The sequence below is a fragment of the Haliotis rubra genome, unplaced genomic scaffold, assembly GCF_003918875.1.
Source record: "Haliotis rubra isolate DU_JTF1 unplaced genomic scaffold, ASM391887v1 Scf155, whole genome shotgun sequence".
NCBI lineage: Eukaryota > Metazoa > Mollusca > Gastropoda > Lepetellida > Haliotidae > Haliotis > Haliotis rubra.
Window position 1 is genome coordinate 635,391 of NW_025765503.1, and position 72,089 is coordinate 707,479.

Consider the following 72,089-nt stretch of genomic DNA (forward strand, 5'->3'; position numbering starts at 1 on the left):
TGCTAATAATTTATTGGTCAAAGTAGCATAACAGTGAATTTCAAGACTAATTAGTACTGCACTCGCTCACCTGTAGGGATCCCTTAGTACAGAATGCTTGCGATTGAACATTGGGGTGACGATCAGGGCGACCATACCCTTAGGACAATCGCACTCCTACACTTTAACATTGGAATTCGTAACCTACGACTAGGGCGGTTGCACTAATACACTTTTACATAGACTTAAAACCGTTGTAGTGAGTGAGGTTAGTTTTACGCCGCACTCAGCAACATTCCAGCTATATGGCGGCGGTCTGTAAATAATCGAGTCTGGACCAGACAATCCAGGGATCAACAGCATGAGCATTGATCTACGCAATTGGGAAACGATGACATGTGCCAACCTAGCCAGCGAGCCTGACCACCAGATCCCGTTAGTCGCCTCATACAACAAGCATGGGTTACTGAAGATCAATTCTAGCCTGGATCTTCATGGGTGACAAAAAACTACAAGAGCAGGACACTATATCACTGTACAAGTGGCCTGTGACAGAGGTAGTATGCTGTCCGTGCCAATAGTGTTATTTCAAGAACCGTATATTACTGTAGATAAGCCGACCCCCTAACTTGACCCTTAAAATCTGTATCAAAATCCTGCATATAAGGTTCATTCTAACCCGGGCCTTCACGGGTTAAAACCGTTGTAAAGTTACGGTCGTACCACTACACTTTAACATAGACTTTCGACAGTCGTAACCTTACGACTAGGACGGTTGTACTCCGACACTTTAACATAGACTTGAGACCGTCGTAACGTTACGACTGGTAACGTAAAGTTACGATGGCTTTGTGGAACGGAGCCGTAGTGTTTCCTGACTAATTACGAGTCTCAGCAGTTTCAGCTGTAACACCACACAAAACATACCCTTGAATATCTTACAATGTTGGTTCGGTCTTAAGAGGCGGCGACTAAAACGCAAATAATGCTTCGTTGTAAGAGGCGACTAATGGGATGCGGTGATCAGGCCCTCTGACTTGGTTTGCTGATGTCATCGTATCTCGATTCTCATCGTGTTAGTCACTGGATTGTCTAGTCCAGTATCATTAAAATCAGATCAAAGTACTGCTTAACAAAGTTCCAGGACACATCTTGCGTTTAAGAGCCTTAAGTGACAAGTAACGTAATCTGTAACATGTTTTATATGGGATTACACTCAACTCCGGCATGAGAACCCAAACTCATAGAGTAAGGCACGTAATTGACAGGGTCCCGATCCACAAAACGTTCGTAGCGCTACGACATTCGTAAGCCCATGATAAACAATAGAGTTACGACAGGTCGTAACGTTACGAACACTTGGTTGATCGGGACCCTGCAAACTAAGTGGGATCTGGACCCCCGATCCACAAAGCGTTCGTAGCGCTATGATTATCGTAAGTCTATGATAAATTGTATAGTTTCGACAGGTCGTAACGTTACACACGCTTTGTGGATCCGGTCCCAGGGTACCATTTCTCAGAATAATCACAGCGCTACGACTGTCGTAAGTCTATTTTAAGGTATGAGAATTGCGATCACCTTAGCGCTAAAATCAGTTTGTACAACAGCGCCCGGGTAGGCAGACCCGTTGACTATGTTATGTATGTCATCGTATCCCAAGTGCTTAGTAATATACTAGAATGAGACAACACACAAACAACTACTTATCGCAACCTGAACTTTCTTCACTAGCTGTAAAAGCACAACAAATAGGTCACCGGGTTCGGTGTTAATTACAATGCATCCCAAGGCAAAATATATTCTGGGTATAATCATGTGTTATTATTACAGTCATTATCGCACCTCACATCATGTTTGTGTCAAAAATACACTGTACTAGTTGATCTCTCACCCGTTCATCACGCCTGCATTGTCTCGCTGTCCGGATGATCGAGTTGACGTTCTTAAGGAATAGTCTCATCTGTTTTTTCTTATTCGTGCCTAAAATTAGTGAATAATATAATACATTCGATCACGTTGATAGATTACCCGTCGATTATAGAACATGTCGGCAGATATGGAGTGTTTAATCTATTTTAGTATCGTTTCATATGTTTGTGAAGGTTATGATTGATTTTGTACATAAATTGAAAGTAGATATTAGGTTCAAATCGTTATATCCACATGTCCATGGTCACTCCTACGTCAAGTCTTCGGTTATTAACGTCTATGATTACACAATAATTAGAAAATTGATCAAGGATTGATTGAACGAGTTTGGTTTTACGCCGCTTTTTTAGTCCCCACCGCCCCGATCAAGGATTGAACGAGGTGTGATCGGGGCCATTTTAGCTTGCTAGAAAGGGACAATCCTAGAAAGTGAAGTAACGTTTTTGAGATACAACCATAAAAACTGTATGATAAGACATCATGTGGACAGACTTTCATTTTTTTACCATTTGCTATACTGACATCATCGGTAGAATGTCTCACTTCAAGAGTGAGTGAGTAAGTATGGTTTTACGCCGCTTGTAGCAATATCACGGCGGGGGACACCAGAAATGGGTTTCACACATTGTACCTATGTGGGGAATCGAACCCGGGCCTTCGGCGTGACGAGCGAACGCTTTAACCACTAGGCTACACCACCGCCCCTTTCACTTCAAGAGAAATAAATACACTTATGATCGTGACTGAAGATAATGTTTTTACCACACGTCTGTTTATAATTTATTGACATCTCCTAAAGATGGCCTAAGGTGCTACTTTTCAGATACTTCAAAAACATCCTGAAAAAGCTTCCTGGCACCTGTTTAAAGTTGCTTCTCAGCCATTTTGGCTCGGAACAGTTTCAAAAATAAGTCAGCAGGCTTGATCCTTGTTCAAGACGACACACTTGCTGAACCAGAGAATCAGACATCCTAACACTGCTTTCTACTTCGGGTTCGACCCCCAGGCCGCTATGGGTTTTCCTTTTTCCTTTAAATAGCTAGGCTGGTTGACTCGGAGTCAGTATTGTTCAAGACGACACACTTGGGCTAGCACCAACGTCCATCTGCGTTGTCAGTAGTCTGGATAGTCTGTGGTATACATACCTAACATCTCTAAGTCTTCATGCTGGTTGTTTTATTGATGTTCATGTGGGAAGATTCACCTGACATTCTTCATTTACACATAGATGTTGATTTCCAATCTAAACAATAACTATCGGTGTTCATACCTTTATAACACACCGTATAGATAGATCTCTATCTTTGCTCTCCATCTTTGCTCGTATATGTGTTATTAAATATGAACGTTTATTGCAGTTTCTTTTATCTCTGTTTCCAGTTCATTTTACACCTGTTATATATATACTATCGGATAGTTCCAAGTTTTACATACCAATATAAAATGAAATGTTTACTAACACTGCTTGGAGTCAATATCTTAAATTCACCCATGTGAGTGAATATGCTTTTAATTCAATATTCCAGGAATGGGCTTCATACATTGAACCCATGTGGGGAATCGAACAAGGATCTCCAGCGTTACGAGCGGACGCTTTAACCAGATTCACCTTGGTAACACAATCTTGGCTGAAAATTGTCATCAAAACACTGAGCTCACCTTAACTAAATGTTATAAATATAATTTTTAAAAACTAAACAATAAAGATGATTCCTATTTACAGTTACAGTATGCTTCCCAAAGAATCTTTTGGTGATAACTGCCTTTCAGTTTCCATCCCTTAACTTAATAACCTTCCTGTTTTGTAGATCCATAGATCATCTTTTATGATCTCATAGAATAGAAAGGGCCAACACAATCAAAGGGAGGTTACTCCATTTTACAAACGTCAGTATTGACAGGTGTGATAACACATTTTACATTTCCACAACACGGTGCAAATACCTCTTTAATTTGTTTGTAAGAAACTCAGTGCAGTGGCCACCATATCTGTTTGTGATTTGTGTATAATTGTTAGCTATTTGGAAAATCAAATGAACATTAGAAAGATTGATGTAAAGGCAGCATTTTAATTTTTTTGTGTGTGTTTCTCATCGCCCGACCGACCCATCTAATTTTATTGCCGACCCAACCAAAAAACCTTTTTTTTATTCCAACACCGCCCACTCGAACCTAAAACGTACCGCCACGTCATATAAAATGTTTATCTACCTAAAATGTTGTACTCAGTTGCTGCCACAAGTCCAAAGAACGCGAGAAATTGTAGTAAGAATTGCAATAAATGAGAATCAAGAACATTATTCGGATAATTTTGTCTGAATTAATTTTTTTAATGTGTTTTTTTATTTTTCCCCGACCGACCCATGTTCAGAATTTGGTGGCTACGTGAAACACATAAAAAAAGATGTATGCCCTAATGGGAACAAAATACCTTATGTTTCAATACACTGATGATACACTTCAGATGGATCTGGAAAAAAAGACTCTTCGAATTATTACGTGTTATGGAGATATTTGCAAATGTATCTGACCTAAAGATCAATATAAATAAAAAAAAACATCAAGACCCATAGAATTGGTAGCAACTTCACTTCAAATATGCAATATGCCACTTACATGATAGCAAATATGGTTTCAAAACTTTAAGGAATCTTGTTTCCAACATGCTTTGGGGACATAACAGCTTAACACTTTGAAGTAACCTTTGCCAAAATGCGAAAAATATTTTGTTCCAGGCCAGCTTGATCTCCATCACTAGTGATTGATTGAGTTTAGTTTTACGCCGCACTCAGCAATATTCCAGCTATATGGCGGTGGTCTGTGAATAATTGAGTCTCGACCATACAATCTTGTGATCAACATCATGAGCATCGATCTACGCAACTGGGATACGATGACATGTGTCAACCAAGACAGCGAGCTCGATCCCGTTAGTGGCCTCTTACGACAAGCATGGGTTGCTGAAGATCAATTCTAACCCGGATCTTCACGGGTATCTCCAACACTAAAGACGTACAACAACGATGGTATGGTAACATATTTCAGTTTCAGGTCGACATGGGGCCTCAAAGATCTAGTTAGAATCAAACAAATGAGAATAATATTTGTAAAATCTCAGATTATGTCCCCTTGAAGGCCTTTTAGCGGCGCTTCCCCACCCCAGACAAACATTTCTTTTAAAGAAGGGCAGGTGAAACAATATTAAGAGGAAAATGTTGATAAATTATTAAATAAATAAGGCTTCAAATTACAAACTTGAATTTATCAGTATATGAAAAAACATTAGATTAGAAAGTTACATGCCGCTACGGAATCATGGCAATATTAACTCACAATTCTTTGACGACATTAGGAATCACCGACGGTACTCGAAAAAGTATGTAGCTGCCTTTTTGCAAATATACCAAGTGAAGAATATAAGCTGTTCGCTATAAACCACTCACTGATCTATATAGCAAGTTCCATCAGGATATATCCAACGGGGTTTTGCTAGAAAGGGATACCCCACCCCCACCCCATACGAAGGGATTTTACTGGTTACTCCTTTAATGTGTTCCGTGGCAACTGTTGTCAGTCTGGGTCAAAGGCCCCTTGGTACAAAAAAACCTCGACCAAAAGCCCCTCGAAAAATGACCAAAAGCCCTTCACTCTATGTATTCACTAAGACAAGGATTCTGCATCTGAATAAGAAATAAATATAATTTTACCATACTTTAATGTAAGTGCAAGAAATATACAAATACACCCAAAATATTTTTTACATTTCTAAAACATAATAATGTTGTAAAACTTTATTTGTGAGTACAAGAATTACACACACACACACACACACACACAAATTTAAACATATTTTAAGGCCGTTCCTTTAACGATTTACAATGTACATTTAGTAATATTGAAGAGATACACAAATAAGTGACTCGGACCTCAAGATTGGTTTTCAGTGCTCCTCTGCAATCCAGTGCCCAGCGTTTGGTGCATTCCCATCGCATGTGTGGCTTATTTGTAGTCTTCTTTGTGTACATGTTGCTTTCATATCACAACTTGACACTACCTTGTTGCGTATTAACTCCATGGTGGTTTGAGTCAAACGTTTTTCACATTTTCTCCATTTCCTATACATTGATATGATAAATTACTTAACACACTTTATAATATATATAAGAGCAGTGAAATACATGAATAGAGGGGCTTTAGACAGGGGTGCTCAAATTAAGAGCGAGGGGCTTTTGGTCGAGGGTTTTTGTCCTGAGTGGCTTTTGGCTGGTACCTACTATTGTTACTTGTACCTCTTGAAGGCAGCATTCACCTTTGTTTCAAGCAGCTCACGGAGGCTTAACAAGAAATGTAGAGTCGCTCGTATAATCACCATCGCACACCGTGGGTTGCTTTCAGCTGAATTTGACCTGTGATACCTTATCAGGGAAATGAAAGCTTTTTAAAAACATAAACAGTTTGTACTTCTATATAGAATGAAGAATTTATTTATTTATTTATTTTTAAATGTCACTTTACACTCATGTCAGTAATAGGCAACCTTTTGTGCGACTAACTGTAACAAAATGTCAGACATATCCGTTCTTTTCTGTAACCCGTATCTTGATTCCATCATTCGTGACCTACTCGTGTTATTCCGGGACAACCGAATATCTCGTTGCAGGTTACGGAAAGTGGCGAGTGGTGACGAATGTGTCAATCACTGCGGACTCCGATACACGTTGCACGCAGCTAATTTCTGCCCGGAAGTCCAAAGGAACTCTCCTGCAGTATTTTTTATGTGCTCCACCAACGTCTTAAACTAATCCTTCCACGCCGTGATATTCTCAGCAGATGTTTTTTCAGCAGTCTCCGTGACTGCAAAGTCGATGAAGGCGGAAATCCTGGAGGAACAGCGGAAGACACAAACCCCCATGCGATGCCATATGGTCCCGACCCCTGTTATGAATTCGGGATAACATAGATCCCATCGTCCCGTGACCGTTGTTAGATGTTGCTAAATTGAGGATCGGATGGTCACAATGTGTGACCTGATGGACTTTTGTTCCCATTTAAAAAAATCGATATCACTTTCAAGTGTACTGGCAAAGGGACAGTTCTTTACAGTGGATCGCGGTATAGCGGGGATATGTTTCACGGTTGCGTTTACTTGTGCTTACTCTATCTAAACCCACACGTGTATGTAACATAACCTACATCTTTGTATCGTAAGTGTCAACAAATCAGCAAATATATTTTCTGTGGTAGGATGAAGAGTTTTTCCTATTTCAGGGACGGAGGGATTGGGGCACTCAGAGGTCACACTGTCCCCGGTTCTATTCCCAACATTAGTTCAATGTGTGAGTGAGTGAGTGAGTGAGTGAGTGAGTTTTACGCCGCACTCAGCAATATTCCAGCTATATGGCGGCGGTCTGTAAATAATCGAGTCTGGACCAGACAATCGAGTGATCAACATCATGGGCATCGATCTGCGGAACTGGGATACGATGACATGTGTCAACCAAGTCAGCGAGCCTGACCACCCGATCCCGTTAGTCGCCTCTTACGACAAACATGGGTTACTGAAGATCAATTCTAACCCGGATCTTCACGGGGTTTGGCTGCAATGTCGCCAATACTTATTGTATTTTCACTGTCTAGAGCAACTTTACTTAACTTACACGATATATCTGACAGCAGAGAACCAAGTCAGCGAGCCTGACCACCTGATCCCGTTAGTTGCCTCTTACGACAAACATGGGTTACTGAAGACGTTTCTAAGCCGGATGTTCACGGGTTTTATATATAGAGAGAACGAAGATATACAACGGACAATCGAGAATGTTATGCAGAATGAACAAATAACACTGTAGATAAACGAGGATGTCATATCTCTCGTAACTCGAGTGATCAACAGCATGAACATCGATCTGCGCAATTGGGAGCCGATGACATGTGTCAACCAAGTCAGCGAGCCTGACCATGGGTTGCTGGGCAAGCATTGGTTGCTGAAGACCTATTCTAACCCGGATCTTCACGGGTTGGTTCAATGTGTGAAATCCATTCCGTAAACCCCGCTCCATCTGTGTGAAAAGAAAATTGCTTGAAGGGAGTACATCCAAACTCGTGACGTACGCCATTTCGAACAGTACTTATACCACTGCGTATCTAAAGCAAGTCCTATTTGTATTCGTAAAAGGGATTTTGTTGGAGCAAAAATATTTTGTTTGGTCACTATTTTCAGGCTAGCAAAAAGCACCTGCTAATAAGGAGGAAGTGTATTTGACCTTAATTTCATGTTGTAATGTGTCGATCATGAGAAATACATGCATGGGAAATGTGGTATTCGAACACATCATGAGTACGGATCCTTGCGCGACCAAGGGACGCAACCCTGCACACACTGACCTATGTCAGACAAACTCTCAGCTGATAGGGGAGCGTCAGAGAGGGGATTGGGAAACAGTTTAACGAGTGTTTAAACAAAACACAAATACATTATTTTTATGGAGAATGGAATGAAAATACACCATAACTTGAATCTTTAAAAAATGACAAATAATAATATATGTATAATGCGAAATTCATATCAAGGGGGGACTAGTCATCAGTTCACTCTGTATAACTGTACTGTTTACGTGTACATAATTGTAGACAAATATCATACCGACCAATAATTAGTTCAAAACATTTATATTTAATGCAATAGTTAAAGTAGTTCACGACTTGTACCAAGCAGCCATGTTGGAAACACGTTGTTGTTTTCTTAATCTCCGGAAGGTTTACTTGGCGTGGAGATTCACAAGGGAGTGAGAGCGAAGCGGAAAGCACGGGTTACCATGGTGATCTGGGACCAAGACACCAGCACGGAAATATCAAAGAATATATTGCGGAATGACCTTGTTCGGTTCTCCGCTGTCAGATCGCGGCGCGAGTAAAGTAAAGTTCCTCTAGACAGTGAAAATACAATGCCCATTGGCGACATTGCAGCCGAGACCCGTGAAGGTCCGGGTTAGAATTGATCTTCAGTAACCCATGCTTGTCGTAAGAGGCGACTAACGGGATCGGGCGGTCAGGCTCGCTGACTGGATTGACACGTCATCGTATCCCAATTGCGCAGATCGATGTTCATGCTGTTGATCCCTGGATTGTCTGGTCCAGACTCGATTATTTACAGACCGCCGCCATAAAGCTGGAATGTTGCTGAGTGCGGCGTAAAACTAAACTCACTCACTCAATGCAGCCAAGAAGACTGAGAGTAAATTTTAATGTCGTGAAACGTTTGGACCTATCAAGACGGCGTGTTAATGAGGGAGCATCACCCTTTCGAATCCGCTCCCAGTTACCTGTGCCGTAGATCAGTACGCTGGACGCCATGGATTGTTGCGCCAATGGCAATGTTGAAATGTCTTCTCTCTCCCTTTTCTTCCAGTCACAAATCTATAAAATGTGTGAGTACGTGCATGCTATGAGCAAATCTGTTGAATTTGACTCTTGAAACCGGTATACTGACCGAGTATTGTTTACAGCCGCCTTTAGCAATATTCCAGCAATATCACGGCAGAAATGGGCTTCACACAAGTGGGGACTCCAACCCTGGGCCCCGTTTCACAAAGCTCTCGTAGCGCTACGACTATCGTAAGTCAATGTTACAGTATATAGGAAGCACGAATGCTACGAGAAAAGTTTCGAGATCTTAGGCTTACGAGAGCTTTGTGAAACGGGGCCCAGCTGGGCTTCGGCGTATGGTAGCATACAAGCTACTTTGTGCAACCGGTACCACTACAATCGTATTGGGTTTATATTTTGTATAAACAACCCCATAACAGTTGTTACATAATCATAAGTATATTCAGTCGGAAGTTTCAACTGAGCACTCTCTGCACCCGCGGTCCTTCGCAGCAACATTTTGTGCACCCGGTCCCTCGACTGTGATGACCGATGTAGACGTAGTACTGAGCTGAGTTTGTTCAACCGAACCCAAGCACTCGAAGCATTAATGTTAATTTGTAGCGACTTCCAACTGGTCCCACGCAGCCGAGGCGTAAAGGTTTATTTGAAGAAACTACTTCTTTCGTGAAAGGGGTCCCTCGCAGCAGTCGAAGTTGTTAGGTTGATTTGGTGGAGAGTCTCATTTTGTGCAACTGTCCCCTTACAGTTAGCCCGTCAGTGTATAGTCTATTTTTTCCGTCAGTATATTCTCCCACACCTTCAGATTTTAAAACATAACATTTCAAATTGTTTCGTGGATCTCGGCCTTACGGTTTTGTGGCGCCTTCCCATTTTGTGCAACCTGTCCGCTTATTGCGTCCGTCAGTTTATATACCCTAGGCTTGCTCCAAGGCTGCACCGAAGGCTGAGCCCATGGATGTATAGTAATTCTATCCTTTAAAAGATGCAAGTCTAGATAAGTGGACAGTAGACCCCTACACCTTCAGACTTGAAAACTAACACGTAAATAACCTTTGTTGATAAGGTAGTGCCGTTGTACAACCTTAAGTACCGCTCCCATACCTTGACATAAACTTAAGATAGTTGGTTGTTTTCAGAGACCATATACCGATATATGGTCTCTGGTTGTTTTGTAGACTAAGGCTTAGTCTCTGAATATATATAATTTTGATAGTAACAAACAAGCCCATTTATATTGAAAAGGAGCCCTAGGGAGACCAGAGATTCAGAACCTGGGGAAATCTAGACTTGCTTCATTTAGGGCTTTAGCACTGCAGAGAGAGCTTGGTAGTAGGGAAAATAATGTGGTTCAGGGACTGTGAGACAGACTAGTTGTTTTGTACAACAGGGCGCTGGGCCTTAGAATTTAGACTTTACCACATGACCATTGAACCTTGAACACGGTAACGAATGAGTGAAAACAGTATTATATTTCCTGGGACAGCAACAACTCATGACGCATGTGACATGTCCCTCGGCGTCCATATTCATCCCAATGATCCCTCAACGAGCCCATTAATGTGGCATATAGGGCGCTCCTGCCCAGATAAATATGTAAGGTGTAAAATTACCGAGCAGCATGTGGAAGAACCTGTTTGTGTTGAACCAACTGTGAATATTTGCCATCGCTCGGTAACGGCAAATACTAGCCCTTGTCCTGTATGAAGACACTTCAAGAAGACCCGAACAAACAGCTTTAGTGATTACACGTGAAACAAAGATTGGGATCACAGAGGATAATTACATGGAGCAATCAAACTAACCGCATTAATACCAGCTCGGGATTCAAGACTGGGGAACACGTTAAATATGCTATTCCTGATCATAATTGTTGGTGTTAAAAATGTACAAGGTCCTGTTTACGTTTACGTTTGTTTTTAAAACCACACTTTACAATATTATGGCCATTTGACGAGGACTTGTAAATAATTGAGTTAGGACCAGACAATCACGTCACTGTCATGAGTAACGGCCCATGTTGGGAATTTGTCAAGTCACAGAACCTGGCCACGATTAGGAATTATGTCGCCTTATACGACCACCGAACGTAGTCGGGGATATGTTTTACACTAGTTAACTCTACGTGGTGTATCGTGAAGCGATGAGGTAGTAGATGTATGTCTCACGCTTTCATTCAGCAGGGGGGAGGGGGGAGTTGGCGCGGGAATTGCGTGTGGACACGCGCGTACTCATCTTCCTTTAGCCGGACTTGGATAGAGCTGGAGATACCATTTTTAACAAAAACATAACATAAAGACTCCGGGTCGACTAGACCTTGTATCGTCACTTCCAAGCCCAGCTCCGAGCAGAATAGCATGTAATCTGCAAATTTCTTTCGAGGGAAGCCTTGTAGAAGGACTTCTGTCACGTCGGAAGTAGGATAAATAAATCCCTTGTCCACGACATTTCACCTTGGTGAGACCAACGAGCACCGACATTGTGCCGACATCACAATGAGGTCGAATCTCTGATGCTAAACGGACAGCAGATCCTGGGTGAACTTAAAGTTGAGATTATGTCACCAAAGTTATCATTATCCATAGAATGTAAGGGGCTGGTCAGAATTCGTGTGTAACCGAGTCTGAAATTCCCAACTTCACTACACTTTAAAACACACGCTTAATTAAGTTCAACTTGGCTATTTCTACTTTCTTTGCACAGTGTAAGGACCAACAGCAATAGGACCAGTTTACATGGGGAAAGGTCAAGATGTCTAGCTGCTCCCTCCTCAAGTTCAAACTGCGTGGACTGGTTTGAATGTTTACAGAAGCACGGGGATGGGTAAGCTGAAAATAGTACATACTTGAACCCTGCACAGCCTTCAAACATGGATCCACAGGGGTGCAGGGTGCGTACCTGGAGGTCATGAATCACCCTGATCATGCTAATAGACAGAAGAAAATCATTGTGTTACGTTTTCAACATAAAAAATGAGAACTGGCATAAAATTTCATGCTGAATTGTCGTTGTATTTCTATTTTAAATTATCCACAGTTCCCCCAAAGGTAGTATCTGTGCTTGAGTCTCAAGATGATTACAGCACTCTCTACTTGTTTGTATAACCTTAAAAGGAAAAACATACAATGGGGCAGTGGAAATCAGTTTATTTCCTTATTTGCTGCTGCACAGTTATTTTTTATTGAAATGGTATGTAAAAGATAAACGAAAAGAAGAAGAAAAAGATCAATCTGCTAAACCTAATGCTGAAGCAATCATGCCAAAAGGTAGGTCATTTCCATTAAGCTCTATCACAGAATATCAAAACCAACAAAATGAAATATAAAACTTAAAATACAAATTGTAAATTTACTGGTTATAGATTGTCATCAGGACAGACTTAAAACAAGACTGCCATTTGATTTAGGTTACAATATATAGTATCATAAAGCTCTCTTATTATATGAAAGGTGTGTTCGATCTGTCAATGGTACTTTTAGCATGCCTATCTTTGAATGGTGAAATCAAATATGAGTATCAACCCAAATCAGTTTTCTAAAAGATTTCACCTGCAATGTGAACACATCTGGAATTTCAATTCTGAAATATAACAAAACGAGTTCTGAGTGCTGTACGATGTATAGTTTTATTGAGGATAGCAAAGTAGAGACAGACAATGACAGTTAGGGCAGTCAACTCTAGTTTGGCTGCCCTGTTTTCTGGTCGAGCTTGCACCCTCAGCAGAAAACGTCGCAAATCCAAGTTTACATACCGACCCACATATCACCGTAGACAGACAAGAAAACAGTATTTGACAGAAAATATTTCATAACAATGCCATTGTGTCACTGACATCTCCTATTTTACAATGGCTAAATAAATATATGATATATGCATAAAAATTACAGAAAATATAGACATGACGGTTGACAGATGTGGAACAGTAGATGGCAGATTCACATTAAGAAACAGAAGAGGAATGCACATTCAGAGATCGAACTTAGTTGTTTTGTGCAATTTGATGTTAAACGCAGTTGGAGATGAGAAACTTAAGTCATATTGCACAAGGTGCGAGACAGTCACAAAGTCTTCCTTGTCACAGGAAGTCATTATGGATCCTACCATCAACATTCAGTTTACAGTAAGCATAACTGTACAATATGGCCACTGAATGAAATGAAATTTAGTTTCTTGAAAACCAGCTGTGGACCTTGTCATGGTGAATTGATCAGGAACATTTGTCATGAAAATATTCTTGGAAATTATGAACATGCAAAACTGAAATGACATGGTTGAATAGAAAGTATGTTATACTGTGCCTTCGAGGTAAAAACTTTGTGGGTTATTTACAATTCATCATATTTCCACTGTGGTTTAAACCCAACCTCCAATAGTTTCTCATTTGACTTAAAAAGTATGTAACAAATGAAATCAAAATAACGACATTCCAAACTCCCTATTCCTTGAGGCTGCTGGTTCTGTCAAATATTTGCAGCCCCAATACCAGCACTATCTAATGCCCAATATTGGTCAGAAAATCATATGAAGTAAACACAAATTGATCCCTTTTGGCAAAAACGTGCAAATACAAATTGTATGGAAGCATGAGCAGACCCTGCCTGTGGTTGAGTAATAAAACCCTTTCGTGTTAATACGCCACTCTCAAACACTGCTGCACTCGAGGTCAATGAACACTGAAAGCGTTTCCAATGAGAAGACTTCACATGTAAAATGTTTATGGCAAGAACTTATAGTTCAACAATTCAATGAAAATATTAGAACAGTTGGCACTGTTTATCATCACTGTAGCCAGATGAGGCACCGACTGAAATCATCAAATATGAGGCATTGTTTACAGAAGCTTAAAACATGCTGATTTGATCCAAACCCAGGGTAAATACAGTTCATCCAAACTCAAAGAGCAAAGCATGTGTATATGTCAATCTTCATAAAAATTCAGGTATGAAAGAACAGTAACAGAAATCATAATATACAAGCTATTTTCTCAAACTCAACAGAAACCAACATGAACTGAGCTGGAATCCTGACAGACTTGGAGTTGTGGCTTCAGTAGTTTATACAATGATACATCCATGTCATTGATTGGGCTCCTTCAGGAAGCAGCCAGCTCCAGTGACCAAGCTATATGCACCAAGAGGGCCGGGAATCCGAACTCGAGCTCACCACAGTTTGTGGGCAACACCCCCTGGAGGGTTGAGAACTCGGGATGAGGTGTGCACAGCTGGCTGTGCCTTGCCCTCCTTGGCCTGAAGTGCACCGTCACCACCTCCAGTTTGTTCTGAAGCAGCAGCTGAGGGACTGGCCGTCTGAAACATAATATAGGGCATTATTAGGTGTTAGTGACATGTGTCATTAACCTTGTTAAAACAGGGGATGGTGGGGTAGTCTAGTGGTTAAAGCGTTTGCTCGTCATGCCAAAGACAAAGACTATGGGTACAATACGTAAAGACCATTTCTGGTGTCCCCCGCCGTGCTTTTGCTAAAAGTAACATAAAACCATACTTACTCACTTGTTAGAACTTCAGTTTCATAGAAATAACACATTGCCAGTGGAGTACTCGTTAATATAAGATTATTTCATTTGCTTTCTATTGAATGACCTGGTCCATTTTTAAAACACTGGTTTTTATTGATGGACTCAGCTTTCATAAAAGATGCTGACATTGATTGCAACTTTACTCATAAAAACATCACAACCAATCAAGAACAGTAATTTACAACCTCTGTCAAATAATCCTAAACAAACTTGGAAGCATTACAGATCGAAGTTTCTTGTGTCGGATATCGTTATCGAAATGAGTGATTATGGTCTTAAGTCACTTTCAGAAATATTCATTCAACATTAGGAGACACCAAAAATGGGCTTCTCATTCTGGTACAAACCAAGACCTTTGACATGGCTGAGTGAACACTATGTATAACCACTTGGCTACCCATTCTATTCATGGAGATTCTCAGTTATAACTATGGGCACCAACATATTGTTATTTAATGCCAAGTCAGCAATAATCTCACAGCTCATAAATAGCTGACCAGAGACAAACCTGTGACTAAAATTAAAGCCAGTTTCATAAATCACAGGGGTATAAATCACCATACCATCAATTTAGATGCCTCTAATGTTAATGATATGTCACTGGGGACAAATTCACTTTCACACAGCTAATACTGCAAGTATTGTGCTGAAGAAAAGGCATTCTCACCTGTGGCTGTTGCTGCTGCTGCGGTGTCACTGCCGGAGCTGCTGGGGACGCAGCAGGGGAAGACTCAACATTATCATAGGGTTCTCCAGTGATGGGGTTGAACTTGCCTGGAAACCAGAACAGATACACCATGAATAATGCTGTATGGGGCTGTTTGAAATGTCAATAAATCCAAATTAAATTGATATTGATGGTTATTAGTCGCTTTACCTTGAAATTATGTTACCTCTTATTTACAATAATTACTCTTATGAGTTGGATATAGCCTTATAATCAGCTTTTCACAGTACACTTAGCAAAATATTTTTGAGAAAAAAGTGCTACAAATAGTATAAGTAATACAACTAACTATGGATAGTGAGAAAGAGTATTGATGGTGCACTAAACTCAAAGCATAAAATAAAATAAAATAAATAAAGATTTGGCAAGCCATCATAATAATTTGCTACAAACCTGACCCCAGAGGTTGGCTTAATGAACAACAAACCATATAGATTTGGGGACATTTAATGACCTTAACTGCCCGACGTCCTTTCACGGAATATGTGTCCTTGGATCCTGTTTCTCTTAAATTTATTTAAAACACATGGGTAAAATCCAAACCTTCACATCAAAATAAGACCAAATACATAGCGATAACCTGCCTAAAGAGTGAGTGAGTATGGTTCTACTCCTCTCTTACCAATATTCCAGAAATATCACGGCAGGGAAACCAGAAATGGGCTTCACACATTGTACCCATGTGGGGAATCGAACCTGGGCTTCGAACGCTTTAACCACTAGGCTACCCCACCGTCACCTTGCCTAAAGATTGTACTACAGTTTAGAACAAAGTACTTCTAATGTCCTATAGCAGCACAAACTGTTGATACTAATTGTTTTCAGTTTGATCATGGGATGTAGGTCACGGTGACCTAATCTTAAACATTCAAGTTGAACCCAAAGCATTCAAAATGACAACTTTTGAAAGGGACACAAATCCAAAAATATGTCTACAATGATGAGATCTCTTTAAATAAAACATTTTTCAAATTGTCTTTTTCAGTTTGGAAGTAATTAGTCATCAAATGCGAGTACTCCAAATGTTAATACACATACTACAGCCAAGCCCAGTGCTGTTACAGGCAGAGGTCAAGTCCCTGGGGCAAATCTACCTGAGGTCTGTCATGCAAGAAAGGATACACAGTTACCCATGCTTTCATATTATCCAGACAACCAGTAACAAATCACTCTGCACCAGACCTTCCACCTGAGTCCACACTGTTTTATAACGTAGCAGATCACACACTCAAACATTTTGCAATGTTTACACCAAAACAGATACATGAAAGGCGTGGGCTTCTGGGTGTAGATAAAGGTGCAGGCTGATTCACGAGTACCATGCTTATACAGACGGTTCACAAAGCAAATAATGACCTACTTTAACTACCCATCACAGGATGCTCGCTGACAACCATTCAGTGAAACATGAAATGCTACCGAGTCATATGTCAGTGTATATGAAGATGTCCAATACTTAAAAACATGATATAGATATTACCACTGGACAAGGCCTTTTTGCAGTGGCACATACATTCATCATTTGCCCCTAAAAGAAACTTATGAAGGTGTCCAATACTTAAAAACATGATATTATAGATATTGTGCCAGTATTCCAAGACCTTTTTCTATAGTTGCACATACAATCATGAATTTGCCCTTTAAAGGAAACTTGCACAAAAATTGAAATTTCTTATCCTGTCGACGGGCATTCATGATGGTATCACACTGTAGGTGTCCAGTTGACTTTCCAATGTTAATTATATTTTATTTTGAAAAACCAACTCTATAGTGGAAAAATTATCAGGGCAAGTGATTTTACATGTGCCACTGTACCGGAGTACACTAGCAATTTTAAAGTTATTTCCACCCCTGATTTACCTTGACCTACAAAACTAAGGGTCTAGAGGACCACATTACCAATTTCAAGGGTCCTGACACTATTTGAGGGTGCAGTTAAGCATAATGTCCGGTACGCACAACTTACAGATATTATAATTATGTTTGCAATACAGGGATGGCAACAGGAAAATCTATTTTCAGCTTAAAACTTAATACTGTGTCATCGAATCATGGGTTCAGGATTTCTCAATGGATTTAGACTATTCACAGAATTCATCAATTTGAATAAAATCGGGGGAAATCCATGGATCAGCGGAAAATTGCCATCCCTGGTATTAGGAACCATTTTCTTGCTTAGAATTTGGTACAAAGAATACTTATTTTTTTCTGTATCGAAGCTGTGTTTGTGTGCACTAGATGAACATTTCTGCATTGTACAGAACCCAGAAACATCATGCAATATCAGGTATTACTATACCAACAAAGTTGAGTGTCAGCAAGAAGCATCAGTGACATGGAATATACCCACAAAACCAAAGTCCACATCAAAAGCTGTCAAAAATATGGGACCGGAGAAACAGTTGTACAGGAGACACTATGTTAAGGTACTGAAGCTGTTCTCTAAACACTACATACATTCCACTAAAGCTACACTAGAAACACTAAATGCATGCAACAGTGCAGGTGCAGGGAAATAGTGCGAAGTACAATCAATATATCTACAGAACAAAGCAGTCACCGTCACACCTACCAATCAACAGCACCTTTCCTCAGAACATACAAAAATATGTTCACATGTTAAGCCCATATCCCAATGTTACAACAAAAAGAAATTCCTTACATCAAGATTAGTAATGTATCTGCCAATGATTCTGCAATGTTACCATGGTTACTATAAATATGCACAGTGCAAGATGGTAAATTTTCCTGAATCAAACAAGTTGAAAAAAAATGTATTAAAATAATAAGCCTGTTTGCTCCCTAAAACAGGATTTGCTGCAGATCAAGACTCGAACAAGTCTTTTCGTAAAATCAATCTTGTCCACCCCTAGCTTGATCTTGTTGATGTTTGATATAGAATCAAATTCCACGATTTCTGCAAAGACTGCTCTGATTGGTGTGAAGAGGTTACGTCTTTCACCAGAAGGCAGATGATCCATTGGGCAGCCACCTTCTGTTGAACTGTTGCGATAGGTAAGAAGACATGCAAAAGCTACAGGTACCCCTACTCTGATTGCGGCCTTTCCCTGCCAGAACATGTGGCTCCATTCCAAATAAATTGGATTGAGTGCTAGAATTGTTGGCTTGGGAACGTGATGGGGAGGGCTCCTCTGGGCCGCCGAAGATGTTGGATCCGTTCCGTTGGTTTTGCTGTCGAGGAGCAGATGCAGGGGCAGTAGCCGTTCCGAAGATGTCGCTGGATCCTCCTCCAGGGGGCCTCAGCACTCTGTTTTGAAAAACAAAAACCAGTCATATCGCAAATTGATAATCGAGGCTTGTCACTTTTATGGTGAACCTGTGAAGATCCAGGTTAGAAATGTTTATCAGCATCAAACTTTAAATTTAAGGTGATTTGTAAGGCTTACTCTTTCATGTCAGCATTGTGGTTGTAAATAATACACGCTACACAATGATAAACGTCACACAAAATCTAAATTGGTCACATCACAAAGGTGACCACCCAAACCCCATTCTTCAAACATGAGGTTGAGGCTGCTGTTGAAAGTTTTGACCTGACAATGGGCCTTGAAGCTTTACTGTGCTCATACAAATGAGCACAATATTCAGGGCCCAATCCAAAAGGTGTTTGTAGCAATAAAATATTTGCAAACCCATGATAAACTATATAGTTTTATAGGTCCAATGTTGAAAAAGCTCTGTGGATCAGAACCCAGAGCAGCTAATCCAATGTCTGCATCAAACAAACGATGAATATCAATAATGAAAGTTGCATTGTCATGGGGATATTTAATAGTCTACCCTCCTATGGAAAGTTGTCAGATTTTTAATATTACAAATCTCATCATGGCTATCAGTCTTATCAAGACATGGCTAACAGTACATTAGTCTGAGGCATGAATGAGTGAGTTTAGTTTTATGCCACATTTAGCAATATTCTAGCAATATTACTGCAGGGGACACCAGAAATGAGCTTCGCATATTGTACCCATGTGGGGAATCGAACCTGTGTCTTTGGCATGACGAGCCAACGTTTTAACTGTTAGGCTACACCATTACCTCCTTTGTCAAAGGAGGATGTGACAGAGGTAATTACCAGTGAATAATATGTCAAGACATTAATCTCCTCAATCAAGTGCATCTAACATGTCCTTTAGTAACATTACATTTAGCATAATATATTCATTTCTTCGATCATATATTTAGCAGTCATGAGCATACGGTTTCCTAAATAGTTTATTTGAAAAGCCTTATTCTCGACTCCTTCTATTGCATGGGACTGTTGGGTTAACGCTACACTCAGCAATATGCCAGCTCCACGAGGGTCGCATGTGAATAATGAGCGTGAACCAGATAACCCTATCGTTTATATCATGATCTACAATCGCTGTTGCGGGTGAATGACATGTCGACCAAGTCGCCTCGATTACCCTCTTATGAGTTGCGGGTTGCTGGATACAAAAAACACTAACATGTCTAACCAAGTCCGATCATTGTGAAGGGAATGCAGGGCAAAATCTGTGAAGATCCATAATGTCAAGATTTCTCATCGTAACTTCATAATATTATGACGTAAATGTTTTAATGTGACCAATAAGTAAAAGCCGATTGTGATCAGCTGATGAGTCATGTCATAATTGATTGAAAATCCGGATGACATTCTCTGGGACAGTTTAGCCACAGCCGCTAAATATTCTGACAATGTAAGTAGGTCACCCCAGTATGCATTACATTCCCAAGCAATCAGAGCCAAGTTGAGACAGAGTGCTAATCCAATATATAAACATTTACATGAACTGTACATATCATCGATTTCACAGGAAGTAGGCAGTCACACGGCAGCCATGCTTACCCGTCTTTCATACATAATCTGCTGTATGTCACAAAACTACGGAATATTCACCTCGATGATGGCTTTTCACTGTCGGCCAGTCCGCTCATTTTCGTTGTCGTAGTCATTTTGACGTGGAATGTAGAATTCGCTGTCCCTAATGTCTTACTCAATAACTATTCTGCTGAAACCTCCAGCAACGTAACTCACAACCAGCTTGATGACTGTCTCGCTCACCAACCTTTCGAATTTCACGCACACCTGTGTGATGTCATTACATTCCGTTTGATGGTACTGTCTTCGTGACAACAACCTCCAACTGAAATGAAAGCAAACAGGCTTCTGTTGATAAAACATAAAAATCTCATGTCGTGGATATATATAAATTTGATCGATGTTGGTCATAGATTAAGGTGGATGAATAAACCCGCATTATATCCATTTCCCTTTTTTTCTGTTCTTATAAATAACGACAAAAAATTAAACTTCCATATACATTATCCATGCAGATGTAACATAGCAACGAAACAGCCGCGCTGTTCAACGTCGGTTAATCCTGTTGTTTTCTTTATTTCAATTCGGCTGATTGGTGAATTGCATTCCTTATCAGCTCATGGGCAACGACCGCGATAATGAGTCCACTAGTCCTTGCGCAAAGTTAGTATATTTTACAACACCTTCTTCAAGAAAGATAACGGAGTCAGTGGAAACTGTATGTCAAAATTGCAGTGTAAACCATGACTTACACGACATAAATAAAAATTTAGATATAGCTTTGAGTTAACCATTTATGTGTCTTAATGGTAATTTGAATCGTTTGTACACGAGTATATGAGCGTCGTTGAAGATTAGATAAACTTACCCGACTATGTTATTATATATTTAGATCATGACTAAATCTGTTAATTTCATACATAAAACCTAAATCTGTACTATTATACTTTTGAATATATAATCTTAGATTACTCCAGACCATTGTGTATAGCAAATTGTTTTTGGTACATCAGCTGAAGGCCATGCGTTTGGCAGTGAAACGCCTGTTGAAAAATACACCCATTGCTGGTATTTAATGTAAAGGTTATTTGTGAACTATAACTAATCTTCACATGTGAGGATGGAATTTATAACAAAAAACACGAAGTTATAGAATATCTATTGTGAACTGCCCAGCAGACACCTGTGTCGTTCAAATCAGCCTTTTATCGGTGGTCAAGAAAGTAGTTTACAATTTATTCCAGCTGGACTGGTGTCTGTGTCGCTTGACATTTGTTGAAAAGGGAAAGGGGAAATGGCAAAGATAATGCACTATTGGGATAGTTTACAGTGTCAGTATCTGATACAAGGACAGTGCTTCGTTTGAGCGTATATGCATATCTTTGTTTACAATGAACATTTTCCGCTTTGACCAATCAGATTCTTCGTTACAAATACGAACGTCAAAATAATATATGTCGGAAATTGTCCCTCTCTTCCACTTGTATCAAACACGACGTTAACGGTTTTGACAATAATTCAGAATTCTATCATTTCGCATTACTTGATTTCGTTAACTACTGTTTCTATTTTAATAGTGGGCGGGCATAAGGGGAGTTTTCCAATCATGTGATTTCATTGACCAATCAACGCTTGGGATTCCCCTGTGTGATTCCCGCCAAGTCAAATGACAACAATCCTTACTTTGCCGGTCCTCTGCCACGAAAACAAAACAAAATCGGTCCCAGGAAAGCTGTTTACTGTGTAATATATGAGATATGTTGGAAAAACATTTCACAGAAACACTAGCTCTCTTGTCAACGTTGTATTATTCAGTAAACTGGGTTTTATCGCAATATTTAAACCTAAATACATGAACTGACATTGACATAGTGCATATACTCTATCTACAGGAGTAAATAGTAAGCACTTGAAATAGAATCGTCATAGTACCATATGTGTTTAGCCAATATATAATGAAGAAAGGTATATGAAAGAATAAGAGTTATCGATTTATATTAATCTGTGGGGGCGATTTCTGGTCAAACTGATCACCGCAATACATTTTCAACTATAATATTTTGAACGTTTTTTGCGTTTTCTACATCGAAAAGTAAAATAATTTGAACTGATAATTGTTATTTATAACCGGGGAAAATATTTATTTCGGTTTTTGTATATGCACCTAAAGATGAATTTTGTAATTTAAGTGAAGGCTTAATTAATTTGGTGTCTTCATCAATATCTTTCCCCTTGAACCCAAGCAATATCGTGTGATATAGTCAGAAGGCGAAAACCGAAATTTCATTGAAAACTTCCCATACAAAGATTTCTCTTATTTTTCTTTCCTCGCCTACTTTAAAACATCATTACGCAAGTGTAATAATGAATAGGTGTAATGACAAGTGTAATTGTTATATTTTTTATTTCAATATCCAAACCTGAGAAATCTGTCACATGACCTTGTACTTGGGCACTAGGACTTGTCATGTTCGAACACAACAAAAGAGGGATCTCAAACTATGTTTAGTTGATATCATATCGGCGAACTTAGCTTATTTTATACTGTCCTTAAATGGTTCATACTGTTCTGCAGTTAAACATAGTTTGGAAGATGTAGATTTATCTTTTCTTTTAAATATCATCACTGTGCATCGGAAGAAAGAAGCCAGTTAGCCGCCGCTGCCGAGTTGTTGACTGACGGGATTTAGTCACAGGCCATCTGAGGACACTTGTGAAATTATGTAGACAGAAACGTGTGCCAAGGTTGCGTACAATCAGTGTATATGCCACCGGGAAAACGAAGGAAAGTTTCTCAGGATGAAAACAGTGTTCGGGACGGTGTTGGAAGTCGGTAATGTTTCGTTTGTGAAATTGTCTAGCGCCATATTGCCATCTCAGAACACGACATGTTTTCTTTCAATTTCTGAAGCTACCAAACTGTCTGTTGTCATAATATTGCGTACGATTCGTCTAAGGGATGCTTGTACTTTAATGGCCATGTTAATGTGCATTATAACATCTAAGCAAAATTGTTTTCGGCTAAATTATTTTCAGTGTTGCTTGGTCGCAATTTTCGTTATGGCAGCCATGTTGAATTTTACTTTATCGGTAATGAGATCCTTGTTTTTGTTTTGACGCCTTCTTACTTCATCTACCCCCCATTCGACATAAATTGTGTATCGTAAGATTGTGCAATGTATTAATTCTTAATATTGACAACAAGTAACGCGGTAACTGCGAGGAGGGCGGGTCGATCGTAAACGCGGATCTTTTGAACAGCCCGGGCGCTGAATCGGATCTGTGAGGAGGTCAATCTGCATGAAGTAAACAAAACTAAATTAGCACTTTTACAGTGTCCTCGCTTTATTGTTCGTGAAATCTTATCGACAATTTTACCATACCATTTTGTAATAATTCACACAACTTGACAACTTTCTGCCAAGCATTTATTGTAATTTTGACACGTAGGGATATAACTATCACCGTCCACATTAATTTCGTCCCATTACACAGGAACATATGATCTACTACTTTACGGATACTGGCATAAATTTGTTCTAATTTTTCATTACCTTTTATATTTCAATCGTGTCATACTTATCCACTTATGTCATGTGTAAGAGGATATGAATTGTAATGAATAACAATGCGTAAATGGAATAATGTTTCACACGTTGATTCAGTAAGAATGTTTACTGACGGCACTATATATCATAACGGCACGAAATCAAAAGTCTCATTTATGTTCTCTATTACACATTTTGTGACAAAGTTATTATCAAAGTAATTATCGAATTATTGATATAAATATTAAATTTATAAATATGTTATAAAGTAGTTGGATGGCAGTTTGAGTGAATGTTATTTTGTGGCACAGTAAGTTTGTAGTTGGGTTAAAATGACAGTCGGGTTGGTCACACATAGTAACCCCTTGTCCATAATCATAGGTCTACATTTTACATATGCCCCTGATCAGTTGCATAATGTCAGTTAATAAGATGTGCAAAATATTATGTTTGAATGTGCTTTAACGGCATTGATAAAACACTTATCAAAAATCTAAGATCACTTTGTGCTAATAGTAATTAATCCTTTTTGTTTAACCCTTTCGGGGTGGTGGGGTAGCCTAGTGGTTAAAGCGTTGGCTCGTCACGCCGAAGACCCGGGTTCGAATCCCCACATGGGTACAATGTGTGAAGCCCATTTCTGGTGTTCCCCCCCGTGATATTGCTGGAATATTGCTAAAAGCGGCGTAAAACCAAACTCAGTCAGTCAGTCAGTCAGTTTAACCCTTTCAATCGAGAAATGGGAGGTGATGTAGCCAAATGGTTAAAGTGTTCGCTCTTCACGCTGAACGCCCCAGGTTCAATTCCCCACATGGATACAATATGTGAAGCCCATTTCTTGTGTCACCCGCTGTGATATTGCTGGAATATTGCTAACAGCAATGTAAAACTTACTACTGGATCATTTTAGTCAAGGCCTATTCAGTAAGATTAAGTTTTAGTGAGTGAGTTTAGTTTTATGCCGCATTCAGCAATATTCCAGCTATATTGCGGCAGTAAGATTAAGAAGGCTGAAACGGAAAGAAATGTCTATCACCATGTGATCCAGAAACCATATTTGTTTGCAGGGTAGCACCATCCACTGCTGAGGAAAAAGGTTGTCAAGAGGAGGAAAATGTCAGCCCAAATTCAACCAGTGCAGATAGGCGCATACGGCAATCGACTAAGGTCGATGTGCCTGAGGTTACAGGGGATGATGGGAAGGGGACCACCCTCAGGTGACCACTGCTAAACGGTCAAGTACACGGGTAGTGAAGAAGACAAGGCGAGATATTAGTCCACAGTGGTCACCTGTCAAGAAGACCTCCTCTGGTTTGTATATATATATATGTATTTTTGTGTGGACGATGTGATGATTGCATATGTTTATTCAGTATTTTGCTTATGAGTAGAAATTGGAGTTGAAGATTAGTCATCTTCCTAACTTTTGGTTTTACCTTTCAGAGAATTTACTCCTTGCCGTAAATTATGCAGTAATAATAGTTTTGGGATATTAACCTATCATTGCAAGCTTCAGCTCTACTTCACACCGTAGTAGAAAGAGTCCCTGAACCACATTATTTTCCCTTCTGGCTAGCCCTTTCTGCAATGCTTAAGCCCTAAATGAAGCAAGTCCAGACTTCCTCTGGTTCAGGTTCTTAATCTCTCATCTCTCCGCCGTGCTATTTCAATCTACATTTGAACCCTAACCAGCAGTAATTGTCTGATTGGTTAAATCTGTCCGTCTTGCTTTTGATTGGACAGTCATAGGTCGCTCAAAGGTTAGTTGACGCGACCTTCTACTAGGGTTTTTGTTAGACTGAGTATAGCAGTATAACGAATAATACTGATGCTAACTGTACTTAGACTGGTCATTTGCATTAAATGTGTGAAAAATATCAGAATTAGTTTTGAGTTGCTTGTGTGCAAATGTGCTTGCAATATTCAGTTTTTATTACTCAGATGTCTGTCACTGTTGTCAACGTTTGTGACATCTTGTGTCCTTCGGGCAGCACAGGAACATATGTGAATTTATTCAGGATTATATATTAAGACAAAGTAAGTTTCCTGGTGGGGCAGCCTAGTGGTTTAAGTGTTTGCCCATGACATCAAAGGCCTATGTTCAATTCCCCACATGGATACAATGTGTGAAGCCTATTTCTGGTGTCCCCTGTCGTGCTGTTGTTTGATTTTTAAAACTGTTGTTTGATTTTTAACCCTAATAGACTGGACAAATGACTATACTCACTCAAACCCCAGGTTTTATTGTAGACTGGTTTGATGAATAAATGATGTATGTTCAGTGTGTTTAGTTTATATGTATGAAAACATGTTTGATGAGTAAATGATGTATGTTCAGTGTGTTTTATGTTTATACAGTATGAAAGGATTAGCGCATTGTTGTGGCGGTAATGTTTGATGAATAAATGATGTATGTTCACTGTGTTTTATAGTTTATACAGTATGAAAGGATTAACGCATTAAGCATTTGAGAAAATGATTGGCGGTTATGTTTGATGAGTAAATGATGTATGTTCAGTGTGTTTTATAGTTTATACAGTATGAATGTATTAACGTATTATTGTGGCAGCAATGTTTGATGTTCTGGAGACGTATCAAGGAAATTGGTGAGTTAACGGGTAATGCACATAGGTATAAAAGTGTGCATAACGTCTGGAAATGACAGTCTCTTCATGAGTTCTAAAAGAATGCTGCGATGCTGCCTTCAAGCTGCGAGTTGTCGCTCTAGCCGAGACAACAAACAACAGTGCTGCTGCACGAGAATTTGACGTAAACGAGAAGCAAGTGAGAAACTGGAGAAAAGAAAAGGCATCCTTAAATCAGATGCCTAAGAACAAGAGATCAAGGAGATTTACTGTATCCCCCTTCGTTAAGCTTGAAGATATGGTGACTGAGTGGGTACTGGAGAAGCGACAACTTGGCTTAATCGTCACGAGAAATATGATTTGCCATCGAGCACTGACCCTGTACAAGGCCAAGAAAGAAGAATTCAGCTTGCCCTTGTCATTAAAAGCGTCTTCAACATGGTGCTTGCGTTTCATGAAAAGGAGAAATCTGTTCCTAAGGGAGAGAACACATATTGCCCAGAAACGTCTGGATCAGGTGAATACTAAGGTGGATTTATTCCACGCATTTGTGATTAAAGAACGGAAGGCAATCAACTATGATCTATCACAAATTGGAAACATGGACGTAACGCCTCTGAGCTTTGATATGCCTGGCTCAAAGACCATGGATGTGAAAGGCTCAAAGACAATTTCTGTGAAAACGACTGGAAATGAAAAGCAACATTTCACGGTAGTGCTGACATGTATGGTGGATGGTACAAAACTTAAGCCCATGATAGTATTCAAGAGGAAAACAATGCCGAAGGAAAAATTCCCGACCGGGGTTATTGTGGCGGTACATCCCAAGGGATGGATGGATGAGACTTTGGTGAACAGATGGATCGAGGATGTGTGGTGTGCGAGACCAGGTTGCATCTGAGGATGCAAGTCGCTTTTGGTATGGGACATGTTCTTGGCCCATTTGTGCGCGTCTGTGAAAAAGAACGTAGTGGAGAAGAAAACACACCAGGCTGTTATACCTGGCGACTGTACATCACTCCTGCAGCCACTAGACGTGTCCTTGAATAAACCTTTTAAGATGAACATTCGGAAAAAGTGGTCAGAATGGATGGTAGATGGAAAGCATACATTCACTAAATCCAACGCCATGAGGAGAGCGCCTCTACTTACGTTTTACATCCAACTGCCAGATGTATTGTGGTGTGGGGTCGGCTTGTGTACGTTTTACATCCAACTGCCAAATGTCTGGTGGTGTGAGCTGGCCATCGCTAAGTCTTGTGGGGTCAGCTTATCGCGTGCAAAACATACCATTTTGACACTGATTTCAAGGGTCAAGTTAGGAGGTCGGCTTATCTATGGGGTTGGCTTATCTACGGTAATATACGGTACATTGTAATTGTACTGTATATAACGTGTTATCAATGTGCATTGTCAATACGTTTTGCTTGTTTGATCACGTTAACCGGACGCTTCACTATCCGGACGTTTTCCGAGTGTAACCAAAATGTCCGGATAAATGGGGTTTGACTGTATATAACAAATAGAACATTAACTGATGGACAGAGGTACAGATAAACTGCGTATCTGCGTAAATTATGCAAATATTTATGGGAAGATTCAATTCCTATTAAGTCTATTGCGTACATGTACATTTGAATTTTTGTAAATGCTCAATAAATTTGAGCTTACATACATACACACAAAAATGTAAAATCTTAGCTTGCGTACCAGTGGAAAGATAAAATAAGAGGTTCTTTTTCAGCACATGAACTTGGCAACTTGCTCTCTTTTTGATCGTTTATCATATTACAGGCCAAATATAAATAACAAACACGTGAACCAATGTGTAAACTTTATTATATTTTTGCAATTAATGGAAAATGGCAAAATACACAATTGAGTGAGGTTGTTACAATTTATTTGGTTACTCAAAGGAAAATTAGGATGCCCAATTGAGATGAACACAAGCGAGTTCATAACTCTATAACCCAGAAAGTTATCCGTAGCTCTGGATGGAGTTACCGCCGATGGGAATTGTAGCAGAGTTTGTAAAGGATGAAAACATGAGTGGTCTTCCGATTATTTGAAATAATCATTTAATAATCGAAGATTGGTCGCAGTGACCAAGCAATCGATCACATTTTCTCATAATCGAACACATACGATTTTGGATCTACTATTTTAGTACTTGAAACACTTGAGGATGGTACATACCTTAGTAGTTGTCAGGGTCTGAAAACGTGTTTAATTCTTAGAAAACTCACTTCACTTACTGAAAAGTCACGACTGAATATTTCTTGAAGACTCCCGGGAGTTTATGTTCATGATATATTAGTCATCACTTTAAAGTACCAAGTTGCATCATTTTACATGATTTTGCAATTTTCAAATGCAACATAAAAAACAACCAGAGAACCACATTATACTTATCTACCTATAACCACCTGAATAAGAAAATCTGAAAAATGACACTAACCAAATTTTCTTGATGATTGTTCGTTCGTAATGAACCAATCATCATTGTGAGATTTCAACCAATTCCGTAAGCATAGCAGAACGCAAGGACATAGTGGAAATAGTGGACCCCCCACTGCATTTTAGCCTTCATTTCAGGTATGAAAGGTTCTCAAACAGAAAAAAAATAATACTTATAATGTTGAGCAGTTAAGACGCAGCAGGCATACAATAAAAAAGGAAGAGGGTTTAGAGAACTTTGTAATTCAGTGATTTCATTCATACGTTTCGTTGCATTGAATCATAATACCAGTTTGTTGTCAGTCTGTAACTTAATACTCAGCTTTAATCATTTCTCCATCCCAGGCATGACAGTGTGTGGTGTCATTTCACCACTTGCTTGCATTGTTATCAGACGGTGCATGTTTTAAATATAAGTGGATGTGTCTACAACTGTAGACTTGGGTCTGAAAATCGTTCTAGTCATATTTCTTTTCAGGCTTCTTAGCCAATCTCTGTGGACTCCATCTTTTGACTATAGGTGCATTGTTTTCCAGCTTAGGAAATACCAGTTTATTTTTATAAAGTTCAAATTCATGCATAGTTAGGATAAGTGACAAGTTAAAATGAAATTATGAAATGCAGAAATTAGCAAAACTATTCGCAGTCAGCTTCCTGTATTTAATGTGTAGATCCTATGTGCTGTGACTGTAGTAGCATCCAACAAAATGGCAGATGAGGTATAAAAAATGTCCCTCCTGAGTAGGGAGAATCATGTATGGCAGCTTTTTTATTCCATCTCATAACAAGTTACAGATGAAAGAATACATGCAGTTTATTGCGGAGGGTATATATAAAAATATATAAATCATTATTGCAGTAAATTGCAATGTGAATTTTAGGCCAATACCCATTACAGATTTTTCCAGTAATTCCTACTGTCACATGACCATCTCCTCCTACCTGGTACCCATTCACTGCTGGGTGAACAGAGCATATTTTTCAAATGGTTAAAGCATCCACTCGTCACGCTGAATACCTGGGTTCGATTACCCACATGGGTACAATGTGTGAAGCCCATTTCAGGTGTCTCCAGCAGTGATATTGCTGGAATATTGCTATAAGCGGCGTAAAACGGTCAACAATACTCACTCACTTGTTTCAAATACTGCTGGTGATACAACCATGCTGTCTGACATACACCGGTACTAGTCTAAAGGCCTTGTTAAAAAAAACCTGGTGCCAACAGAATCGGTAAATGTTTGCATAGCAACATCTTCTCAAGAGGTCTTATTCCAAGAAAAAATCCAATAGTATGGGCATTTTCTGTGACTGATAGTTCACTGAACAAAATGAGTTTTCCATACCAAATATCCCTGATTTAATATTTGCCTTGTGAAAACAAGGCTACTGCTACGATCTCAAGTAAGGATTTCTGTAGATTGAAAAAATCAATAGGTGTGCAATCATGGCAAGTGGAAGAATGGTTCCTAGCCACTTGCTGGGTCTTATACGTCAGCCAATCAGGTGTGGCTGCCAGGTTTGTATACACACAGGAATGACTTACATCAGGCAATTACCTTAATGGAAAGGAATGTCATTATAAAGATCATTAAGGTGATTAAGTATGCCTCTCATGCTTTAGGTTGCATGCTATTGATTTTACATGCACAGGGTGATACCAGTATTCTGTTTGAGCTGAGGGGGTTTGAATGTTTTGAGGTATTGATGATAATATGCTTGTGTTGAGTTTTATGTAAGCATTGTAAGGACTAACCAGTCTAAAATTACTGTGAAAGTCACAGGTCTTTGCAAGGGCCTTTTAGTTGAGGGTAGATTTATGCAATGTGCAAAGGTACAGATAAGCTGCGTATCTGCGTAAATTACACAAATATTTATTTTTAACTAATCCTGCACTACTTACTTCCTGCACTTATTGCTTACGATACGAAACGTTGCTGTGCCAGACGATTGATGTTGAAAGGGTAGACCACTTCCTGGTCTCTGGTAAACATCCGTCTGCGCACGCATCACTGGAAGGTGACATCAGCCACCTCAGATTATTGCTTTTCGCACTCCTCGCAAGACGTGTGGTTTGCCAGCTTGACTGATTTGTATCCTATGAATTGGGTGTCTTTTGGGTGTTTTCCTTTGTTTTTCAGCGCCTGTACGGCTACCAGCTGTATGGCGCCTCTACTAGATCTAGAGCCTGTATGGCGTTACCAGCTGTATGGCCTCTACTAGATCTAGCACCTATAAGCCCATACTCCCACAGCAGGCAGGCATACTGCGATGGAACAGTGTTGGACTCTGAATACTGTGTTCCAGCGGTGGTTTTGCCAGATTCAGCGCCTCTATGACGCCTCCATTATATCCCGTGCCTCTGGTGTTCAACATACCTGCGTCACCACCTCCAAAGCATCTTCAAAGGGTTCGGCAGCTGTTGGTTGCACCACTGTTTCCGATGGCCCCTCGATAGGAGGCGAAAACATATTGCCCTCGGAGACTTCCGTGACATTATGAAGCCCTGGGCCGGGCATGGCGTTACGCCAATCCCTTGTCAAGAAATTAAGTGCATGACAGTTTTCTTCCGTTACAGTCGTCTTACAAAGGCGTGAGTCTCACGGGATGACGGCCCTTGATTTGGAACTCACGCGGATGTTTCATCCTATCTCAAACTTAGCCGGCTATTAACACTGTCTCTCCAGACCTGACCTGAGATGAATCTGTACAGGATCGTCACCTCTCTTCTATGATGGCTTGGTAGTGGATGGTCCTCACTGTCGCCAGCAAACACTTACGGGCAGATCTAGCCAATGCATGTGTTATTTGAGGTCAAGGATTTCCTCTCCCCTTTTTCCAGTTGGGATTCAAAGTTTCAGTGGAATCTATCTGGCCAACCCTAGTCCTTGACTACCATATTTAATAACGAGTTGAAGGGCGTCTTTCCGAACAGTGTGTGACTTTCCTCAGAGGGAGATAGCGTTCCACGGCCTTACAGCAAGTCCAACATCCCTCATCACATGAATCCAGTACCTACTCTTGCCTTTCGGCCACACTGTTAGGCAGGCTTGGAATCAGGCTCGCTCCGTGGTTGGAACATGGTGACAAGTCTCATATCGACAAGGGAAAATATGAACGTAGCTGCTGCATCCCTTCAAAGGGTGGCGGAAGCAGGGGCAAATGAAGCTCAAGATCCACCACGACTGGACACTCCCTCTTCCAGAGGCCCTTGTATTATCAAACACCCATACATTGGCGGTGAGCTACTCGCGTTTCTGGCGTAATTGGATTTATTTCTTGGGGGTCCATACCTCACCACATCTGCGGAACATGTTTTCCGGCTCCTCGTAGCTCCTGCCTCAGGACGATGTGCCTGGTTCTCGGCGGTTTACTTTTCGACCCGGGAATTACCTAGGCTTTTAAGCCAAACTGCTCCATGGTTATTTAGTCATATCATAATGCAGCAACAGTGATAATTTTGGTGATTTCATGTGCTCTCCACCATATGGCGTAATTTGCATCACGGACAGCAGCGGTTTTCACCATAGGTCTTTATACTAGCTGGGCAAGAATTACACAAATATTTATTTTTAACTAATCCTGCACTACTTACTTCCTGCACTTATTGCTTACGATACGAAACGTTGCTGTGCCAGACGATTGATGTTGAAAGGGTAGACCACTTCCTGGTCTCTGGTAAACATCCGTCTGCGCACGCATCACTGGAAGGTGACATCAGCCACCTCAGATTATTGCTTTTCGCACTCCTCGCAAGACGTGTGGTTTGCCAGCTTGACTGATTTGTATCCTATGAATTGGGTGTCTTTTGGGTGTTTTCCTTTGTTTTTCAGCGCCTGTACGGCTACCAGCTGTATGGCGCCTCTACTAGATCTAGCGCCTGTATGGCGTTACCAGCTGTATGACGCCTCTGCTAGATCTAGCACCTATAAACCCATACTCACTGCAGCAGGCAGATACTGCGATGGAACAGTGTTGGACTCTGAATACTGTGTTCCAGCGGTGGTTTTGCCAGATTCAGCGCCTCTATGACGCCTCCATTATATCCCGTGCCTCTGGTGTTCAACATACTGCGTCACCACCTCCAACATCTTCAAGGGTTCGGCAGCTGTTGGTTGCACCACTGTTTCCGATGGCCCCTACGTCGGGAGACGAGAACATATTGCCCTCGGAGACTTCACGTATTATGGCGCCTAGACCGGGCGTGGCGTTTACGCAATCCCTTGTCAAGAAATTAAGTGCATGACAGTTTTCTTCGTACAGTGCGTCTTACAAGGCGTGAGTCTCACGGGATGATGGCCCTTGATTTGGAACTCACGCGGATGTTTCATCCTATCTCAAACTTAGCTCCGGCTATTAACACTGTCTCTCCAGACCTGACCTGAGATGAATCTGTACAGGATCGTCACCTCTCTTCTATGATGGCTTGGTAGTGGATGGTCCTCACTGTCCTTGGCAAACACTTACGGGCAGATTTCGCCACTGCATGTGTTATTTGAGGTCAAGGATTTCTCTCCCCTTTTTCCGGTTGGGATTCAAAGTTTCAGTGGAATCTATCTGGCCAACCCTAGTCCTTGACTACCATATTTAATAACGAGTTGAAGGACGTCTTTCGAACAGTGTGCGACTTTCCTCAGAGGGAGATAGTGTTCACGGCCTTACAGCAAGTCCAACATCCCTCATCACATGAATCCAGTACCTACTCTTGCCTCGGCGCCACACTGTTAGGCAGGCTTGGAATCAGGCTCCGCTCCGTGGTTGGAGACGTGGTCACAAGTCTCATATCGACAAGGGAGGATATGAACGTAGCTGCGTCTCCTTCAAGGGTGACGGAAGCAGGGGCAAATGAAGCTCAAGATCCACACGACTGGACACTCCCTCTTCCAGAGGCCCTTGTATTATCCAAACACCCGAAACAGGCGTTTCAGGAGGGACATGGCTGCCACTTCTGTTAGTGGCAATTCGTTTTAGCAGTCCTTATTGACAGGAGTTACCGTCCATGCGTACCCAAGCTGCAGTTTTGACCACCGGCCAGGACTCTCAACATGGTCCTGGACCGCCAACTCGTTGTGTCTTACAAGTCACTCACAAACACTTCTCTTGCAGACTTGCACAGCGATAGCGACAAGGGTCATGCGTTTGGTGTGCTTGGTGTTAATTGGATCCAGTTCGAACGACGCAGTCAGGTTCTGTACCTCTGGGTATTTTACGGGGATTTCATCACTACCCACCCGTTGCCAGCTAGGGCAAAATGATCGACGATTCTCGATTTCGCCCAGATCGTCTGTTGTCAGTGTGAAGACATTCCTGTGTTCCTCTTGTGTTCAGCTGGGGTACTCAATTTGTACATTAAGCGAACTTGAGCCGTCAGAGGCATGTAAGCAAAACCCCGAGTGTTTTGTGGATACGGACTTCCTTTATTCATGCGTATAATGTGGCTGGTCTGGTTTCCCTACATCTATGCTTCGTAACCTCCAGTACTTCCGCTTTTCGCCTCTCTACTATGGCTTCACTGTAACTGTACAGTGGCATTGATAATGCAAGAGTGTTTCTAGAAGTGGGACACAGTCTTCGCCAATCAGTATCCACACCATATGTGTCCAACGCTTCGGACCATTGGTGCCAGACCAGCACCTCAACAATGCCCGAAGGATATCACATCCTACATTGTTGTTCACAATGAAGCACGACGATGTCGTGTGGGGAATGAGTTGTTTTGAGCAAAACAACTGGGTATGTCAGTTAAGGAGTAAAACTTGGATAGACTCAGGTCCATGCTTCTTACTGCATTCCCTAAAGCTAATAACGCTTTAAAAATCGTGTGGCCTTTTCCATTTAAGCGTAAATGGCTTATATGCGAATTACCACTGAGATGTAATCCCTCTCTGTCGACCAGTCTTCCAGATTCCACGAAGGTGTCTTCATTCTTGATATTTCTTCCCACGAGGCATGATGTCGCCGTGTGGGAAAAGAGTTGTTCCGAGGGAAACAACTAGATGTGTCAGTTAAGGAGCAACACTTCGAAAAACTCAAGTCAATGCTCTTTACTGCATTTCCCTAGAGCTAATCTTGCTTTAAAAATCGCCTGATCTTTTCCATTTAAGCCTACATGTCTTATATGTGAATTACCACTGAGAGATAGTCACTGTCTGTTGACTCTTCTGCTAGGTGCAATGAGGATACCTTCCACTATGCTTTTTCTTCCCATGAAGCACGCCGACGACGTATGGGAAAAGAGGTGTGTCAGTTAAGGAGTAATGCTTGGGTTAACCCAAGTCACTGCTTTTTACTACATTTCCCTAAAGCGAATAACGCTTTAAAAATCGTCTGGTATTTTCCATGTAAGACTATGTGTCTTATATACGTATTACCACTGCCTGATCGTCACTCGCTGTCCGCTGTGATGCGTGCGCAGACGGATGTTTACCCGAGACCAGGAAGGGATCACGGTCCACGCTTTCAACATCAATCGTCTGGCACAGCTATGTTTCGAGTTGTAAGCAATAAGTGCAGGAAGTAAGTAGTGCAGGATAAGTATACAAATATAAAAAATATTTAGATTTTTCTAAATTTCTATTCAGTTTATTATGTACAAGTACACTTGAATTTTTGTAAATACTCAATAAATGTGATCTTACATGCGTACACACAAATATGTCAAATCTTAGCTTGCGTACTTGTGAATAGATTAAAAAACTGAAGTATACTGAGAGGTTCTATTTCAGGATATGAACTTGACAACTTGCAGTCTTTCTTATCGTTTCTCATATTGCAGATCAAATATAAATAACAAAAATTAACTTTTAAACTTCACTATATTTTCAAATTTAATGGAAAATGGCAAAATACCCAATTGAATTTGAGTGAGGTGAGTACAATTTATTTGGTTACTCAAAGAAAAATTAGGATACCCAATTGAGATGAACACAAGTGAGTACATAACTCAATGACCCAAAAAGTTATCTGTAGCTCTGGCAATGTGTCAGGACATCAGTCTCTTTCACTGCCAACTGTATTTTCTTCTTGTGTTGTGAAAATTTGAATTGTCAAGGGCTATTAGACTACTCCTGTAATGATTCATTCACATGTTATATTTGATGAATCGAACTATATCCCTTCATGAATTCAATTCATTATTATAATAAATATTATTTCAAGTTGGAAATTCCTTCACCTTATTGCAGTCTATATAAGGAAACTGATGTTGCTACTCAATTCTTCATGCATCAATATCCCAGGGTACAATAACGCTCCTCTGAACAGGTTGATGAGCCCTGCAACACCTGGGTTCGATTCCCCACATGGGTACAATGTGTGAAACCCATTGCTGGAATATTGCTAAAAGCGGCGTAAAACCATACTCGATATAATGTAGCATTAGATCCCTTGTGCAAGTGGACCCCAATGTCCCCAGTACTCCATTGCTTTTGTTGCAAGAGCTGATTGAAATGGGTGATTAGGCCAGGCTTGAAATATTCAGTGCCTCTGTGTCAGTGGTTGATCCCTGCTGGTTGGTTCAGACTCCCAATATTTATGGGCTGTATAAATCGACTGGAATGTCTACATTTGTGTTTCTGTCTTTCAGTTCAGTCCAAGTTGAGTACACCAGAGGCCAAGACAAAACGCCAGTGGGAACAATGGATGGAAGAAGACATCAAGACCTTCTTTGATGCCTTGTTTGAGGTAAGTAACTCAGGCCAGTTTACTCCATTGCTCCTAGTTCCCTAGGTATTAAATGTGAAACATAGACCACAAATCCAGGTGAAAAAACCCAAATACAGCACATGCCTGTGCACAAATATTTGCGCAACTTAATCTGTATAATTTTAGCTTCTTTTTGATAGTTGTCTCTCCAAATGCTCACAACAAATAATTGTGTTCAAAATCAGGGTTTCAATCTTTGAATACTCACTCACTTCAGTGCTTCAGTTCTTTTGTCCATCATGACCATGCTGGGACAATGATTTCTTAACAACAATGAAATAGATTTGTCATAGTCAACCTGTTTAAGTTTGTCATGGATTAGGTAGTCAGATACTTACACTGGTGTAGATGTTTTTGTTTGTAATGGATCAGGCAGTCAGATGCTTATACTGGAAAATGTGATAAATGTTTGCTCAACCAATCAGGTAGTCAGATGCTATACTGGTGTCATCGTGACCTGTTTGTAATGGATCGGGTAGTCAGATGCTTATACTGGTGTCATCGTAACCTGTTTGTAATGGATCGGGTAGTCAGATGCTTATACTGGTGTCATCGTGACCTGTTTGTCATGGATCGGGTAGTCAGATGCTTATACTGGGTGGCATCATAACCTGCTTGTCATGGATCAGGTAGTCATATGCTTATACTGGTGGCATTGTGACCTGTTTTTAATCAGATTGGGTAGTCAGATGCTTATACTGTTGTCATTGTCACCTGTTTGTAATGGTATCGGGCTTATAGTCAGATGCTTATATCTGGGTGTCATCCATTTATTGGGTGACTACCTGTTTGTAATGGATTGCATGGTCAGATGCATATACTGGGTGTCATCGTGACCTGTGTGTCATGGATCGGATTGTCAGATGCATATACTGGGTGTTATCGTAACCTGGGTGTCATGGATCGAATTGTCAGATGCTTATATTGGGTGTCATCATAACCTGTACGTCATGGATCGGATTGTCAGATGCATATATCTACTGGGTGTCATCATAACCTGTGTGTCTTGGATCGGATTGTCAGATGCATATATTGGGTGTCATCATAACCTGTGCATCATGGATCGGATTGTCATCATAAAGGCCTGGATCGGATTGTCAGATCATCTACTGCGTCATGGATGTGGATTGATCAGATGCAGATGCATATATTGGGTGTCATCATAACCTGTGCATCATGGATTGGATTGTCAGATGCATATATATACTGGGTGTCATCATAACCTGTCGTCATGGATGGGATTGTCAGATGCATATATATACTGGGTGTCATCATAACTGTGTCGCCATAACCTGTGTGTCATGGATCGGATTGTTAGATGCATATATTGGGTGTCATCATAACCTATGTGTCATGGATCGGATTGTCAGATGCATATATATATACTGGGTGTCGTCATATCCTGTGTGTCTTGGATCGGATTGTTAGATGCATATATCTACTGGCTGTCATCATAACCTGTGTGTCTTGGATCGGATTGTAAGATGCATATATTGGGTGTCATCATAACCTCTGCGTCATGTATCGGATTGCTAGATGCATATATTGGATGTCATCATAACCTGTGCATCATGGATCGGATTGTCAGATGCATATATATATTTACTGGGTGTCATAACCTGTGCATCATGGATCGGATTGTCAGATGCATATATATATACTGGGTGTCATTATAACCTGTGTGTCTTTGATCGGATTGTTAGATGCATATATCTACTGGCTGTCATCATAACCCGTGTGTCTTGGATCGGATTGTCAGATGCATATATTGGGTGTCATGTATCGGATTGCTAGATGCATATACTGGGTGGCATCATAACCTGTGCGTCATGGATTGGATTGTCAGATGCATATATCTACTGGGTGTCATCGTAACCTGTGTGTCTTGGATCAGATTGTCACATACATATATTAGGTGTCATCATAACCTGTTTGTAATGGATCACATGGTCTGATCCGTTTATTGAGTGTTATCATAACCTGTGTAATGGGTGGGGTGGTCAGATACATATACTGTGTGTTTTATCGTAACCTTTGTGTAATGGATCATACAGAAAGAAACCAGTAATATTTTAACAGTCTGAGTCAGCACATGGTTCAGATCAATATGAACACTGGATATTGATAAGCAAATTTGTATATCACACTGTACCAGATGTGTCCAGTTTGACTTTCAATGTTGAATTATTTTGTTTATTTAAAAATCAACAAAAGAACGCTAAAATATGGTACTTGTTGGTCCGGTATAGTGGAAAACTTATCTGGTCGGGAAGTGATTTTTACATGTGCCACTGTACGCATGGTATCTCAGTGGGCTACACTATAAAACCAGCAATTTTAAAGTTATTTCCACCCGATGCACGCTTGACAGAAAGAAACCAGTAATATTGTAACAATGTGTATTCAAGCATTAAGTAATAACATAAAGTGACCATCTCTTTCAGCATGGCAAAGGACTTACAGGAGATGCCATCCACAGTGTGCCATCCACAGCGTACTTGCACAGCGATGCAAGAAACGGGGTGTCCACCCATCTCTCATCAAGAACAAGAACCAAGTTCGATTTTTCTACTATCGTACATGCCATAAGATCAGCAAATTCATTCAGACCACAAATGGTATGTTCATGTTGTCATTCATATCACAAATACTATTTCATGACTTGGTTGATGTTGCAATGTATGTTGTTTGAGATTACACTTTTTCAGTAAGTTACTTTTTTTTGTTGAGTCCCATTGGGGATTTGAACCCACAGTCTCAGAGTGAGGCACATAATTGCTAACACACAAAGTTAGCGATCTAACCCACCAGCCATTGCAGCTTGGTAGAAGCCACGCAGACTGAATGGGTTTGATTGCTGAAAGTGGAAGTGTAATTCCAGAATTAACATACATTCCATGCGGCCACTACCTAAACGGCATTGAGTGTTCATGGTTGATATTTCCTAGTAATACAAGTGATGAATGCTACAAGTAGATTTCCTCAAATCAGGATGTGTTTGGGTTTGGAAACTGTTGAACCTTTCTTGGATTAATTTCGAATGTGTCGCTGCTTTTTAGCTATTTAAATATAATGCAATATGACCTTGATTTGACAGGTTTTCATTACCCCTGGTATGTTTTAGTTGCTAATCAAAATAATAATTACATTCTGACTGGGCTGTCATTCATATGACACTGATGATTCCCTACTCTCTTCTAGGCTAGATTGTGTACAGAATACTGTGTTATAGCTGGGATATTGCTGTCCATGCTGCCTTTTGCCCTTCTGTTTAGTCTGATCAAAATTCTTTTGTGTTGCAGATGTGAAGAAAGATACTCAGGAGTTGTATGCTCTCATCAATTACGGCATTCTTAGAGAAACCATTAAGAGCCGTAAGTCAATTACTTTGATAGCACTTTGCATTGAATTTTTAACTGCTACAGAAATACACTGTATTGTGTTTACAGCTATCTTTCACTCACTGTGACATATATTATATCATTTTTTTATTCCTAAACTGTGAACTAGAAGTTCTTCCAATGGAATGGTTACTGACCATAGCTTCAAAAGGAATATGACCTGTGAAGATCCGGGTTTGAATTGGTCTTCAGCAACCCATGTTGTTGTAAGAGTCGACTAATGGGATCAGATGGCCCATGCTCACTGGCTTGGTTGAGACATGTCATTGTATCCCAGTTGCATAGATCAATGCTCATGCTGTTGATCACGGGGTTGTCTGGTCCAGACTCAATTATTTAGAGACTGTAGCCATATCAATGTACCTGGAACCGATTCGAGAAATTAGTCCAGTCCTTCACAGAACTTTATATCGCTTCGATCACGGATGGTGGTGGTTTGACGGCGGGTGTGTCTCGTCTTCATCATCAGGCGAGTCGTCATTGTGACAGGTCCTTGGACCAAGCAATGACTTCGATGATGTCGGCATCAGATGAAGGGGCACATGTTTCAATGTTGTCGCCGACACTTACATAGTCGGCCAAAAGTCACATCACCGGTACACAGACATGTAATCTGGCTAGGGGATGTCATCTTCATCGTCAGATTCACATGGGCGTTAAGGAGATGCGGCTTCTGTTAGAGCGTAATCCAGCGTGGTAGTAGCAGTTGGAGATTGTTACTGGCTTTACTTTCTGCCAAGCATGTCGTAATATCGCGATGGCATCAAGCACTGTGATACACATTGTTTACTGTCGTTGATGGCTTCTATGTAACGGTCAAGAGCTGCATTCCTGTAGTGGACCTTCAGATTATTGATGACACCTTGGTCATTGGCTGCGTTTTTAGAAGTTGTGTTAGGTGGAAGGAACACAAGAGTAATGTTTGTGAGACCTGTGACTGTCGGGTGAGCAGGGCAGTTGTCTAAAATGAGAGCAATATTCTTCTTCCGTCTAATCATTTGTTTATCTAATGATTTTACCCAATCACTAAAATAAACCAGGCGTCATCCAGGCAGACTTGTTGTTACAATATGAAGTCGGCAGAGATTTGACGTTCTTAAAACAGCAGCTTAACGAATTTCCTATCACTAATAGGGGCACCTTATCAGTTCCAGTCTGATTAGCACAGACAAGCACAGTTAAAGCGTTCCTTTGATTTTACCACCGTGACATTCTTGACACCTCTGAACTCAAGAGTTTTGTTAGGCAAAAGACGGTAGAACATTGCTGTCTCATCAGCATTGTAAATCGCAATCTGGCTCAAACTTCTGTAACACTTGTTGTAAGGATTTTGCCCAGTCATTCATAGCTTGGAGAATCATTATCTACAGATTTTGATTCCCCACAAACAACTTTGAAAAGAATGTCATTTCTCTCTTTAAACCCGATTCAGCCATCCGGGTACTGGCAACAAAAATCTGTTATACCAAGTTGTGTTGCTAGTTCTATTGTTTTTCGGCATAGACATGGACCATTAATTGGGACATTTTGGTCCCAGCTATCTTGAACCATTTGATAGTAGTAAGCCTCAAGTTCAGGAAACTTAGCCTCCTTTAACCTACAACGCTTTTGCACCTGACTGTAACATGGATTCTTTAATCTTATCTGCCATTTTCAACCAGAGTAGAAAGAGTGTTAGGGCTGAATTTCAAACTCTCAGCTTAATTTCACTCTTGGATTTGGTACCTGCCTCCACTGCAGTGATGGCTGCAAACTTCTTGTCAATAGTGTGCACTTTTAGAATCGCGCTTCCGTTTTGGAGTTGATGTTTCGATCGGTTTATCCCCAGATTGCTGGGAACATTGTAATCCTAGCTGGAATATTGCTGAGTGCGGTGTTAAACAACAAACCAGGGACCAAATCAAAAGGAATAAACATTTGTGGCCTTGTTATTGTTATGCTGAATGAGCGACCTATTCAGTTGTGTCAAATAGAGGCATGTTATAGTGATATGAAATGCTGAGTCGCGGCGTTAAACAGCAAAGATAATTAAGCATATTTGGGTATTCTCATGAATCGTTAAGCTGTGCTGATCTTACCTGGATGGGTTTTTGCTGGTTCAACCTGTATGGATTCAGGGTTAGAATTCAGTACCTAGGCTTGTTGTCTAGGTGACTGTTGAACTTGCCTGTCAGCGTTCCCCGACAATGGGAATCAAATCAACCACTGGGTTGTCTGGTCCAGTCTTTAATATTTATAGAGCTGGACTATTGCTGAGTGTGGCATTAAACAACAAACATATCATTTACTTAGGTATGTTAGGTCTTTCCTTGAAGGTCACATAACAGAATCTGAATGTACTTAGGAAGGCTGTATCTTCATCATGTTTAACATTGTCATTTTGGGGTGTCTGTTTGTAAATGAGAGTTTCATCAAAGGAATATATGTTTTCTTGATGGGGATGGTTTTACATTGAGATTTTGAAGAGCTAAAGCAAATAAAGCCAAACTGTTTTGGAAAGGCTACAATTTGATTGGCTGCAGAACCCACTCGTTCATCAATTAGATTGGGCAGGCCATTTGTTGATCATAGTTTAGCTGACTCAACCTTCTATGACAGTGTTGTCTATCTTCACAGGGAGAAAATGATCTGATATTAAGTGTGAAGACAATGGACAGTACTAATTAGTCTTCCTCTGTTGTCCACAAATTATGTTAAGGATGTTAGTTCTTGTGTGACCCATTGACAGTGTTGAGATATCATTGACTTGGATGTCTGTGGCCAGCTTGGCTAGTTTTAATAGTGATAAACCTCAAACATTATATTGTAAATTTTGAATTCATTAAACATGACTAACATGCAGATGTTTTTCTGATGATAAATTTGTATTTTATTTATGAATGGAACAAAGTCAGAAAATAATGATTCCTGTCACAATATTAGTTGAAAAGTAAGATTATACTGTTTAGACCAGTTAATAAAGCATTGTGCCACTTGCATTACAGGTCTAAATGAGAAGACAGCTCTAAAGCTTTATGAGCTTATACACAAAGGGTAAGTACACTGCCAGACAGATGTTTATAATTTAATTTGTTTATTGTTGTCAATGTAAATATTTCATTCCTAACTTGATTTTGCCTGACAGCAGTGCTGCTTAGTAGTCCAAGGGAGACAACTCTTGTTTCAGAAAATACAATGCCAAGACATTTGTGGTTGTCAAGCACTACAGTAGGACACATTCATAGCTGATATGTATGTTTAAATGAAGAATCTGGAACATTAGTGAAGTGTTTCATATTTGTTACCAGAGATACAGGAAATACCTTTTCACTGATATTTTCCTCTGTACAAAGATGAGAGTGATAGTTCAAGATGTATACCAGATTATCTGCCCCTGTCTGACCCTAATGAATTTGCTGTTGGATGAAAGGTCCACAACTTAATCATTAAGTAAATTTTATTTTATTACATTTGATAAACACATTTCTGTTATTATTTTGATGCAATTTAGATATAAGAGGGTCATTTTAATCATGATTTGATGATAAGCAATTTGTTCCATTTCTTCCGAGAAATTCTTTGATTTACATTTTATTAATTTTTGGCCACTGGTAAGGTAGGGATATATTTACTCCTGAAGGTCAATAGTATCTAAACATAGATCTGATGTCATTGGAGAGAAAGAGTGACAATTGAGGTGTTACTGTTTGTCAGAAACACAATTCGACGGCAGAGATTAATAAGTTACAGAGAGAATTTTACTTACCAAGTGATAGGTATTGGTGTATCTGTGCCCATGGATCACTTGTACTGTGGGAAACTGTCTATGGAGTGTGTAGATCAGCCTGAATTTCGTCCGTTTGCCTGTTTCAGGTAGGTTGAGACTGGAATGTTAATCCAGTGGGTGGTCATGTTTGATGATGGATATAGTCGGCTGTTAGCTGTTCATAGTATGCTACTCAGTGATAGTAGTCAGCTCTGTCAACCTGTGGGTGGGGATGCATTCTCTAAATGTTTGGGTTTTGTTGTTTTATTGGTGTTCAGTTATCTAATGTTGGTGAATATTATCAGTAAAAATATTGATGACAGGGCATATTTACTTCAGGGGAGACAACTCTGGTTCATGTATGTCTGTAAAATTACTAATTATAATGCTTAATTTGTGCCATTTCTAAAATATACTGGGAGATATATTTAGTGAATTTGAAATTATAAATTTCAGTATATCACATTGCCACATTTTATTTTTAATGTAAATGTGGCATATTTTTGTTCTACTTAAAGAAAATTATTTTTGTAGTTTTGTTTGACTTTTTTACACATGAGTTTTATTTACTTCATATAATTTGTTGTACATCATGATAGTCAAATGAGAAAAAATATTTGGGGATTTCTTTACCATTTTTATTTTTGGTTGACAAACATTTTTATTACAAGTTTGACTGCTGGGACTCATGGGATCATTAACAAGGGAGGTTACTCTTCTTTGACTATGTGGCACTTGATTTTTCACTGCCATGTATGAGTTTGACAGAGTTTTTTCATGATATTTTCACATATATCTGAGTTTTTGTTTTATTTCTTTTCAGTGTGACAAATGTTAGAATCAAAGGAAAGAACAAAAAGTAAGTTTACAGTTTATATAAACACATTTTGATGCCTTTTATGGTTTTCTCTTATTTTGGGACTGCCTCCGTGGTGTAGTAGGTTAGTGTCTCCTCCTGGAAAGCGGAAGGTCACGGGTTCAATCCCCAACCTCGTCATACGAAAAGACATTAATATGGTACTTGTTGGTCCCTGCCTGGCATGGTTTAGTCTCTATCCGCCTACATCTCAATTCGCCTTCATCCCATTTCACATACAAAAACAATGTAGGCTAATTGGGTTTAGAAAATGCACCCCTACTCTTAAAATGAACCTGACTCCCCGGTCAGTGCCATACTAAGTTTGATCAACTGTTGTTATAAGGATATGTAGTTGAGTTAAGAGGATTAGTGCATCCACTAAGAAGTTAAGACAGGGTTAAAATATAATGAAAGGGATTAATACACAAGTTAAATTGTAAAAGCAGTGATGAGATGTAGTTAATTTCCTCGACGTGGCTGGTCACCTTATCAAGTTGAAGTGAGAATGGACATCCGCACAAGTAAACTTCCTTACACTAATGTGATATGTTGCGATATGATGTGAATATCATTGTGATTGAAAATGACAAATAACAGAATAAATAAATAACAGACAAATAACTGAAATCAATTCTCTGTCCTTTTGTCTTTTTGTCCTTCAACTACTTCAGCTAGAAGAGTCCACTTTTAGATCATAGGGGTGCAACTAATTTACCATTGCGTAATCAACAGTCAACAGACCATAAAATGTTGTTTTAAGAATGTAGGCGAATTGGAATGTAGGCGAAATGAGAACATGCCCCTGGTGCTCGGCATTAATGGGTACAACAAGGACTGGTCGGCTCGGAGTCAGTATAAAGTGTCTGTGTGGGTATTCATGCTTCACTGCGGCATGGTATCTCACTGGGCTAGCACTATGAAACCAACTTAAGTCTGGGCTAGTACAAGCCACCACACATACACACGCATGCATATCGTTATATGAGCGAAATATTCTCAAGCACGATGTTAAACCCAATTTCATTTCACCGCACCATTTATTTTGGACATATTCTCCTATTTTGGAGGTATGTCGTTACAAATCTGTTATGACATCCCAGAAGTGTTCTTGATATTACTGTTCATTACATTCCTCTATTTTACAGGATTCGGACACCAGCATGTAATGCTTTGAAAAAATTGAACAACTGTGATGGTATGTATAGCTTTTTTAATGTTATGGTTCATCTTTCTATGTTAAGTCTTATTTATGATGTAATAAACAAGGGTTCAAATATTGATCAGATTGATTGATGCCCTCAGTACCATGGAGTTGTTGAAGATACTTTAAAAGATGTTCCATCAGGATTTTGAATAGAAATATAGGTCCCCATCAACCAATGCTAGTTGTATGTGGCGAATAAAGGGATTGGGTGGTCAGTCTCAGTTAATTGGATTATTCATGAAATACAAGTAATTTTTACTCAGCTTACACATAAGCTATGACAACAGGAATTTTAAAATTTTCATTTTGGAATTCAGACAGGGGCAGATATTTAGCCCCTGAACTGGTTTAGATAACAGGGTCCGCTAATTATGGGATGAAAGCCCAAAGTGATGGCGCCACATACAGACCGCCTCCATATAGCTGGAGTATTGCTGAGTGAGGCGTTAAACTAAACTCACTCACTACAAGCCTGAGTGATCATTAGAGTACAGTTATAGGAAGTTAAGGATTCTGTTGAAAATATGAAGTCTTTCAGTATTTAGTCTGACCAATCAGGCTTTCACTTTGTTACCAGGAAAATATTTCACTTTCAGAACCGAAAGAAGAGCCACCCTTGCAGCCAGTTCCAGATAAGATCACAGTGGAGCTGGTTCCAAGAACCAATGATGCATGGGCACATGTCCAGTCTGTAGCCCACAACCCAAGGGTCCGGTTCAAGCTGGCTGGGGATCGAAGTGTTGGATCCATTGTTGGATATCTCACACGCAAGTGGAAGGAGCACAGAGCCAAACTTGTATCCTTACAGTGTTCTGATTGATGAGTCTGTGAAGTGGAAACACACCCATTACATGTGAATGGGTAGAGGATTGTGTCAGAAACTGTAGGGTCCAGGAATCCTTTTTGTTTAGAATAAGGCACGGACATTGTGCTGTGTTGTTTGTGCAGGGCTTCGGATTGACAGGAAAACCTGTTGGTACCTACCCTTTGGTATGTGTATTTAGTTTGGGTAGTATCATTGTCAATGTGTCTGCTCGTCATGCCGAAGATAGGGTTAGATTCCCTTTATGAATACAATGTGTGAAACCCATTCCTGGTGTCCCCGACCGTGATGTTGCTGGAATATATCTAAAAGCGATGTAAAACCATACTCGCTCTCTTTAAGGCAAACTGGGATTATTTCTAGGTAAGCCTTATCAGACTCACAAAATCATAAGATGTGCTCCTGTTTTCACCCACAAAGAGGTGGGACCCCACAAAAACAAGAAGAGCCAACAGAATGTCTAACTATGTTCCCATGGGGTTTACAGAACAGGTCACTGCTGTATCATATGCAGGTGAAACCCACCACCTACTTTCAGATTCAAGAAATTGGTATGAATCATGATGCGGACAAATATGTCTATATTTGTAAAAAATATCACTTTATAGCATACTTGTCCTGACTTCTGTGATGAAGTACCAGGTACAGGGCTCTGTTACGCCTGTGCAGAACATAGGTGCATTTTGGTGAGATGGTTTTCTATTCTTTTGGAACAAAGTTTCCTTTGCAGTCAGGGGGAAAAAAGAGACAGGCTTTTACTGTGATATTTATGGAGTTAGATCTCCATTTTTGAACCACAGAACAGATTGAAATTTGTTAAGAGAAAAAAAATAAATTAACCCTATACTTGCCTTTGTTTGCCACAATTTCTGTGGCTACCAAATCATGATGTGATTCGGAGGAACATACATTATCACAGGTTGATTTGATTTCGTTAGAAATGATGTGTTCAACCTTGACTGTGATCAGAAAGAGTCTGTGAGCAGCACGGAGGAGGTGCAGATGAAGATGCTGACAGTGTTTCCCCCTGCAGACATCACTCTCAAGCCTGTCCACGTCACTCCCTACACTGCACCTAAAGTAGATGTCACCTTCGCTAGCTATAAAGAAAACATCATGGGTAAGTGAACTTGCATCAGTGTTCCCCTTAGTCTTTGTTATTGATTGAATGTTGATGTTTATGCCACTGTGAACACCATACAGTTATTTTGTGGTTAGATATTAAATTTTCCTCTTCACTCAAAGGTCATCAACGCAGAGATACCTTTGTCTGTCCTGAATTGACTGCGTCATACCAAAAGACGTTAAAATATGGTATTTGTTGGTCCCTGCCTGGCGCTCGGCATTAATGGGTACAACAAGGACTGGTCGGCTCGGAGTCAGTATAATGTGTCTGAGTGGGGTATCCATGCTTCACTGCGGCATGGTATTTTAGTGGGCTAGCACTATAAAACCAGCTTTAGTCTGGGCTAGTACAAGCAGCCGCACATACATATACATACACGCATGCACGTCGTCATATGAGCGAAATATTCTCAAGCACGACGTTAAACCCAATTTCACCTCACCTCACCTCACCTGAATTGACTGGCCTCATATTAGCAGCAGACACATGTTGATTTATCATGTATCATGTAGAACCATGTATTACAGTACAGTCTGTAAATAATAAGTTATATTGAGAAGGCTTGTCGATGACATGAACAGTTAGCTGCCTCTTCAAGGTACAATGTCTTGTCCCCAAGTCAAATATCCAGTTTTCTTGGTTCTTTTAAAGGGGGTGGGGACCTGTCCTACCCTGGAATACCCAAAGGACAGTTATTAGCATGTTGTCATGTCCTCAGATCTCATATATTGTAGCCACCATATCCCCATTTCCATTGGATCCTACAAAGATCATGGGATTCTTGGGACCAATTGAACCTTGGGATATCCAAGGATATTGATGCTAATGTTCATGTTCATAGCATGAAAAATGGTCCACCTCACGGGTTATGGTCATGTCCTCAAGTAATACATATTGTAAACACTATGTCCCCAGCTCTGTTGGGTCTTCAGAAGGTCATAAGGTACTGGGGACCTATTCTTCTGTTGGTGACATGATTTCTTATGTTTGTTGGTTCTGTTTTATCTCAGGCTCCCCCAGCACATCAGGCAGCAAAACCTCCAAGAAATCCAACTCGGTGGAAGAAACAGTGAAGCTGAACAGCGACAATTCCTCCGAGGCTGAAGCTGCATCCAGCACACCACCTAAACTTGCCAAAGTTACATCTGAATCTAAACCTGTAGAAGTCAAGGAGGACCCCTCCCATCCAGTAAGCTCCACCCCTGAGATCAGTCTGTTGATCGGGGATGACAATGCTATATTTCCGGACAAACCTCTGTTCTATGACCTCGACCCACTGCCGTCGAGTAAACTGTCCCTTTCTGCCCCCTCCATGTCTGTCCACACAGAACATCGGACCGACGGGGTGCAGAAGCACGTGGAGGGAGGCGGCAACGACAACGCCAACCATGCCACATGCAAGAACAGTGATGCTGGGAACGCGAGTGTTGACAGTCAGGACAGTGAGGACGCGTCCAAGGAGATAGTGGCCATGGCCAAGACGGGGTGGACTGTTGAAAGTGGTCGGACCATCACCCTGGCCCAGTTGTACCTGATGTGTGGGCAGGAGGAGACTGTGAAGCTGGAGTATGAGTGGTGTGAAACCAAAACCAAGGAAAACACGCACTACACTTCAACTCTCACCAACATGCTGCGACGCTTGGCTCATATTGCTACAGTCGAGTTCAGGGATCCTTCGAGAGTTAAGCCAGTAAGTCTTTTCAATTCAGTGGTTCGATTGCTGTATATTTTTCAGATTAAATTCATGGATAAATATAACACACTTGTAACAACCTGATGGATATGGCATCTTTGTGGGCCTGTCTGTCCTTTGTCAATGACAATGTTTGTGTGTATGATGAACAGTTAATCTTGGAGCTGCTCTTGTGTCACCTTTGAGCTTATCAAAGTTCCATGAATGAAATGTATATTTTCATAATAATATGTTTATAACATGCATTAATTACATTATGTATGAGAAGAATATACTTAGTACATATGATAAAAGGCACACCTTTCTTATCCATGATTCAAGTGATGTGTTAACATGACATGATCCTAGATGTGTGACAGTGAAAGCCTAATGAATTACGGTTATAACAATAGTGTGTGAAGTAGCCACTGGCCCACTAGCCCGTGGCAAGTAAAAATCCAGTCAGGCCAGTAAATCTCCACAATTGGGCCAGTAAATCTCCACAATCACTGGCCTGACTGGCTAGTGAATTGTCATGGGGTCATTTCTTAAATATATCTCTCTCCGATTTGTTAAGTTATAATACACTTTTAAATCATGCAAGATTATGGCCTGCTTGTTTGAACATTTTGCCACAATTGTTGAGACATTATTATCCCCGCCATGAAGTGGGAGGGGGATATTGGTTTGAGCTCCGTCCATGCATTCGTCCGAGATGATGGGGACAGATTTTCTCAAAAACCGTTACAGATAAGAAAACCAAATTTGGTATGTGTTTTCAGGACATTCCTTGATGAGTTCGAAAACGGAAACCGTGTTACAATTGTTACTGAGTTGTGATTTGGAGTGAAATCCCCGACAGATTTACAATTTGTTACAGAGTTGTGGCCCTTGTCATGCGTTTCTTGACTTAAACCTTTAGACTCGGGAATAATATGAGATAGTACAGAGTATCCCCAATGGGGACAGATTTTCTCAGAAACCGTTATAGACAGGGAAACCAAATCTAGTATGTGTTTTCAGGGCATGAATGTATAGTGGTGGAGTTAAAACACGGGAACCAAATTGGAACAGAACACTGTGGCGGGGGATATTGATGACCATGTCTTCTTGTTTCTTCTTTATTATCAGCATCAGTAGTAGTATTTCTACAAGGCCTTTAGACTCAGGGAATAATATGAGATAGTATACTGGATTAGTTGTTCACCAAATTCTTTTCTGGATTCGTTGATATTGACCGTAATAGCATACTGGATTAGTAAAAAAAATATAAGTAATGGCATTACTGGATTAGATACATATGTTTAAATGGCATTCTTGATGGCAGCCTGTACAACAGAAATAGCATGTGGATTTGTTGAATGTGTAGAAATATATCCAGTGTTTATGATAGAAATGGCATGCTGCAACTTTCAGACCACCGACTCCATGGCCAGAAAGAGTGTGTTGTGTTCTGTGTGTGGCGCGGTGGCGGAGAGGTCGAAGAAGGAGAAGTCACGGAGTGCCAAGTCAAAATTAGGGAAGGATGACCGGTTTCAGGTGGAAGATAACAGGCAAGGAAGTGATAGGTGCAGTGCAGCGAGAGGGGAGAAGAGTTTTGCCGACTCTGAGGGTCAAGACGAGGCTGTGAAGGCTGAAATGTTGGGCACCCAAATCAAGCATCCGACACAGCAGATAGTGATGTCTAAACCAGTAAGTCTTTATATGTTTATATTCGGGGTGTCGCGATACGCGAATGTATCGATGCATCGATACATTTTTACTGACGATACGATACGCGATACATGCTTGCGTGTATCGATTCCTATTTTAAAACTTTATCGATTCAAATTTTTATGCTATATCCATCTCCTTCAAAGTCTTGCTGGTAAAATTATACGAGATCGCTCCGATAAATAGATGTAGCTAGCTTTACTTAAAAAATAGGTTGGAAACTAACAGCTTTTGTGATTGGCAAGACTATTTTGATGGACCAATCAGCGAGCACGTACGTTGCCGGTAAGGTAATGCTATGAAAAGGCGCGAAAATTATGTGTCGCGATACGTATCGTATCCTGACCTTAAAATCGTGATACATATCGTATCGTGAGATTGGTGTATCGTGACACCCCTAGTTTATATGTTTGTGGTTGAGGTTCTGTAGTGTTCGAAGTTTGCTGGCAAGTTTGGCCTGGTAAACGAAAATCTTTTGTTTACTACACGTTGCCTGACCATTTGCTTATAAGATCCATTACATTTCAGTTAATACCCAACTCCAGTGACGGTGTATTCCGCGTGCCTGTTGGGGTCCCCCTCGTCCGCTACCCTCATCCTGGAGTCAACCAGGTCATACAGTCCCTGCAACAGAAGGTCAGTACCGAGGCTTGGCAGGGATTTATCTGTGCCTGCTCAGGGGCAGATAATCAACCAACAGTGAATGCCTATCAGAATTGCCGAATTGGAATTTCCAATTTTTTTGCTATTCCAGTTAACTATGTCTTTAAAAAAGTGGCTTGTATTTCTTTGATCAATTTGAATAAAATATTATTTTTTACCCCAAACATTGAAATTTTTAGTAAGGTTCTAACTTCACACTGAAACAAGAAGTCTGTGATCGAGAAACACTAGATTGAAAATTTCTTTGGCCTTGAAATGTATTTTCTTTGTAAGCAATTAAGTTGCTGGTAATTCTTCAGGACACATTTGCAAGGTTAACAATCTACTAAATGCTTGACCTGTTTAAAAAGATTGAACTAAGGAATCATGAGATCTCTCATTTAGACATAATGGAATCAATAACAGTACAATCTTCAGGTGTGGAGTAACAGTGTGACGCATCTTGTATTAGACTTGTGTAATGCTTGGAAAGTTTAGATGCTACTTCCATGAAGGTACTATTACATCATGATTGGTATCAAGTGTTTATGATGGAAACTTCAGCAGTTCCAAAAGCTTTGCATGATATTTCGACGCTATGTATGGTATTTACCAGAATACTGTCAATATTTAAAGAAGTTTCATTTACTGATTATATATTCCATTTCAGCAATCTAATTTTTTGATGCCAAAGAGAAGAAAAATGGTTCGGCAAAAGCCATTAATAGTGCAAAGAACTTTATTACCAAAAGCTCCAAGTGGACAGATTGTCACAATACTGCCTTCAAATCCGACTCAGCTCACTACAAATATAATCAGCCCTCAAGCCTTGAGTCGAAGTCCACAGGCATTAACACCACAGACCTTTTCACCAGTCAGTCTCAACTCACCAATTAACGATGACAATCGTCCCATGGAAACCCAAGTGATTACTAGTCAGAACATCACCTCTCTTGGTGCAGGTAAACGGATCTGGATTTGTTGTTTATTGAGTTTGTGTTGTGTTTGGATGAAGAGAAGCTTGTCCTGAGTTTGATTTGATCATCAGAAGTGTTGGTAGAGCTATGAATGTGGTTAGTCTTTGGTAAAGTTACAATGCTTGAAGTGGTACAGGTGCTTAGTGAAAGTGTCCTGGGTCCCTATACACACATCTTCGATAGTCTCCAGGGTATACGTTCTGATAATCTCCATTATACCCTGGATGCAGCTATGGCTCGCCCGTGATATTATTACCTACCTTCGCTGGCTTTTTATCCAATCAGGTGTCTACGCTGGGAAGTTGAGCGTACCTATCACAACTCACTTTCGCTTTTTAAATTATCTAACCGATTAAACTTGTCAACACAATAATATATTGTTGCAGATACTCTGAAAGAAGGAGTTCTTGCACATGTTTTAAGGTTTCAGACCTGTCAATTTGTCTGTATGTTTTCCCCCCAAATCTGAGTCTCACTGCGAACAAACTTTTGCGGCTGCGACCACTATCTTTGTTGACACTGGCAAGCTCGGTTGTAACGGCGGCTTATCTGATTGGCTACTGTGAGAATGTGGGGCCACCAAAGGGATGTAATAAAAGCATTGGGCTGAGACGTAGATGCATCCAGGTTATAGTGGAGATTTATCGGAACGTATACCCTAGAGATTATCGAGGATGCTATACACAAAGAGTTCGTAAAGTTACCACCTAACTCTATTCTTTGTCATAGGCTTACGAATGACATAGTGCTTCGAACGTTTTGTGGATAGGACCCCTGATCATATTAACTGATGAGCACTTGGGACTTCTTTTGAAGAGCAGTCTTAGAACTAACTGTTGTAAGCCTGTGCTGATTGGTTGGTTGGTTGGTTGGTGTTTAACGCCGCACCCAGCAATATTCCAGCTTTATGGCGTCTGTTTGTAAATAATCAAGTCTGGGCCAGAAATCGAGTGAGTCATTGAAACTAATTGTTCCTAGAATGCCAAGAAACTGATTTGTTTTTTCCAAGAAAATTATTGTGTTCTTCTGGGAAACTGATAATGGTTTTGTTCCTCTTCTCCCAGGAACAGGCCAGTCCCCTGTGATGTCTACTGGTCAGCCTCTGAATGTCCCCCTCTCGGTCAACACAGACATCACAGCCACTACGGTAGGTGTTCATTTTGTATACAGAGATCCATGCTGCTTTCAGGGAGAAACTTGACAACTGGGGTTGTCTTGTGGAGCTGGTTTTGAGTGTTAAACAGCATTGGTATTATGATCCAATTAGCTGATGTCCAATTAGAGATGTGACAAGGAAGTGGTATGAGGTTGATGTGGATCTGAGTGTTGAATAAATGTGGGTGGTAGACATGGAACAAATGTGTTGGGTAGATGTTGAGCTTTATGTTGGGTAGACAAGTAACTGAAAACTTTGATAGATGTTTAGCCATATTTTGGATAGATGTTGAGCAAAATGAAGGGTAGATGTGAAATATTATGAAGGATAGCTATCATATGAATGATGTGGGAAAGGTATGTTGGATAGACATGGGTGGAGGTGATACATAAAGTAGACAAGATGTATCAGATGGCGATGGAGCTGATATGTTTAGTACACATGGGGATGAAAGTTTGGGCAGACTTTGAACTTATATGTTGGATGGAGGTGGGTCAAGACTAGAGTAAGTGAGTGAGTTTAGTTTTACGCCACTTCTAGCAATATTCCAGCAGTATCACGGCAGGGACACCAGAAATGGGCTTCACACATTGTGGTGAATCGAACCCAGGTCTTCGGCGTGACGAGTGAATGCTTAACCCCACCGCCCAGCTTGAGTAGATGTTGAACTGGCTAGCTATTCTCGAAATGTTCGTAGCCCTATGAACTTCTTAAGCCATTTCTTAACACATGGCCTACGTTTCTTAACACATTGGCTATGAACAAAGTTAAGAATTCTAAAGGGTACGAACGTTTTGAGAATAAGGGCCCAGATGTTTAGGTAGATGTGGAACTGATATGTTGTATCTGTTCTGACTGTACATATCCTGTTTTGTGTTCTGTAGCCGGGGCTGCTGCTCGGTACATCTGCAGGTTCGGCTGTACCAGCATGCTCCACCTCCAGCAGTCAGATGGCTGGCAAGAGGGTTGGCGGGGGCAGCAGTGACCTCAGTATCTCCCCACCCAACCTGTCCTCCCTCCTGGACATGTCGCTCTCCTGTCCCCCTCCAGGTGAGTTCACAAGCCCAGTGGTACACACTTCTGGGTAGCACCTTTTGAAATCTCACTTTATTTGCATCTTACCCAAAACTGTAGGTTGATGGTTGATTTTGAATTTGCTTATCTTATATTTTTGTTTTATGAAATTTTCCATTTTTTTGTGTTTGCCTTGTAATGGTTGTGGTAGAAATGTAATGAGGATCCAAATTTTAGTTCTCTGTTTACCAAGTAAATTAGTAATTAAATTATGATACACAAGTATGATGACATCATAAATCAAGAACAACCTGTGCATTGCTTGAGATGTGTATGTGACGTTGCAGGTAATGTGATGGCTGACAAGCTGCTGGACATGGCACTGGTGAACTCCAATTCCAGCTTCACAGGTACTTCATTGGAATTTATCTCAGATCCTGCTAGGACCCCAGAAACATATTGGTGACCTGCCTATCTCATCATTCACTTACAACGCTGATGTTTTCAGAATGTTTGTGGTGTGATATGTTGGAAAATAGTTGTAGCTCTATGTGAGCATCTCTGTTGAAGCTACCTGTGAAGGTCCGGGTTAGAATGAACCTTCAGTAACGCATGCTTGTCGTAAGAGGCAACTAACGGGATCGGGTGGTCAGGCTCGCTGACTTGGTTGACACATGTCATCGGTTCCCAATTAGCGCAGATCGATGCTCATGCTGTTGATCACTGGATTGTCTGGTGCAGACTCGATTATTTACAGACCACTGCCATATAGCTGGAATATTGCTGAGTGTGGTGTAAAACTAAACTCACTCACTCACTCTGTTGAAGCTGAGGCAAGTCTGTTAACAAGTTGTTACTATCTAGATGTTATTACACTTTCTGATTTGGTTCTGAAAATAATATTGATTCTATCTTTGTTTCAGCCCTGCTGGACTCAGCCTCGCCCAAATGTGGAGGAGGTGATGCTCCAGCATTCCGCTCAGTTGACGAGAGTAGTCGACTGATCACACCCCCCCACAGCCCCAGCCACCTGGGGCCGGGGGCCGACACACAGTGGCTCAATGGAGAGGTCCGTATACCACACACACTTGGGTGGATGCCAGTCAACTTATCATACTAACACAAGCCACTTGGATGTGGGTTTTTGACTGTAGTCAAATTCGATTTACTTCAGTTAAATCCACATGTAACCTAGCTCTGTAATGAAGCAATAGCAAGCTCTCAATTGCAATAAGGGTTTATCTCAGAAATAAAAACAACTGGGAATAACGTGGTTATTCAGAAAAAATCACATGTGACAAATGACCCGTGAAGGTCCGGGTTAGAATGAACCTTCAGTAACCCATGCTTGTCGTAAGAGGCAACTAACGGGATCGGGTGGTCAGGCTCGCTGGCTTGGTTGACACATGTCATCGGTTCCCAATTGTGCAGATAGATGCTCATGCTGTTGATGACTGGATTGTCTGGTCCAGACTAGATTATTTACAGACCACCGCCATATGGCTGGAATATTGCTGAGTGCGGCGTAAAACTAAACTCACTCAAGGGGATCTGTCATCTCAGATACTACAGCTTCTTAAATGCTACTTAAAGATGTACTGAGCAATTTGCTGAGAGATAGTACTAGCGATGTATTGTTCTATTTTTCAGGTGGCTGACATGTCTCTGACCAGCTTCCTCATATCCCCAGCTAAGAAGTCTGACTCACAAACATCACAGCCTCCAACATCCAACGCTCCTCATTTCCCCTCATCCATTTTCAGTGAGAACTCACAGGAGTCCATAGTATCAAAGCTTGATGTGAGTTGTGTTTTTGACTTCCTCTCATGCTTGGTGACACTATCTAGTATTGTGCTATGGCTTTGTTAATGTCAGATTTTAGGGAACCAATGAATAAGACATGGGCAAGAAGCTCAGCATGCCAGAGTGTTTTCTGAGAAAGGTTATGGGTCACATTTATGTGTATGTATTGTGATACAGTGCAGCCTTTGAAATTCATGCTTGTTTGCTTGTCTCAGAGATGACTGAATTGATTTAGGACAAGTAAAGGTTCAATGGTAGCGATTTTGGAGAAAGAATTCTGAATATATTTTTACGGTATACAATTACGCAAGTCACCGGTGATTTATTTGAGTGAGCACTGGAAAAAGCTTTCAGAAGCTTAGCGTGTGATCTTAGTGTGTTAATTGTGTATATTGTGTGTTATTGACGATGAAGTTGCACAAAGTTTTTCTGAATGCATGTCATAGTCCGTATGAAAGTGAAACAAAATGGCAGAGCCGACCACGCGCTCACCCCAAAATTGCACCTTTGGTGCTCAGGCCTGGCTTTCCGTTTAACTTAGATTCAGGGTTGGCTTCTCTGTAGCAGTCTTCATTGACAAGAAGCATTACAAGACTGGAACCCATTATCAGTGCTTTAATTTTTCTGTAAAATGGAACTGAAAGTATATGTAATGGTACTTAGCATTTTTGTATTTGGAGACTTTCAACAGCCAAATGATAAAGTCTTACAACTTTGTTGTGGATATATTATTCAGACTGCTTTTTCTGAGCTCTGTGGCATCTACACTATGAGGTACTCTTTGAGGACTAAGTATTTTCTACAGGGGTATAAATTCAAATTTTCAAAACAAGATGTGAGGGAAATGAAACCAAAATGTTTTGGAAAGCTGATTTCTGATTGGCTTAAGAGTCCATGCATCCATTGTCAAAGGTCAGTGTCAGGTGAGGGATTGTAGGCTGTGACCTTCAATGTTGGTGTCCTTGACACAGGGGATATTGTATTGGAGCAAATAATTTAATTTTTGAGATTATTCCTTGCATGATCAGGGGCGGTGGGGTAGCCTAATGGTTAAAGCGTTGGCTTGTCACGCCGAAGATCGGGATCATGGGTACAATGTGTGAAGCCCATTTCTGGTGTCCCCCGCCGTGATGTTGCTGGAATATTGCTAAAAGAGGCGTAAAACAAAAATCAGTCAGTCAGTCCTTGCATGATCAAACACCTGGATACTTGCATGCCCATTTGCCCACCACCTATAATCTATGAACTCAGTGATATGTTTGTGCTTCCAGGTGGATACGACCCTTCAGGTGATGATGAATGAAAACAGTATGGATTACGTGAGCAAGTTTGAATCTCTGGCAGCACACATCGCAGGTTCATCACTACCAAAGCATAAAGATGCCAAGCATTGATCTGTATAGACCAGGACAACAGCCTTGATCCACCACTTGTACTTCAGTGTCCAGAAGCACACAGTTGACTTGTACACTACCACAGACTCAATACACCCAAGTCATGAGGACTTCGACCCCATACACTGAAGGGCTAGTCATCTCCATTGCTTTACTGATCACAGACAACTGGAAACAGTATTTGTAATTACCCACACTCCTCCATCAGCCAGTACTTGCTTGAGGTCAGATCATGTCACAAATCACCCACATTCTTCTTGGAGTTAAGCCTGATTCAAGACTTCCAACACATGACACATATGGTTAAAATGGAGCTGATTGCATAACTTGGATTTGATTCTTCAAATGCTCATACTGTCATTAGGAATGTTTCAGTCTAGGTTTCTGATTGCAGATCATACACTTCTTTCTTACCTATGAAAACTACTATAAGGTAGATAAATTATTGATAAAAACTTGGATAATCTGACATGAAATTTGTTTTTTTATTATGACTGGTTACCAAAGGTTAGAGGAATATTGCAAAGATTATAATGTGGATGGGGTATTGAGATGCTCTAATGTAATGAGGAGCGGTGGGGTAGCCTAGTGGTTAAAGCGTTGGCTCGTCACGCCGAAGACCCGGGTTCGAATCCCCACATGGGTACATTATGTGAAGCCCATTTCTGGTGTCCCCCGCCGTGATGTTGCTGGAATATTGCTGAAAGCGGCGTAAAACCAAACTCAGTCAGTCAGTCTAGTGTAATGAAAGATGAATCAAGAGGATAGCTGAGCCTCATGGTTTAGGGATGTTTCAGAAGCTGGTTTTCAACACAAAGTGTTGAGCTGGGTTGAGAGTTAATATTCATTTGTCAATATTAATAATCCCCGAAAACATTGTGCTACTTTTTAGTAATGTTTGAACTTAAGAGAACTGAAATCTGCTTAGTTTGAATGGGCCATATGAACAATTTTCTTCTTTATCCTGATCAGTTTAGAATGCCTTCAATTGATATCATTACAGTTTATTCATGGATCCTTAGCCAGTGACAATAACCGGAAATCCTATCACTATGAAAGCAACATGCTCAAGGGATTTGTGTTTCTCAGCACCAATTCTTTCCACCTTTTTTCACTGCCATCATTCTCCATCCGATATTGGGCTTTAAACAAATATTCATGAAGTTCAAGCTTCTCTTCATCAGTCAAACAGCCTTGTTGAAATTACTTAAAGGGGAAAAGGGTTCTTCCGTCCCACAATATTCCACTTAACATTAACAAAAGACTGCTCCATGCGTAGCCAGTGTATTATGTAGGGGAGACGTCACTCGAATCTGCTGATTTCAGAAGTGGTATCAACAAATACTTCCGTTATTGTTGTGTCTACTTCTGGAATCAAGAGACTAGAAGATTTCTCTAACTTGAACCATGGTATGGTTGACATATAATTTCTCTGTATGTTTGCATATCGATTTGTAGTTTTGTCAGTTTTTCAGTTTCTAAATTACATGCTTAGAATGGCCAGTGAATTTCTTCCTCTGAATCAGCTGCAACAAAAATAATGATTTTAGTAGGGATGTCACGATACATAAGTTTCATGAATCAATATGTATCACGATACCCATGTCATGATTCGATACGTATCACGATACCTATTTCCGCGGCATTATTGCGTAAATTTAGTTACATTTTAAATATTAATTTTCATATTTTATAATTGTCCATGAAGAGATCAACATTTTTGATTCTCAGAGATTAAAAGTTCTAATTTCCCATCTTTGTGCATGAAAAATAATCATTTATAACTCTCATAACATAAAAAACATGATACAATTGCAAAATGTAAATGATACATAAACATACTTAAACCGATACTTTCAAAACTAAATATCGATACAGTTTTGAATGTATCGATAATTGTATTGTCTTAGTAAAAAGTATCGATGCATAGATGTATTGATGTATCATTGCATCCCTAGATTTTAGTGCTTCAGGAACTGATCCTTGAATTTGATATAATGGAATCCCTCATTCTTTACTTGGTGTTTCGCTTACAAAAAATAGTTTCTGCTTCCAGGTCAGCTGTTCATGAGAAGTAATAACTTGATAAAAAGAACTTTTGTTACGTGTTTGCACGACATATATTCTTTGTCAATAAGCCAAAATGATGGTGAAGACAAAGAAGGTTTTAAAATGTCATGGTTGAGCTAAATTCCTTGCAAAAGGATGGGACAGGCTCATTTGTTAAAACAATCAAACCAGATTCATGTGTAGAATCCAAGACCATTGTAGAATTGTTTATGCTTCTCAGTAAAAGGCAATAATTTCTTATCAGATTTATGTAATCCAGACATTTACAAGAACATTTGTATCAAAGGTACAAGAAAATTATTTTTGTGTTATGAGTTTGATGTTGAAAACATTTGTACTGACACCATTTTGTTTTTCTGCTTTATACACACATTTGACCAAACAAATCAAATGGGCCACCTCGATACATTGATGTGTCAAAGGCTGTGACATAAGAATCAACTATTTTCATTTTTAGCTTTATTTGTAGTTTTATGTTATTACTTTTTATGTTCTCGGAGAATTTTTAAACATCCAGATCAATAAATATATTAAATCTTATAGAATTCAACGATGTAGCTTCATCCTAAAGGTATATTTATCATCTTCACAGTGGTAGTCATGAACAAAGGCAGGGTTGTGAGCGTGTCAAGGTTATCCTAGTTACTGTCATTGTCTTGAAGGGAAAACATAATGTATTATATTCCAGATAGAAGTGTTGTAGAGCAAAGATTACTTAACATCAGTGCTTGAGATTATGAGAGGACCCAGTACATTGACCATGGTCAGGTGATTAACTGCACTTGTTACAGTTTTAAGGTTTGGATTTTAGAGTTGAGGAACCAGTGGGGTAGCTTAAACACAAAAAGCGTTTGCAGGTGATTAACTCGCCATGCTGGGTTCGATTCCCCACATGGGTACAATTTGTGAAGCCCATTTCTGGTGTCCCCGCTGTGATATTGCTGGAATATTGCTAAAAATGCTGTAAAACCATACTCAGTTTTAGAGTTGAAGACTCATAAGATTTTATGAATTGGGAGGAGCTCAGCATTGGCAACCAGTGGGTATTGATAGCAGCCCTGATGGTTTAATGGGATAACCAACTTAGAGGAATAACGAACCATGTACTTGAAGTGACAGTATTACTGCTTGAAGATCATGGTGTACTCTGCAGTTTGTGTAATTATGAAGGAAGAGAGTTTTATGGATGTTAACTTCTTTATTATGCAGGAACACATTTGAAGTATATCAATGAAGGAGTAAGGATATACTCCGAAATGCCATTCAAAGACCTGTTATTATGAAGATGCAGTATACACACACAAACAACCCCCCAGAACAACACAAACATGCATATATATACTGAATTGTCGCTTCTGTGGGCTAGGAACTGGCATTGAAATCCATAAGCGTTTCCTGTCAATGACGGGTGTGATATATATCTATATATATGTATACAGTAGTTAAGTTAATTATCATGAAATGTTCACTAGAGTGTTCATGTCTGTAAATATGGAACGTTTGTACAAAGTACATGTAACAATATGACCAGATTGTAGCCTGCTGTAGTTGACAGTGAAATCTTGATTTCTCTTGCCGAGATCTCCATGCTTTACCTTGTTTCTCCAAACTGCACACTAGATGTCCACTACATGGTGCTAAGTTGTTCAGATAGTCATCCTCAGTGTCAACAGCCAGGTACGTTTCATGTCACGATGAAGACATCATATGTAACTCCTCATTAGTCGACAGCAGTTCAAAAGTTTCATGTTGAATAAAAGAGGCTTTTTCACGTTTTCGGTTTGGGATTATTAAGTCTGCAAGTTTTCCATTCAGCAATTACAGTGTAACAGATAATAGCTCATGTGATAAATCTAAAATTAAAGACTTCATGTACAACTAAAAGTTCAGTGGGGTGGATTTGCTTCTCAGAGGAATTGCCTAGTGGTCAAAGCGTTGGCTCGTCACGCCGAAGACCCGGGTTCGAATCCCCACATGGGTACATTGTGTGAAGCCCATTTCTGGTGTCCCCCGCCATGATGTTGCTGGAATATTGCTGAAAGCGGCGTAAAACCAAACTCAGTCAGTCAGTCTCAGAGGAATTTCTATGATAGTCATGTTAATGATTGCCTCTGTGTGTGTGTGTGTGTGTGCATGTGCGTGTGTGCATGTGCGTGTGCATGTCTGTTTCTCTCCTCTTTTATCCAACATAAAACTTTAGAACTGCTTCTTCACATGTTATAATATGCATATTACGAGGAATCCAAGTAGCACTACGAAAGGCTTTACCATAGATTCGTATATTTGTAATCATCATCACGACTAATTTTCTCTGAGCACATCATCCCAGCATACTCATTGTGATTGTGTATAAAGCCAGTATTGATGTCACCTTGCCCACCAGACTACTGTCTGTCTCGTTACTCTGCTCTATTGCAGGTTATATATGCACTGTATGGCACAATGTGTAAACCTGCACGCTCCCAGGATGCTGTGTCCATGTTTACATTATAGTCTGTATCTAAGCATTAAAAGCTCATAACACTGGATTCATATCATATTGCAACTTATAAACATTGCCCTGCACAGTGTTGACATCCATATGCCATATTACAGTGTAATGCAGGGTGTGATTTTTCTTTTCTTTTGGTCTCCCTTGCATCTTGTGCAGGCTCCAGTTAACATCTGATAAACTGAGTTCTCCAAATGCTTCATGGGTGGAAATATGATTTAGTGTTAAAATTGCTAGCTGCATTTACACTTCAGCATCGGTATGACAGGTTTGGCAACCCATGCTTGTGTGAGAGGGATCACATGTGTAGGCCAAATAAAAAATATGTTGCGGTTCGATTACACCTCTTTTAGGAAGGATTATTTTAACATTTTTTACAATAAAGTACAAACTAATAACACATTTATCAATGTGTAATTACTTTCTCTATCAGAATGAGCCATCATGTCTCTATCATAATGGTTCCGTCGGTTCCAGGAAAAAGCAACGGTATCCAAAAGCTTATTTTATTCATACTGCTTTAAAAATAGGGTCATCACCAGATTTCAATGTTTGGGTGGGTAATCGGAACCACAACATTTTTTCTTTTATGCCTAATTCGATGTTCATGATGTCAATCAACATCACTACAAATGTAATTATATTTCTGTTTGTTTATATGTAGTATTCTTGGTATATTTGAAGATAGTGATGTTTACTAATACAGTTAAGTTGCCCAAACTGATTTTAACCTGCACCATGGAAGTGTTGTCAATGAAAAGTCACACCCTGCAATGGCGTCCTGATACTCATGTGTTGAAGCTTGTACATTGCATATATGAACATTATATAGTATTTGCACATATACTGTACTGGACAGTGTATAAGTACATATATCATCATGCCCAGTGTGAAAGGGCCTATGCTCAACATTGGAACTATATCACAGTTGGTATAAAGCAGATACACCATTACAGTGGTACAATATGTTGTAAATTGGGTTTGCATATGTACCATTTTGCATTGTGTAAATTGGGTTTGCACATGTACCATTTTGCATTGTGTAAATTCTGTTTGCACATGTACCATTTTGCATTGTGTAAATTGGGTATGCATATGCACCATTTTGCATTATGTAAATAGGGTATGCACACGTACCATTTTGCATTGTGTAAATTGGGTATGCATATGTACCATTTTGCATTGTGTAAATTGGGTATTCATATGTACCATTTTGCATTGTGTAAATTGGGTATGCATATGTACCATTTTGCATTGTGTAAATTGGGTATTCATATGCACCATTTTGCATTGTGTAAATTCTGTTTGCACATGCACCATTTTGCATTATGTAAATAGGGTATGCATATGTACCATTTTGCATTGTGTAAATTGGGTATGCATATGTACCATTTTGCATTGTGTAAATTGGGTATTCATATGTACCATTTTGCATTGTGTAAATTGGGTATTCATATGCACCATTTTGCATTGTGTAAATAGGGTATGCATATGCACCATTTTGCATTGTGTTAATTGGATATGCATACATACTGTTGCATGGTGTTAGCATGTGCAAATTGCATATCTAATGTGCAGATACATCTCATTTTGCTTTGTGTGCAAGTATGTTTATACCATGGCTTGGTTTGAGAATGTACACAATGCATTTGTGCATAAGGACCATTGCATAGTGTGCAAACATGTAACACTCTTAGTATACAATCAAAGTTGACACCACAAGCTTGCACCTGATATTGACCAGTGTATTACTCCAGTATAACCACCAGTATTAATGCCTATATGTTGTGTATTATCAGCTGCACTTTATCCAAGGACAGGAGCAACATAAGGCCATTATTCTATTATTTGTTGGATCACAGATTTTTCCTGCCATAATGAAATGTTGGTGTTGAGAATATAAACAAAAAGTCAAGTCCATGGCACAATCAAAGATTTTGTATGTTCATGTTCTGTAAGTGTACACGATGTTGGCTTTTCTCAACTGCCCCGTTAATCATCTCTGTTTTGAGGGCAAGAGATTTACGTTTTGTTGATGCACTGCTAAAAATACCAAGAATTCCAGAATATTTGTGCATGTGTAAGAGGTAAAAAACATTTGTTAGATTATTATTTCCTGTTATGGTCAGATTTGGATTGGTAGATCCTTGATTGAACAATTAAAAGAAATCTTGGCCTGACTTTGGAGATGAAAGGGTTGAATAGTTCTCTCGTGCCACATCTTGTCTTAAAGTAAAACTGAAATTGACCATGCCACTGGCAGAGAAGTATTAGAACAATACAGCCGAGATGAGCTGACCATGGATTGTTGCTCGCACTGTTAACCACTGGTTTGTCACTTCCAAGTTGTGTTACTATTTGGTTGCACAACATAAGCCTGGCTCTCATTATCCCATGCATTATTCGAGATTTAAAATTCTACTTAATTTCTAAAGATCTTTTGTTTGCATTTTTTTGCTCTTGTCCTTTTTTTAAAAACTTTTGTTAAACCTTTCTGTGGTGACAGCATCATGTTGTCTAGCAGGTTATTGTTCTGTTTTGTAAAAATATGGTCACCCTCATCTTTCCACGTTATTGTAATGTTCTCATTTATACTTAGGGTTGATCAGGTAGTGGTTTAAGATCCAAAGATCCAGGTTTAATTCCTCTCATGGGTACAATGTGTGAAGCCCGTTTCTGGTGTCATGGATGATATTGCTTGAATATTGCTAAAAGCGACATAAAACCATTCTCACTGACTCATTCCTACTTCAAGGCAGCTTCAACAGATGTATAGTGTTTAGATCCTGGATAAGAAGTCATTGTAACAGCGTTTCACATGTTTGTAAGGACAATGTATTAATCCTAATGTTAGTACCTGAGAGAAGTGATGAGACACTTCCTCCTTCTTAGAATGTGTTGGTTAGGCTTGTGACAGTCATCTTGTATGAAATAATGGCAGTTGTTTTAACGTTGTCTGAATATGAGACTATGATCAAGATTCATTAGACCTATCTAATGTATCATGCGAGGCTAAGATGTAACATGCAACCATGCCTCCATATATTGGAATGAACATACATCTGTTGTGTTGCTGAACATGTACACATTGACGTTCAAACCAGCCAGGATCCATTTGCACAAAGTTTTCTTTACACTAGGACTGGAGTTGATGAGAGCTTGTGTATTCATAGGGCTAAGTAAGCTTTGTGCAAGCAAGACCTGGTCATAGCAAGTGTTGGAGGGCTGAAACGTATAAAGTATCTTACTTTCTTTATGCCAAACTTCCGAGGTTGTGGAGGAAAAGATATGCTGGATTTGTCGCTGGTTGGCTGTGATTAACTTACATTATGTGTAACAATACTTGAACAGTGACCTGGGCCTTGAAGTCACAATTCAGGGCCATTTTGATTGTTGTGTCCATGAGTTAGTTTGGTTGAATTTCTAACCTTAGGCCAGACCAATTTTATTTCTTGTTTTACGGATTTTTGTCCTCAGAGAACCTGAAGGCAGGTGGGAAACAAAATAAACATAAAATCACCAGTCAAAGTAATATTCCTTTTAAATGCTAAAAGTATTTTACTTTTGGCAATTTATGAAGTCTGTATATATATATATATATATATGGGGCAAAAAACAATCTAAAAACATTTTCTTGCACATTTACATTTTGGCCAATAAAAATATTAAAATTATATGTTTTTGAGTGGGGAAAATTAATTTATATATTTGTCTTATTTTTGAAAAAATATGACCAGCGGATCTGTAAAACAAGAAATAAAATTGGTCTGGCCTTATAAATCTTCACTGCAGGACATTTAAAAGTGTCCCTTGGAGCTCAGTGATAAAAGTTTGACATTTATTCAATTTTATGCCGAGCCTATCTTAGATTTCACAGCCTGAGTTTGTTTGTTTTGCTCAAGACATGAGGTTGTGTGGGGCTTACCTGAGTGAAACTCATGCTGAATGTAAATACTGACATCTTGCAAACAGATATAGTGAAAATTTCAATACAATAAGCATATTTTGCTGTGATCTTTGTTTATAGAAAAAAATAAAATCTTTATTTCAGTGTCTTGTTTCTTGTTATTTTTGGGAGTGAGTGAGGGACTTTAATCAGTGTTTTGGTTATATATACACATGAGCCTTAATCATGCACCACCCACTATTTTTATGTAAGTACGAAACACTACTTGTTGTATATGCTTTGAAAACCAAATTCCCTGCATATTAAAATGGTAACGGTAATATATTTTACTGTGATTGTTACTAATTTCAGTTTTGTAATCCACACGCAATCTTGAGAGGAAAGTATGGTCACCACGACTATTGAAGTAAGTTCTCCTTATACCGGCCATCAAGCGTATAATACTCAGCCAATTCTCATGGAATACCTCCATCAATTCCTGCAGTTTTTAAACAGGAGAATCTCTAGCTCAAATTTGGCGTCCAAAATAGTTCCTTTGGGTTCATATCGGCATTCTGCAAATGGGTGGGGACGGCTCCAGAATGACGAACGTTTCCAACAGAAAAATGATCGCTTTTTATCCGCTGATCTCCAGGTTTCGCTCACTGCTGTATCTTTATAAGTGTTTCTTTTTCAAAGTATCTTTTGACCTGAACTAATATAATGCAAGTGTCCTCATACTTTAACTATAATAGTTGAGGGCAAAAGTGTGCTTTATTACACTATAAGCCCATTTCTGGTGTCCCCCGCCGTGATATTGCTGGAATATTGCTAAAGCGGCGTAAAACTAAACTCAGGCAGTCAGTATTACACTATACATGGGAGTAGATCAAACTATTTCTTAAATCAAGCGTTCCACGAAAATACATTGGCCCGAAGAACTGTTTTTAAAAACGTTTGGTTCCATGAGGAAACTAATTCAAAACTGGTTGAGATAATTCAAATACTGGTATACATAATAAATCGTGTTAGGTAGGATTCTTTGTCACGACTTTAAACCACTAGGGCACATGCTAGTTGATCCTGCCATCAACCTCTCGCTCTCCTGGCTGGGATTAAATTAGTCTTTGCAGGATACTTCCAGATACGATGCACAAATACTGGAGATTGCAGTATAAACTATCATACACACCGTTGATGATGACAATCTTCCTGAATGTCATATCAGCGCTAAAGGTACATTATGGCCTGTCCTTAGTGACATCTTAATGAATCTGAAACTTCACATTCTTGTTCCCACAAAATAGACAAAATAAAATAAAATTAATTGAAACGTGGTATGTGTTCAAATTTGGGGACTCTGTTTATGTTTTGTTTGTAATATCTTGAATATGTTCGACCTTATGTCGTGTCATGATTGTGTCTGCATATCTTGACATTGGGATAGCCCATCCACCAGACTTTTCCATTCCAGACATGTAATCACAGTCTGCCATGATACAACAGTAAAGTGCTGACTTCTAGTGAGTGAGTTGGGTTTTACGCCGCTTTTAAAAATATTCCAGCAATATCACGGTGGGTGACACAGAAATGGGCTTCACACATTGTAGCCATGTGGGCAATCGAACCTGGGTCTTCAGCGTGATGAGACAACGCTTTAACCATGAGGCTACCCCCACTGCCCGGCTCACTTCAGGATTAACCAAGAAAAACAAGACTGCAAAGAAGTATGTAGTTTACTATGTACATAGTTTACACACACTGGGCAGGAGGCACCAGTCTAACATGCTCTCCTGGTTCTCTATAGACTCTGTACAATTCAAGTCAAATCTCTCCCTACTAACGTCTTAGAAGCAGCATGTTAGTCATAAACAACACATGACGGGGACAAATGTATACAAGAAAACACAACCTATCCAACCTTGCCCTATCAATCTCAGCTGACGGCCAGTGGCAGCTGGGTACTTCTGTTTTATCGACAAAGTGGGCGTGATACATCTATTGAAACATATGCAAAACAAGTTTCATTTGGCTTAAAAAAAAACCTGTTTTTGTACATAAGAAACATATCCCAAGAGTTTTCCATTTTTCTTGTGCTGCTGGTACATATTGTTGACAAGGTGTACTATATTAAAATATTCTATTATGTATTTTCTTAATTGTTATAACAATCTCTAAAAACCGTACAGACTAATACATGGTTTTGGCATGACGTGTTATTTCCACATTTTTGAAAAGTGATGGCTTGACATACAACCACTGCCACAGGCTATTTTGCGTATCATGTAACTGGACTTTTCAGAGCAAAATCAAAGCACACTGGCCTAATGGAAGCCTTTCAGTGAACTCTATTTGCTGTTTCATTCAATCATATAGGTGAAGTGAAATTGGGTTAAACGTCGCGCTGGAGAATATTTCGCTCATATGACGACGTGCATGTGTGTGTATGTGTATGTGTAGGTGCAGCTGCTTGTACTAACCCAGACTGAAGCTGGTTTTATAGTGCTAGCCTACTGAGATACCATGCTGCAGTGAAGCATGAATACCCCACTCAGACACATTATACTGACTCCGAGCCGACCAGTCCTTGTTGTACCCATTAATGCCGAGAGCCAGGCAGGGACCAACAAGTACCATATTTGAACGTCTTTTTGGTATGACGCGGTCGGGGATCGAACCCGCGACCTTCCGCTCTCCGGGCGGACGCTCTAACCACTACACCACGGAGGCGGTCCAATCATAAAGATATCTCAATACAAAAGCACTACAGTGAGTGAGTTTAGTTTTATGCTGCACTCAGCAATATTCCAGCTATATGGCGGCGGTCTGTAAATAACTGTCTAGACCAGACAATCCAGTAATCAACAGCATGAGCATCGATCTGCGCAATTGGGAACCGATGACGTGTCAACCAAGTCAGCGAGCCTGACCACCCGATCCAGTTAGTTGCCTCTTACAACAAGCATGGGTTACTGAAGATCAATTCTAACCCGGATCTTCATGGGTGACAAAAAAACTACAAGAGCAGGACACTATATCACTGTACAAGTGGCCTGTGGCAGAGGTACTATGCTGGCCATAAGAAACTGTAGTGACTAATAGTGTTATTTCAAGAACCGTATATTATTATATGGTATTTATATAGCGCACATATCCAGGCAACTAGTGCTTGCTCAAGGTGCTGAGATAAGCCGACCCCCTAACTTGACCCTTAAAATCTGTATAAAAATCCTGCATATAATACAATGCCTAGTAAAACAAATTAGAACTGAACAGGTAAATAATCTTGTCTTGTGATGTTTAATTGCAAATTTGACGTCTTCACAACTTCTCTATGGTAATATACGGTAGTTAATGTTGATTTCATACATTCAGAGAAATAAACATTTCAACACAAAATAAATTATTAAACATTTAGGATTGTATTCATACAAGGTTACATTATCTTTTGTAATAACCTTCATCTCCGACCCTGCCACAAGTCCTGATACATGCTGGCAACATAACCTGCCCTGTTTGTAAACATGCATTCTAAACAAAAGTCATTCAATACCTACACAATTATTCTAAGAAGATACCTGGTAATGGTTGATTAAACTGGCAGTGAGAAGTGCTGATGTAATATACATACCACACACGTTCATAATGCAGCCTCAATTTGAGCCTGTGCTCAACTGGCTCTGATGAGTTATCTCCCTTAGTTAGCTATGTCATAAAGCTTTATCAAATTCCACAACAGCTTATGCTTATACTAAAACTGAATTCAGATAAAATGGCACAGGAATTAAAAGCCTTGATGCCGACATTCATGCTTTCGATACCTCTCATTCATGGCAGGCTCATGATTAACCCGTGTGACCCACACTTAAAGGTAAAGATTTGTTTTGGATGTCCAAAATTAGAGCGAGTTCTGTTTACTGCTGATTTGTATAGTACTTCAGCCACATGGTGGCATGGCAACTTGGTATGGGAAGACAGCGTAAAGTAATGCAAGGCTTAGGCCTTTATCACTGTTTTGGTGAAATCATGGCACATATTATTGGTATTGTTCTGACAACCTAGAAACAAATGATCATGGCAAATCATGGCTGTAGGAGTTTTACCACCCAAGGGAAGCAACTCCGCTCATCAAATTTCGCTCATTTGATACCAATTCATTAACTTGTTTAATAAAAATGGTATTATCATCATCATTATACTCCGTTTATATGGCGCCGAGTTCCAGCTAGGCTCCTCAGAGCTGCTTTGTTTTTCCCTTGATAATAGGATGTCAATCTAAACGGCACTGCGTATTATCAATCTCAACTCCCTGGGATCATACAACTCTTGCAGCCACTAGGCGCACAAAGTTAATGTGGCTTTCCCATCCTTATGAGGAAAGATCGTTTAGTATCCTCTACGATTGCACCTATAGTGAAATGGCTGCTTGTACTAGACCATAGATGCAAGATCATAAACAATTCCTGTTTCACTGTGTACAGCTGCAGATTCTTATGCATTCACACAATAAAGCCCATGATGCACTCCAGAAATAAAAATAATCCCTGCATTGTAATAAATAATGAAATCACAATAAGTTGGTGATGGATGCCAGACATTGAGTGAGTGAGTGAGTGAGTGAGTTTAGTTTTACGCCACACTCAGCAATATTCCAGCTATATGGCGGCAGTCTGTAAATAATCGAGTCTGGACCAGACAATCTAGTGATCAACAGCATGAGCATCGATCTGCGCAATTGGGAACCGATGACATGTGACCACCCGATCCCGTTAGTCGTCTCTTACAACAAGCGCCAGACAATGCGAGTTATAAGCTATAAACCAGGGTGCCGTTGTACAAAACAACCTTAGCGCTACAACAGTCGTAAGTTTACAAGGGAGTTACGATCACCTTAGGCTTAATATCGCTTTGTACAACGGCACCCTGGTCGACATGAGGTGTCTAATGTGCAAACACTAAAGATTGAAGAGTACTACATTACAGGGGTAGAAATAACTTTAAAATTGCTAGTGTACTCCCCGGTACAGTGGCACATGTAAAATCACTTGCCCTGATAAGTTTTCCACTATACCGTCCGTTTTCTTGTTGATTTTTTAAATAAACAACATTATTAACATTGGAAAGTCAACTGGACACCGGTACAGCGTGATATACAAATTTGCTTGCCCAACAGAAAAAAACACTGGACTCGGACGTCGGGCAATGGGTTATTTCCACCCCTGACATTAACCTTACACATTAACATATCAACATTTTTAATATGAAACAAAGCGTGGCAACTAGTGGTATACATTCGTTGGCTAATGCTTGTTAATGGACAACTGAATACCTGACTCTGTGATACACAACTCACAAACTGCTAAGGATATTGTACCTGCTCAAAAAGAAGTTGGAAGTTTATGGAGTGTTTTGTTTGCTGTTTAATGCCACAATA

The 72,089-nt window shown here is 40.0% G+C and overlaps 2 protein-coding genes and 1 long non-coding RNA gene across 4 annotated transcripts; 2 read left to right on the forward strand and 1 right to left on the reverse strand.

Annotated features, from left to right (window-relative positions):
- Window positions 1-12,899: 12,899 nt before the first annotated feature.
- Window positions 12,900-20,670, reverse strand: LOC124270822 (jupiter microtubule associated homolog 1-like). Of its 2 annotated transcripts, none has more exons than XM_046705882.1 (4): window positions 20,464-20,670; window positions 18,611-18,828; window positions 15,501-15,607; window positions 12,900-14,603 (listed from the first exon to the last, which is right to left on the reverse strand). In XM_046705882.1, exons 1-4 carry the CDS (start codon window positions 20,517-20,519, stop codon window positions 14,457-14,459), a joined length of 528 nt encoding a protein of 175 aa, XP_046561838.1. In that variant the 5' UTR covers window positions 20,520-20,670; the 3' UTR covers window positions 12,900-14,456. The 2 variants fall into 2 exon arrangements, with proteins under 2 accessions (XP_046561838.1, XP_046561837.1); XM_046705881.1 differs by having other exon boundaries at window positions 18,605-18,828.
- Window positions 20,671-22,846: 2,176 nt separating this feature from the next.
- Window positions 22,847-36,658, forward strand: LOC124270824. The gene is made up of 3 exons (XR_006896879.1): window positions 22,847-23,218; window positions 25,001-25,244; window positions 36,561-36,658. It is a non-coding gene; the product is annotated as an uncharacterized LOC124270824 (long non-coding RNA).
- Window positions 36,659-38,666: 2,008 nt separating this feature from the next.
- LOC124270791 (protein cramped-like) lies at window positions 38,667-58,674 on the forward strand. The gene is made up of 18 exons (XM_046705831.1): window positions 38,667-38,670; window positions 39,124-39,297; window positions 39,982-40,053; window positions 43,065-43,113; window positions 44,649-44,684; window positions 45,830-45,879; window positions 46,485-46,684; window positions 47,681-47,831; window positions 48,848-49,527; window positions 50,926-51,201; window positions 51,751-51,858; window positions 52,535-52,826; window positions 53,906-53,988; window positions 54,882-55,047; window positions 55,359-55,421; window positions 55,935-56,080; window positions 56,662-56,811; window positions 58,086-58,674. Exons 1-18 carry the CDS (start codon window positions 38,667-38,669, stop codon window positions 58,206-58,208), a joined length of 2,823 nt encoding a protein of 940 aa, XP_046561787.1. The 3' UTR covers window positions 58,209-58,674.
- The last annotated feature ends 13,415 nt before the right edge of the window (window positions 58,675-72,089 follow it).

Bases quoted from the DNA above. Each gene is read 5' to 3' on its own strand.
- LOC124270822 (XM_046705881.1), bottom strand. From the start codon at position 20,519: ATGACTACGACAACGAAAATGAGCGGACTGGCCGACAGTGAAAAGCCA. The intron at 18,829-20,463 runs GTGAATATTCCG...TTTTCAAAACAG, and splicing joins AGTGAAAAGCCATCATCGAG to AGTGCTGAGGCCCCCTGGAG. The intron at 15,608-18,604 runs GTACCTGTAGCT...TCTGGTTTCCAG, and splicing joins AGGCCGCAATCAGAGTAGGG to GCAAGTTCAACCCCATCACT.
- LOC124270791 (XM_046705831.1), top strand. The intron at 43,114-44,648 runs GTAAGTACACTG...ATTTCTTTTCAG, and splicing joins TATGAGCTTATACACAAAGG to TGTGACAAATGTTAGAATCA. The intron at 55,422-55,934 runs GTACTTCATTGG...TCTTTGTTTCAG, and splicing joins CTCCAATTCCAGCTTCACAG to CCCTGCTGGACTCAGCCTCG.